This window comes from Lytechinus variegatus, chromosome 2, assembly GCF_018143015.1.
Source record: "Lytechinus variegatus isolate NC3 chromosome 2, Lvar_3.0, whole genome shotgun sequence".
In the NCBI taxonomy this organism is placed as follows: domain Eukaryota; kingdom Metazoa; phylum Echinodermata; class Echinoidea; order Temnopleuroida; family Toxopneustidae; genus Lytechinus; species Lytechinus variegatus.
Genome location: NC_054741.1, coordinates 17,573,768 through 17,645,856, shown reverse-complemented (window position 1 = coordinate 17,645,856; position 72,089 = coordinate 17,573,768). Strand labels below are relative to the sequence as shown.

Here is a 72,089-nt window from a genome sequence, read left to right as displayed (position 1 = left end):
ATTGATTCCCCCAACAAGGTCCATTGGCCCTAAATGACCTTTAAGTCATGTGACCTAAAACTAAGGCAGGATGCATGTTTAGTATTACTTGATTACCTTTATATCCCATTTTCATGAACCATATAGGCCTAGGTTCATATACTTTCGTATGTTGTTATGAAGACAATGCAAAAATTAACCTTGGTTTATAAGATTTCAATGTTGACGACGACGCCGCCACCGCCGTCAGAAAAGCGGCGCCTATATTATATAGTCTCGCTCAGTGCACTATGCAGGCGAGACAATAATACAGGGATAACTACAGTGACAAAGATTGTGTACACCATTGAATAGCTGTATTTTTTCATGTTTTCACTCTCGATATAAACTAACAAAGGAATATAATTATACTTAGTATATTGCACATAGATGTTAATTAGTGCACCGTGTGCTAGTTATTCTAATTAAGGCATTGACATTGGTTAAAATGGAAAATTACTGTCCATTGAATTCATCAACATAATTGAAAACATTAGAAGATGTAGACAATACTTTGACATAGAAATGTATTCGCAAACGGTTAATTAACGCATTCAGCTAATTACGCTAACATAACATTGATTAAAAGGAAAAATAATGTCACAAAAGAATTCCTCATCATAGAAAAAGATAGAAATCTGAATTATTTATGTTTTCCGGCATTCTATACTGCACATATATATTAATTAGCGCATTATGCTAATTATGCTAATTACGACAATTAAGCACATTGGTAAAAAAGCAACAAAAAAATGTCAAAAATGAATTCCTCGCTATAGAATACCATAGGATAGCTGTATTATTTATGTTTTCAGGTCAAAATGACAGAGGAATATTTAAATTCGCGCATTACGCTAATTGTATTAATTCAATAAGTACGATGATTGCATCCGATTCGGTATAAAAAGGGAAAAATAATGTCATAAATGAATTCCTCGTTAGAGAAAATCATGGGATACATTGTAGCTGTATTATTCATGTTTTGGGGCATTCTCGATATAAAATAACAAAGAAATATATATTTATATATATTGCTCATATATGTTAATTAGCGCAGAATGCTAATTACGCTAATTAATTACACCAATAGCGTTGCTTAAAGGGAATGTCACAAAAGAATTCCTCATCGTAGAAAACCGGCACAAGATATAGCTGTATAGTTTATGTTTTCAGTCGTTCTCAATATAGAATGACAAAGGAATATATATATTGCAGATAATTAATTTTTTTTTATGTTTTTATGTTTTTTATTAGCGCATCATGCTAATTATAAAGGAAAAAAATAATGTCATAAATGAATTCCTCGCCATAGAACACCATAGGATAGCTGTATTTGTTTTCGGGCATTCTCGATATGAAATGACAGAGAAATATATATTTTAATATAAATTACACACATATATGTTGATTAGTGCATTATGCTAATTATGCTAATTATGCTAATTACAGTGATTATTAAAATTTAAAAATAATGTAATAAATGAATTCCTCGCGGCTATATAGAAAACCATAAGGAGGGTAAGGTACTTGCATTTTCTGGACTATGTATATATTACAATTAGCTCATATGCTAATCTGATTACAATAATTGCATAACTTAAACATTCAAGTTGTTGCTATGAATTGATTCCTCGTCGCAGGACCTCTTAGAAAAATGATATCAATTATGCTTTCAATCTTTCTGGTAGAGAGAAGTAGCATATCCTAATATGCTAATATTTATGCTAATTAGGCTACTAAATGAATAAAATTGCTCAAGGTTGCTGAGGTGCACTGGCAACCAAGCTGAATTTACTTCATTACCCATCTAACAGTTAAAACACGAATCAACAAAAAAAAACCTTGTACTTAACAATTTTCCAGGTATGAAAAATTCTTGGACTACCGGTACTTATGTTGTCCTCCTCCTATATAGCTATAGCTACATGTATCCGAGGCTAGGCTAGGCCGAGCTGAGATCGAGAGTGAGTGTAAATTCCATAGCTAGATGGTTAATTCAAGAGCTCGACCGCTCATGGGATTTGACCTATAGTATACCTAGGCTTCAGTTCCGCGGAGAAAATCGAAAATGGCTGTCTGTGTTGCTGTCATAGCTAAAGAGGTAAGTCGTTAGTCGATGCCGTTAATTATGCCGTTAATTATTTGAATATGCGTAGTTTTAATAGAAAAGAAAAAAATTACAATATAAAACCCGGTATAAAAAGTCAAAGTATAACGTTAGAGTGAACGTTGACGATCGAGACATACCGTACTCACCTCTTTGATTCCAGCGTGTGCAATTTCCAATACACGCAATTGAATAGCTGGTGTCACGATTCCTTGATATTATCAATTTGAATTGCACATTGGTGAAATCACCGACTACCGGTACTCAGTCTACAGCTAGCTGTACGATTGTTAGTAGGACCCCGACCCCGCCCCCATCGCATGAACCTGGGGCCGATTGCACGAAAGGGTCTTTCCAAGGACCGTCTTGAGAAAAATCAAGTTAAAAGGAACAAAAACAGTGACTTTCCTCGGCTGTCCCGCAAATTCACGTCCCTGTTTTATCTGTTCTTAAGGAAAACTATGGTAGTGGGTCGTATTACCGAAACTTGAAACTTTCACCCCCGAGATTTCTACTTTCCTTCTGAAAGATCTCTACCTAAATCATGTACATGGGATAAAACTTCATTTCCTACATTTCTACACTCTCGTTATTTTTGAAGAAGAATTCATTAAAAAAATGAGAAAAATATCATGAATAGACGAAAGAGACTTGCCCGATGTTTACGTCGCCATCTTGTTTTCTATTGTTCTTCGCCAACGTTACCTGACGCAAGCGTCTGTAATGTTGGCGAAGAATATTTTGTTCCATCTTCCTTTATTTCTTGTATTTATTTTCTGACCCTTTCTCTTTCTCTCTGTGTTCATTTTTTTTCTTTCCCTCTTTATTAAATATCCGTTTTTATTTGCTTCCTTCTCCATTCCTCTTCCTTTTTCTTTTCATTCTTTCTCTCTTTCCATTATTTTCTCATTCTCTCCTCCCTTCATTCCTCCCTCTCTTTCCTCCTTTCTTTCATTCTGTTTTATTTTTCCCTTCTAATTCTTCCCCTTATTCTTTCTTTTCCTTCCTTCCTTCCTGTTTTTCTTTCTTTGTTTCTTTCTTTCAAAGAATGAAGGAAACCATTGTATATCCTTCTATCCTTCCTGCTTGCCTTTTTTGTTCCATCTTTCTTTATTTCCTGTATTTCTTTTCTGACCCTTTCTCTTTTTGTGTTCATTTTCTTTCTTTCCTTTCTCTTATTTTCCTTCTTTATTAAATATCCATTTTCTTTCATTCTTTCTTTCCTCCCTTTTTCTTTCTTTTTTCCTATCTCTCCTTTATTTTGTCTTTGAGCTTCACACATTTGTTCATCTTCCCTTTCTTTTTCTTATAATTATTTCAAAGAATGATGGTTTCCAAACATTTTGTTTTCTCTTTTCTTTCATCCTTTATTCTAACTTTCTTTTATTTTTTCCCCTTCATTTTTCTTTCTTCTCAATTCATCTCTTTTCTTTTTCTTTCTCTCCTTCATTCTTTCGTTCACCCTCCCTTCAAATTCTTCAGTTTTCTTCACAAGTCTAACACTGTGTAGCCTTCTTTGTTTGTTGATTGTCCCATATTTCATTTTGTGAATTCTGGTCACCCTGATATAGACTAATCTATCTACTCTATAGTCAATATAAACTATCTATTGTATTACTATAACTCTAAAATCATGAAAATTAATAGAAAGTGGATCATATTCATAATCAGCCTAAAACATGTAAGATTGTCTCTAAGGCGAGCACATAATATGCCCGCCTGTATCAAGGAAAATGGAGTTAGGTCTATTGGTCAAGCTAGAAAATAAGGTTGCGACTTCATTGACCTTCTGACCTCAAAATCAATAGATAGATCCATGACCATGCTACTCATACTAGTCATTCATGTACACACCAAATTATATGAGCATGGGCCCTAGGTCAAGTTTAAAGGACAAGTTCATGTACGGATGTACCCAACAAAGAAATGATTTGAATAAAAAGAGAAAAAAATCCAACAAGCGTAACACTGAAAATTACATCAAAATCAGATGTAAAATAAGAAAGTTATGAATATGACATTTAAAAAAAATTTCGTTTAGACCTAATTTCACTGAACAGTATGTACATGCACATCCTGGTCGGTATGCAAATGAGACTGAGGACATCACCCACTCATTATTTCTTTTGTAAATATTCTATTTTTCTCATTGTCAAGTGAAACAACAATTAATTCCTATATGGAATTAGCATTGTTTAATACTATATGGTTCAGTCAAGTTGGTCCTTATTGTCAAATCTGTAAAATGAAATATTGTACAATTCGAACAAAAAACAAGAAATATGTCTGGTGAGTGAGGTAAATCATCGATTGTTTGATTTGCATGTCACTGAGTTGTGCGTATCTCTGTTTTGTGAAAAATATTATGTTACAAGCTTATCTTTCTTATTTTACATCGGATACAATGAAATTTTTGGTGTTATGCTAGTTTGATTTTTTTTTCTATTTATTGAAATCAACATTTTCTGGGGTGGACTTAACCTTTAAACTGAAGTTATCAGGTTTACAAGGAATTTAGAAGGGTAAGATCTAAGATGAAAGCATTTCACTGTGACGTTGACCTTTGAAATCAAAATCAATAGGCTTCCTGGGATCCATGCTAGTATCATACACACCAAATTATATGAGCATAGGTTAAGTTAAACCAGGAAACTAAAGTTACCACGTTTACAAGGACTTATTTATTTATTTTTATTTCGTTTTATTTATACAGGGTAGCCCCATCAGTAGTCTTGTACTGTTTTCCAGGGGGCCCTGGAGGGTAAGATGAAAGCATGTCACTGTGACCTTGATCTTTGACCTTTTGACCTCAAAATCAGTAGGCTTCCTGGGAACCATGCTAGTGTCATACACACCAAATTATATGAGCCTAGGTTAAGTCAAACAAGGAAAACAAGTTATTGTGTTTGCAAGGATCAGAAGGGTAAGATGAAAGCATATCTCCTTGACCTTTGACCTCAAATTCAATAGGCTTCCTGGGATCCATGCTAGAAGCATACACACCAAATATATGAGCCTAGGTTAAGTTAAACTGAAGTTATCGCGTTTACAAGGAAAAGTTAATGAACGGATAGACAGACAGATAATTACCGAGTTTAATGCCATAATACGTCCTGTAGGACGGGCGTATAAAAAAATATTTTCTATGATGTATATTTATACATTAGATGTTTTCTTAAAAATTCATAGAGCTTCTCTTTCTTTATATAGAACACATTTCTTGTAGAAAATTTTATGACAATGATGTATTTCCATAGAATTGAGGTTGATCGGATCAATTGTAACTCTTTGTAAGACGAGACCCTTGGCCCTGTTTTACAAAGAGTTACATGTATGATTGATCCAATCAACCACAACTATTGAATTGAATTTATTTTCATACTTCACAAGATAACAAAATAACATAATACAAGAAATACATTTGATTACATAGAAAATACAAAGATAATGGCAGTAAATGAAGTGAAATATGAAGGAACCTGCATAAAAAGCAGAGCTTGTAATGTCTGCAGGTTCCTTAAAGTAATTATGAAGTTCGTAAGGAGATCGGACAATAAAGAAAAATCAGACTACAAAGGAAAAGCCAAAGATTAGCGCAAAATCAGGGGGTAAAGAATTAGAGGAAAAGTGGACAATGTGAAATATAGGAGAGGGATGAGCGAAGAATGAAAAAATTCCAAAACTATACCACAGTATACCTTTAAAAAGGTACAAATCAAATACATTATATATATTCAGCCAGTGCATCTTAACGGTGTCCATAACTGGACAAAAGAAATGATTTCAGTTTACATTTAAACATACTTCGGGATAAACAGCTATTTATTTCGTTTGGAAGATTATTCCAAAGCCTTGGTCCTTTGAATACAATTGTTCTTTGAGCAACTATGGAAAGCCATCAACATCAAAAATATTTATTCAAAATATTTTCTAGATATGATGTATACTCATACATTGTTTTCTTGAAAATTTAGTGTGCTTCTCTTTCTTTACAAAGGACATTACAAAAATTTCCTGAAGAAAAAATTATGACGTTGATGGATTTCCATACAGGTGAGGTTGATCAGGTCAATCGTAACCCTTTGTAAGACGGGGCCCTGGTCTCCAATCAATTATCCTTCTGTACCTTTCTGGTTACAGAAGTTTATGTGCATGTCAACTTTCCTTCAGTGGGAATCTATTCAATGGATAATAATAGTTACAAGTTTTTATGACTTTTTTCCTTTCTGTAGAATTATCCACTCTACATACGTACGATTCCAACAGAGAATGAGCTGAAATTTCATTATACTGTCCATACATGTCTAGATGTGATAGAAGAAAAGGTATCCTCAGTGGGGAAGAGCAGCACTGACTTGAGAGAGCTCTACCTTGGGCTTCTTTATCCCACAGAAGACTACAAGGTTTATGGCTATGTCACCAACACAAAAGTCAAGTTTGTTATTGTGGTGGAATCCTCAAACACGCAGATGAGGGATAATGAAATCAGGAATGTAAGTTGGAAGATATGAATCGTGATCTCATCTCGTAATGTTCGAGATATTGTTTAGTCACGTTGCCTAAAACAAATCTTTTTCAGACCATAAATCTGTTTTTACTTTAAAGTGGTATAACTTATTTTGCCTATATAAAAAAATGTTCTGGTCCTGAAAATGCTTTGACTACTTAAGGTGAATATTTGACTCTTGGAAGGTAAACTTTTGCAAGTTTACCTGTATTTAACTTTTATATAATTTAGATTTTGTTAAACTTTCATGCTAAGGAGTAGTTGCTGGAAAATGCTATGGTCAATATTCTGAAGTCCACCATGCAGTGCAGTCGCATTAAGATCTGATTGGTACAAGGTGCTAATCGCATCTCAGTGCAATCGCATGGTAGTCCATTTTTCCTTCCAAATTATGACTAGTATTTCATGCTTTGCTTTGGTCATATTCAGTAAACAAACAAATTGTGTTTTTAGTTTTGACAACATTCTTAAAACAAATCGAGTACATGTAATTTTGCTGTTGCACTTCACACAATCTATTTCCATATCTTCTGCCTGCAGATGTTCAAGACGTTACACAATGCTTACGTTGACATGCTTTGCAATCCATTTTACACTCCAGGAGAAAATGTCAAATCAAGGTACAGTAGAAAAAAGTAATATTAGCATTAGTCAGTAGTGGTAGTGATGGTGGTATAGGTGACTGGTGACTCTGGCTAAGTCATATCTCTCCAAACCACAGAAGTCTATTGGACTTATGCAAAATTTGACTGAGAAGAAAATGTTTTGCTTATTATGATCTGAAATAATACGTTGTGTTGGGCTATTAATTCATCTATGGTTCTAAGGCTTACTTAGGGTATACTGTATATTGTTATCAATCATATATTACCTATGTCCTATTATTACAGTTACCATTTACAACCTCACAATAAAAAAAATAATGCTGAAGCAAATTTGTTTTACCCTAATACTCCAGGGGGAGGGTGGGGGCATAAATTTTGTGATAAATCCACCGCACAAAATTTGTTGACCATGCCGCTCACTGACTTTGTTTACTATCATGTCTTGCATACAATCTGATAACAAATTTGCGACGACCAGGGAATATGGTTATGTAACTGCATGTCAGACCCCCCCCCCCCCCCGATAATGACAAGAATAAAAATACCCCAGGGCTTTAGTTAAGGACTATCGGGGTTAATTTCACTGATATTACCTTGATTGAGTTGATTCCCTTACATGCACATGACAGCTTTGCATAAATTATGTATGATTAGTTAGAATAAAAGATGATTGAGTCAGTGCTAAGCGATTGTTGATTTTGGAGATTCCTCTTTATTATTTTTCGTTATCAGGGCATTTGACAGCACAGTTAACCAGATGATGATACAGGACTGAAGTGTGTGTTGATCAGAAAGCAGAAACACCCATGGTGACTACATCTTGTCCAGCAAGAAGCTTGAACATTGATGATGCCAATGATATCCTCTCGTTGCTTGAGAAATCAGAGGAGAACCATAGACACCTCAAAGACTTGAGGAATATTCGTGGAGGCTCCAAGAATCCAAGTTGGAGCACCTGCATATTTATTTTATACTTGGAAGTTATCTACTGGTTCTACAACTTCTACTTCTTCCCTTTCCATGACTGAAGTGCTTCAGCCACATCAGTGACCCAAACAGAAATGCAAACAACATGGCACTTCGGGACAGGAATGAAGTTGACTGAACCAAACTATACTCAAAAGCTGGGTTTGTGAAGGCCACATTTTGCGTAATCAAGTGTACAAATTATACGGAAGAAAGATTCTTCAGTGGCCTCATGACTTTGAAATCCTGGCCTACACCCCATCCCTGTTCGTGTGTTTCGTAATATTCAAATGTGATGATACAAGTTGTGCAATGCTTAGTTTTATGATGAAAGAGGCATTACATGAACATGACTGTTTCGTGAAGAGGTCTATGAAGTTATGAAGGACTTCATAAATGACTGAACAATTTTCTTGCCATTTTGATAAATTGATGACAGTTTTTTTCTGCTAATCTCTTTTAATTTATGGCAAGTAGTGTAGAGAATAACAATATTACTTAAGGACGTTCCACAGTTGTGTTTGTGTACATCATGATCTATGCATATTTTATGCTACGTGCATTGACGTCATAATGGATGAATAGGTGATTAATGAGCTATAGGTACTACTATGTATCAACTGATTTTTCACATGATCTACATGATCTACAATATGAATGTATTCTCCATCATTAGTGTACAATTCTGAACTATACTGTAAAATTTGATGAAACTTAAATGAGTTTTGACTTACTAAATAAAGGTAAACTTCAACGTAGTGATAACATGGGTTTTAAGGATGTCAAATTCTATTCTAACTTAGAATAGAAAAGAGTTATGATTTTTTTAATGTTTATGTGTCCATTCCTAGTTCTTTCCATTTCTATATGAGATCTTACTGTTCTTCTAGGGGAATGATTGTATGCATCTCAACCAATTTTTCTCCTTTATATCAGATTGCTTAAAGACCCCGACCGGACCCCAAAAGGAAATTGACAAATTATATACCAATCGAAAGCTTATAAGCCACTAAATACAGCATTGTGAGCTTTATTCATTTTCACCCTTCCCAGCTGAGTATTTTGCTTAAGAATATTCCAATTATCGGGCTTCGAACCCGGCTTAGAAAATAGGCTTTATTGTGCTTTTCAAATGCCTCGAGACCGTGACGTCACGTTGTGTAAGAAGCGTCGTGATTCCATAGGTTTGTACACAGAAAAACTGGGTTATTTTTTTGCTTTCCAGATTACGCATTTCATTTTCTTCACTTCCATCACAGAGTGATATCACATATATTTTTTCCTACATGCTTAAATTATGAAATCTACAGTTTTGAACTAGTTTTTGCCATATTTTATTTCCTGCTTATTTGGCGTAGATAGCAATTTAGGCCCAATAAGAGCCAAACAAAGAAGTCACAAAAAAGGCAGTGAATAGTTGTAGGTTTCCATCAATTTCAACAGTGAATAATTGTGAGTGCCATTTTCATCTGAAAAGGAAAAAAAAAATTGGATTCATAATATAGAAATGGAAGAAAATACCAAATGCTTTTGTACACAAACCTATGGAATCGCAACCCTCCAGACACAACATGACGTCATCCTTTCCAGGCGACGTGGGGTGCTCAATCGAAGCGTACTTTGGAGGAGCAGTTTCTTTGATTTTTATCTAATATTTCTAAAAAATGGAAGATGTATAGAATATTTTTGGTATATTTGTATTGTATGAATCATTGCCTTTCTTTTAATATATGATTGTTTTTACACCGGTCAGGGTCCTTAAGTTCAGTGTTTGTAAGTCCTTCTCCCAAACTGTGTCTGAATACATAGACTTAAAGGTAAATGCTAGTTTTGGTTAACGATATGAAAATAAGTTCGTACAGAATCCAATGAAATGACCACCAAAGTGTCTGTTTGTATAAATAAAACGCATGTGCCAAAGGATTCTGGAAGAAATTGTGTAATTGCTGAGAAATCAGCAAATAAGCACAGGGTTTGGGTAGAGCGTCGGGCCCGACGTTCTTGTCCCACGTGCGCTTATCTGTGTTGGGGATCTTCGGTGTGAACATTTTTCAGTGTAGATTTCAAGATTCACAAAGTTCAGTTAATGTAACAGTACCAGATCTAGATCCTCGATGATATACTGACAATTAGGCCTTGTTTTACAGACTTTCTCATGAAATCAGTGTTTACTGCAACTACTGGAATTTCTCTTAGACTTAAAATCATGTTGCATTATATTGGCTAAAGATTGGCAATGATTTATATGCCCTGGTGGGTGTTTCATAAAGCTGTTCGTAAAGTTACGCAAAACTTTACAAATGACTGGAACATGTTCTTAGGTCATAAATCAATTATATAGGATAGCACAAGAATGGATCACCAGTCATGTGTAAAGTCATTTGTATCTTACAAACAGCTTTATTAAACACCCACCAGGCAACAAACCAGTCTCAACAAGGAATGTTGAGGAGGGGGATGTGGCACTTGTCTCATATATTTTCTATAGTATTATCATTTTATTTTTAATCAATTTTTAGTTTGGTTGTTTACCTATTCCAATTGACAAAGTCACTATTCAATGTGAGACAAAATACAGTGGAAAGAGTGATGCCTTATTTCGAAAGTATGGAAACTTTGAAAGTGAATACTGTTAAAATAATTCAATGATTTTAATGTTTTATCAATTTTGCTTTGAAACAAGACAAATATTAGAATAATGGCAAATCATACTCTACATTTTGCCAGTTGAAAGTTATCTATTCAAATAATTTCAATATTGAATTATACTTCAGAGTTGGAACTCTCTGAGATTTAAAAAAAATCCTTTTGGTATTTAATACCTTATGCATACATAAAATGCATATGTAAATCAATCACATATTATTATTGGAGAGTAACATTGATGTTAACTTTGCAGCTACTTTTGAAAAGAAAATGAAGGGTCTGAAACTCTTATGTCCATGTTTAACATAAATCATATGCACAATGTTATTGGACAGACATGTAGACACCCATATAGTTCAAATGTAATTTAAACTGTTCAGGAAATCTGAAAATACAAATACTTTTGCAAGAAAGTTCCAGGCCAATTGCTATTCCCTACACACTGACATTAGTATACTGTTGCAAGCTTTAAAAAAATAACCCTGGCATGAAGTCAATTAAAAAACATGAAAAAATTGAAGAAATTGATAAAGATTTAGCGGAAATCCTTCAAAGATAGATAGAATTATGAATTTTTAAGATTTTGTTTTGTGACGTCGCATATGAACAGAACCCTCTGTTGGTCACGTGATTATCATTTGAATTCCATAAAATTCATTTTTCTCAGAAAATTGAGAATGATTGTACTACAAGTGCATTTATTACATCAAAAGACAGTTCATTCCATTTTCACTTGTAAAGAAAATATTAGTCACCCCTGTGGGGCTATACAGTGCGTCCCAGAATAAACGAAACCGAGATTGATAGATGATTTATCATAACTTATTCTTAATCAAATTTCATAAATGACCCATCATTTTAAAGCTTAGGGTCTCCTCTTTCATGTGAGGAAATCAATATGACCCATATGTCAGGCATGAGTAAGTAAAAACAATTTGAAGAGAGGAAACCAAAAAGTCATTTGGCGAGCGATATCTGACATTCTCTTTAAAATTTACATATTCGATAAGTTCATTTCCTGCCCTTTCATATGACACCACAACAAATAAGAAAGTTATGTTTGAAACAGTGCTTGCATTTCAATAATTTCATTCGTTAAATTTGTTTGACTGTTGCCTTTCCTCGCACTAGACAGAGGTAACAAAAGAATTTATGCATGGATGATCGGTAATGAAAGGCTGAAAATGACTATCAAACGAGTTTGTTGAATGAACTTATTGAATTGCAAACACTTTTTAAAATGAACATAACTTTCTTATTTCTGAGGCATCTTTATTGGTTGTGGTGTCATATGAAAGGGCAGGAAATGAACTTTCTGAATATGTAAATTTTAAAGAAAATTTCAGATACCACTCGCCAAACGACTTTTTGGTTTCCTCTCTTCAAATTGTATTTACTTACTCATGCCTGACGTGGGTCATATTGATTTCCTCACATGAAAGAGGAGACCCTAAGCTTTAAAATGATGGGTCATTTATGAAATTTGATGAAGAATAAGTTATGATACATCATCGATCAATCTCGGTTTCGTTTATTCTGGGACGCACTGTATGTCACACATTCAAATGTATAACCAATTCCAGTTTTCTGTTTTTGTTTTCTTTTTTGCTTATCATTGGTTAACTATCCATTTAAAAGTAATTGTGTACATACATACATTTATATCATGTCTAAATTGTTATAATTATGAAAAATATAAAGAAATAAATCTCAATATATGAATTATATTGTACTTGAAGAATTGAGTATCTTCCTATGGTTATCTGTGCATCTTGGAATTTTTTTTTTTATTTGCTCTCAGACATTACCCAGTACTTTAAGGTTTCAGATAATGACTGCCATTTTGATGGAAATGATGTTGCACTGTTGCAACAATAGAATTTAAATAGAATTGAAATGCTTGTTCAGATATGGCACAACAAAGCTCAATTAGCTCTCAACATTGTGTACAAAGTTCATGGTATGCAAGGCATTAAAAATGTTGAAGAGGCAATTGCAGATCAGTCTTCTTTGAAAAAAATGTGTTAATTTTTTATTGCTGCAACATCCTTTGCCAGACATGGCAGTCATCTGTGGAAGCAAAATCTAAAAATCACTTCTGCTACTCTTCTATTTTATGTTGATGAATCAGAGTTGTCACTGGGGCAACTTAGTCAATTTCTTTGTTTTGACTTTACATATATCAAATTATTTCCCCGTCTAAATCCCAGCTTTAAAAAAGGGCTACTACACTTAGAGTTAAAAAGGTGCCGGTGGCTACCATCACAAGCAAAATTGAGATTGCCTTTTCTAGCTCCAAGACTCAATTTTAGTTTTATAAAAATGATCAAAATAAAAAATTCAGAGTAATAAAAATCAACACCATCACGAATCACCCAATGAATAATGGAGAGCCGACAGGCAGGCAGGTTGATTGAAACTCCTCAAATCGTCTGTACTGTTCCCCTCCATTTCATTACATCTCATCGTTCTATCACCTCAAAACATTTTTATTCTCCTCATATCTCTTTCTCGCCTTTCAATTTCTACTTGGGGGCGGTGAAAGTGGGGGGCAGGGGGCACTTGTCCCCCAAAAAATTCCCAGTAGAAAAAAATGCCCCTTTTTTCAATTTCAAAATGAAAAGTGCCCTTGGTCAAAATGAAATGAACCCTTTTTCTAATGAAATACACTTTTTGAAGTAAATCATAACTACTTCATACAGATGATAATCTCATGGCGAAAATATGTTTGCACCAAAATGACCATTTTGACCTCTTAGTGCTGTTTTGGCTCCGCTCCCCCCCCCCCCCCCCACCAAACAAAAATATGTGCTGCCTCTCTACTATCTTTCATTTTCATTTCTCATCGCTTTCTCTTCTCACCCATACAATCCTTTTCAGGACAAATCACACACAAACTGTATGCCTCTTCTACATTGTTTACCTTTCCTTTATAGCAGATACAAACCAATAGCACCATCTCGAGTCCTCAACTACTCATACCTGGCCAGTTTCCTGAACCATAATGCTAGTGTAGTCTAGTAATATAGACCCACTTGAATGGTAACATGTTAATTAAATGCTCATTACATTTCTACCGCAATAATTATGTTACCCAGCAGAAAAGCAATTACTTTTCCTCTCAAAACATTTTAGTTTCTCTATACAAACACAATCATAGGTCATTTATTCTCTGTAGTATTAGTACATATCTGAAAACGTATATTTTAAGACTGTATTTATAACACACAGTCAATGAGAGACCACACACAGTTCACTCCGTTAAAAGATATATCTTTGTTGGTATCAGACACCATAAAAAGGAGGCTTGCATATTTTCAGGCTATTTCCAGGGAGAAACAATTTTATTAATTTATCATTATGCAGCAGGAAACTGTTGGAACATCTCTGAAAGAGAAGTTACAAAAAAGAGTGTAAATAGAGTTGAAGCTTACACATAATATGTACATATTTAACAATCAAAATATGATTATTTTGAAACAATAACATAAGCTCCAATGATGGGTCAAAGTATACACAGTCAAATATAATTATTTACTTATTATTGTACCAGTTCCTCAGTAATGGTAAAATTGATTCCAGAATCAATTGGTCATTGCCAGACACAATTCAAGAAAATAAAATATTTTCTTGCATCCCAGTTATAAAACAACTAAATTTATCAAATGGCACCACTCTTACATGTACATCAAATCAAATACGCTGTTATATTTTACTAAATAGATTTTTAAAGACATAGGTCTTTATAAATCATAAAATGTCCAAATCAAATGACAAAAACTCAAGTTATTTCTTGTGTTATTGAATGCACTGGGATGAAGAATTTTCATTATGTAATAAGCATAAATTTAACATGCATGAAAATTACAAGATGTGTAATTGTCCAAATATTCTCAATGTACATTTAATACATTACCAAGATAATTTATTTTTGTTTGTTTCTTTTGTAAGACTTGTATGAATTCCATAGATCAGAATTTGACAAATGTGCTAGTTCCTGTTTTCACAAAAAGGCAATGGTCCAAATTCACAAAGGTGGTTTTGAAAACCCACAGTTGAATCCATGGTCTAAGCAGATTTCCTGTATAAGTTACGCTTAATTTACCACGTATCGGGCGCGTGTATAAAAAATTCCAATGCTGATGGGCGCTTTTGTCACAGTGTGCCAAATTGATGCCTGATACCATGGTGAGATAAACTATTTTATTCATGAGTCCACTGTTTGAAGAGTGGACTCGTTGATTCAAAACAGTGGACTCAATCAATAAAATAGCGCACTTAACCATGGCAACAGGCGTCCATTTGGTGCACTGCGACAAAAACACGCATCAGCATTGGACATTTTAATGTACGTGGTAAATAAGCATAATTTATACAGGAAATCTGCATAAACCATGGGTTCAACCGAGGGTTTTAAAAACCACCTTTGTGAATTCGGGCCAATATGTCCCACATTCCCTGGTCCAGACAGGCTACAGGTACTCTTCCTACAGATTGGAATCTTCCATAACTAGGTGCCCCCCCCCCAAACACACGAAGCAATTATAATTTCAGATGGAAAGAGACATATGAGAGGAATTTATGCAGTCACCCGGGGAAATTCTCAAAACTGGTTCAATTCAAAGAGGTGAATGGCAAATTCTACCAGTAATAATTCTAGCAAAGAAAATATGGATCAAAAACTTGGATTCTCATTTAGTTTTGAAGTGCCACATTGTTATTGGAAATCAGGGCAAGTATTCAATTGAAAGCAATGATTTTGTAAGCATATTACTCAGTATTTTACTTGCCTATAAAGCAAATGCTTAAACTCATATTCAGATCACAATGTATTTTACTTTACCAAGCCAGATATCTGCAACAGAATGTATGATGCGCGTGTCACATTTGTAAGCTGCACGCAAGGCAGACTAAGTCATGTAGACGGCTGACTTAGATTTGAACCAAAAAATGCAATTGAATACCAAAGATGGATAAGTATTTTACTTGAGCAAAATAATGAGTAAAATACCAAATACCAGTATCAAATTGAATACCGGCCCTGTGTTCTATATGCGCCACTAGCCAACTTAATGAGCAGAATGTCACAGCATCGGGTCCAGGACATGGCTGAAAATCCCCTCATGGAGGAAAGCCATCAAAGTTTTTAAAATGAGGCCTCTTGATTTGCCAATATTGTTATCAGCAGAAATATAATTTCAATATGATTTATGAGGAAATTAACCCAAAAAATCTATTTTGCTTGCATGCACCACAAGTGGAACATGCCACAGATGAAAACTCGATCTAGAGTACATGCACTTAACAAAGCTCAAATGATCTTGAATACATGATCTAAACTCAATGGAAATGGTTCCAGATAAATAACTTCTTCCATGCTAGAGAATCTGATGTCCCCCAAAATACTTTACCAATAATAAATATCTGAAATAACAATATTGGTTCACTTAGATTATATCAGAACATTTTGTTATTTCTTTGATGAATTCTGTCATACAAATATCGACACAATTTTTGAGAGTCGACACCTTCGCCTTTCCTTTACACCTTATGACCACCTTTGCGTTTTATATGAGGTACTTACACCTAATCTTGTTTCCAGCACCCCTCGGCTAGAGATGGAACGGTCCGAGTTGCACACCAGTGGAGAAGTCTCGCCAGGAGTCCCATTTTTTTTCTTAATTACCTTGTTCTTTTATTCTTTTCTTTTCTCTCTTTTTTTTTCTTATCTCTATTGCATGTAGCTTCTTTTTTTTCTTTTTTCTTTTTACTTTTTTTAATACTTTTTTTCATTTCTTTTTTAATTATTTTTCTTTTTTTATATTTCTTTTAGATATTTTTTTAAACCCCTCACATTACTGGAACCTGAAAAAGAAATGAAACATAGCGTAGCTTAATGAAGTGTTAAGATATTAAGAGTGGACTACAGAAAATGAGATAAGAAAATGATAACCTTACATATATACATGTAGTAGCAGTACAAGCATTGCTGCTTTCTAAAAACTGGAAAAGAAATATTGCTAGGACACCCAGCGGGTTCAGAACAGAAAATTTTCCAAGAACAAATGCCTAACATTTCACTTGTTTGTGAATTACAAGTAGGTGCCCTTATGACTTTATACCATTACCTTACATCTACTACTACCTTCACTATAAAAGAAAAATTTGCATGCCCCCTTTTTTTCTCTTGCTCTTCTTTTTTGCTCCCAGGTCCTCAGTATGGAGAATATCGAACGAAACGACGGTTCCTGCAAAAAACCAATGAACAAAATTTGCATTACTAACAACATATTGCAATTTTATACTCACACTTTTTCATGTCTATAAAAACGGGGATCCTTTCAGAAAATTGTTCTGGTGCTTCAAAACGAGTATTTCAAATGTTCGGTCATCTCGCGCACAAGTATTCAAGCTGGTTTCTTTTATGCGGCTATCCTCGAAGTCATTTGGTAGTCGTAACAACGGCTCTCTGTTGACACTTTATTTCATCTCTGACTTTAAACAGTTATCAGTCAAAATGCTCTTTACTCTCAAAATAAAAAACCAACTGAAAAGAAAGACTACATAGTAACAATACATGTATTTGAATGTGAATTCTCATTAGTAAACTTCAATTGTATGCTTCCTTCATTATTCATTTAACATTACCATACAACATCATATTGTATTTCAGTAATAGGGCTATATGTACATCATACGCCCACATTTAACTTCTACATGCCTTGCATAGGCTTGCAATTACACTGACCAATACATATCATGATTCTCGGCAGTGCCACAGCACAGGGAATAATTTTCCTGGTATCGCACTGCAATTTGCCCCACATTTTTTAAAGATCGCTATGCATGAATTTTTTGTATAGCATATTTTTACATAGGACTGTACATTACTTAGTTGAGAGCTTTTCTCTTCTGACCAAAAATGCTATTCAAATTTGTCAAGCAAAATTATTCCCTGTAGCATTCTTCAAAATAGTGGATTGAAACCTCATAGCATTCCAATCAATGACAACGGCTTGTAAAGTTGTAAGTCATCACTTTCATTCAACCTGTGACTCTCACCAAGACGAGAGAGCCACTGACCACACCATGAATACATTCAATAATGCCAAGTTGATAACACCTTCAAAACAGAACGATTCTGATTAAATCAGCATTATTTCCTAATTTTGTTTCATTTCACAGAAAATTGGTTATCAATAACAAATTCCCCACGTTCAATTTTAAATGCCATATTTCTACCAATCACATAACAGGATTCAGTAGCTTTTATCAGTAGACTGTCGCTTGCCTGAGATATGACTTTTTACAAAACAGTACCCAGAGCTTGAAGGGTATTAACATCATGAGCTATTATACAACTCCCAAGAATGTTCTGTAATCTGATTGGTCCAAATCGGATCACATGATATTCAGCGAACTGCACTATTGCATCCAAACGCACTATCCTGCACTCTGATGTCATACCAAAAGTACTATCCTGCACTCTGACGTCAGAGTGCAGGATAGTGCGAGGTCTGGAATTATATAGAATTAAGATCAAATATAGCATTTTGGGCAACTCAGTAACATAGGGGTTTGTATAAAACAAACAATGCATGCATTCTTGTGCATAGAGGACCTAAATAATGAACTCTGTGCTCAACTCGCCAAATGGATATACAGCACTCGGTCCTGCGGACCTCGGTGCAGTATATCCATTGGCTCTTCTCGCACATCGTTCATAATTTGGCCCTGCATGCATGCTTACGTGCATTATTTGTATACTATCCACCTGTACTGACCTCACAGAGGCTGTTACAACCAGTAATGTGGAGGCGATGCCTAATGTTACAACAATGCATTGCTTAAATAAATGTTTTGACTTAACAATCCGAAAGATGTGACTGAGCTTACTGTTGGCGCTTTGTTAGGCTAACAATGTTTCTGTGCGGTCGGCACTGTCCTTCACTTAACATCGTAAGATACATACATAACACATATCTGTATACAGAATATCCCAATTTCAATTCTACAAGTCAAGGACAATGCATCCATTAATTCATCATGATCAATCATGCCTCAAACAGGTGGAGTATAACTCTTCTTTTTGGGGGTGTATCTTAAAATGTGAGGAGGATATATCTGACGTTGTGAACCACTGTCCGATTTCAATTTATAAAGCATCTTAGATCAAGAATGCAAATAAAAAAGAATGGTACCAACTATATTCCAATGAAAACTGATTATAAAGAGAGAGATGTCCTTCATCCACCTCTGAAGTCTGAAGTGACTTGCAAGAACAAAACAATTTGATAATTTTAGTTTACTCTATAGCAATAAACATAAGAGTGAATCTTGAATTCTTAACCATTACACAGCTGCATAAGCATGACAAATTGGCAATACAGTGAAATTTTAAGTAGTGAACAAAAGAAGAATCTCTAAAATCTAAGTTGTATTGAGCCATTGATTTGAGTGTTTTATTTGATGGTCAATAGTCTCATGGTGTTCTTAAGTCTTTCAATAACAAATATTCTTTTTTATTTTTACAGCACCCGGCACTGCTCCTGCACCAATAAATATACAATACTACATTTCTCTTTACAATTCTCTGAATTACCTTGTACCTTCATATTTCCTCAATTATACTGCATATGCAACTATACAGTGCATCCCAGAAAAAATAAAATAGAGAAATTTTTATCAATGAGATACCATAATGTATTTGTAAATACATTTTAAAGCATGATTGAATCTCCTCTTTCACCTGGTATAACTCAGAAGATTCCCCATTCAAGCATGGGGGAGTTCAAAACAATTTGAAGAAAGGAGAAAGGATACCAAAAAGAAAAGCCACTTGTCAAGGGGGGGTATCTGAATTTCAAAAAGAAAATCACAGAAAATGTTCAAGAATTTTATACATCAATGTTGGAAACTCAATTTTATTTATAAATGAATGTAGTTTACAGGCTACATGTAGCTGCTGGACTAAGGGTGTGTTTAATACTGAGTTTCAAATTTAAACAGCAACATGAATCATGACTGAAAACTCAATTACAAAATACAGAACACAAGCACGATCAGCAGTGCACTGTTAATTGTCGAAAATATAAAGCTGTTTATGTATTGTTGATCGTCTTCAAATTTCCAGCTTTCGTTAGCGCAGCTTTAGTGCGCAGTTTGACCCATCACAAAAAGGTCAATTTGGCACCTTCTTGTGTAGGCTTCCACTGCAAGAACAAATTTAAAGATGTTTTAAAACTCTATTGTGTTTGATGTCGAATTCGCGATGTTGAAGGTCGTAAAATCTGAGGTGATCGCGTTTATCGACGTTCAAATTTTCCTACGAATCGTGATTTGAAAGACGTTTACTTTTACAACTGGGAATAGTGGATATCAAACACATTCTTTGTTTCTCTAAGTTTCATATTGCGTTTTGTAATCACATTTTCAATCACGATTCATGTTACCGTTTAAATTTGGAAACCGACATCAAACACACCCTTAATCAATATTCCATTGTGTTGACAATCAGCAATGCATGAAGTCTTTTGTTAACTGTGCGTTAGCTGCAGTAGGGAACCTGTGAAAACAAACTGGATAGAAATACACGCATTATAAAGACACAGAACTTTGTTATTCAAAATTAAAAAAATCTGTGATTAAGTCATCAAATTAATGAGCAGATATTGAACTTTTCTGGAATTCACAACAAGCGACCTTTTGGTATCCTTTCTTCAAATTGTTTTTACTCACTCGTGCATGAATGAAAAATCTGAGCTATACCAGGTGAAAATGGAGATTCTCAATCTAAGCTTTACGATGATAGGTCATTTCATTTGTCATTTGTATTAAGTGATGATAACTCATTGATAATTCTCAGATTAATTATTAGTGGATTTATTTTTCTGGGACACACTGTATTATAGTAAGGGAGTTTTTATCGAGACATTTCAGATGACATCACATATCTTCCATATATTTTTTTCTTCACAGCAATAAGTCATGCATTTTACTCTTCTCAAATTTTGTGACAGGAAGACCACAAAAAGGCTAATGATGTATACTATAGTATTTACAATTCCTAACATACTTATGATAATTTAACAGACATATCAATAGATTTTGACAAGTGATATTATTGCATAAATGAAATTTCAATGCCAGTTGCAGGGATTGCAAAGTAATTTGATCAACCCAGAGAAGTGTTTGACTTTCTAAAGCCAAGGTGGAATATTCGTACCCTAACAGCAATGGCGATGGGAAGCTATACCGGTAAGGAAAAGATTGGAGAGGCACAATCTCTTCAAAACTAAACACAATATATTTGCACCTCCACTCTTTTCTCTCTCAAAGCTTTCTGACACCACTGTCCAAATACATGTATGAACTAAAAAAAAATGGAAAATCAGAATGAGCATCCCGATTTCCCCTTCAATGTGGACTATAATAAAATATAACATGGATGATAGACATAACTTGGCTTCAATGTCTCTATCTGTATTCTGTACATTTGTTTAATTACCACTCTAATAACATTAAAAAGGAAGGAGTATAAGATATATATGTAAAATCATACTAATGACAAAAAGCTACAGTATAAGTGAGAAACTGTGAATGAATTAAAATATATCTAAAAATATCAATGAAAACTACTTCAGAATAATAAATCTAATACTACCAAAAAGACCTTCATGAATTAAACATTAAACGTAATCATTAATAATTATATCATAATTCACTTCTTACAATCCAGCTTTCAGTACATTTGAAAGTTTTATTGTGGAAAATTATTTTGGAGGAAAAGTAAAAGAAAAGATCCGAAAAAGAAATAGACAAAAGCTATATACAACATGAAATATATTTCCTTTTTAAACTACGCTTAGAATAAATGATAAAACAGTTATTCTTATTTGCACTTTCCCATGCAGGAGTTTGATAAAGAGGGAGCATTTAAATAAAGCTTTAAAAAACTCATAAAAAATTGATATTACTCTTAAATTAACAAGCGAAGTAACCAAGGAGAAATGTATGTTTCCTGTTAAACAAGCTCTCGATGCACTCACACTTTCAGTCCCTTTTGACAACACCATAGAGTGTAACAAATAACAATGTAAACAAAATAAAAAATATAAGAATGAACTTGAGGTAGGGAGTATGCACATGTTCCTGACATTGAGCTCAGCAAATAATTTTAAATTGGCTCAGATCACATTGGGAGAAATTTTCATTCATTATATTCAGATTACGTAACTTTTCTACTGCCAATCTAATGCTCAATACCTTCAGTCTAAATGGACATCTAAATAAAGACAATTAAAGATTAAATTCAATATCTATTTAAATACAGAAGATTTGATTTCTACGCAGCAATTTTAATGCCCAAGAATATCATGAAGTTCAATTTTTTTTAATCAGACTGCAAACTCCAACAAAATGAGAACAATCAATTACTATTCAATTTAAATTGCAGTTCTCTTCTTAATCCGTTCCTCAATGCCGTGATTTGGAAATAAAAAACAGTACAACATACACGTTCTTGATATATTTCACAATCCTGAATACATCAATAAAGAACATTTCTGTAAGTATCAAAATAACTTCAAATGAATAGTACCAATGAACAGAAAAACCCTGCACAAGACATGCAAACCTCATGTAAGTAGAATCTTATGCCTAAGTAAAATGTTCCTCTTTAAAATACATGTAATTTTGACGTTTATCACCATGTAAGTCTAATATCTTTAAGTCTATTTTCATTTGATTCCAGACATGTCCATAAAGATTTTTTTACAAATCGACAGATTTTGCTAATGCCTGTATAAAATATATGTGATGAGATGAGCATGCATCACAGCCGCCAATGCACATTTAAAAAAAAAATCAAATCATAGATGCTCACTGTTTTACTGTTTCCAAGAGTGACTGATAAACACTAGCATGAGCAGCTGAAATCTGTAACTTCATGAAACAGAAAAATCACATTTTTCATGCATTCTCAATTTCACAATCCATCATAGCCTAGCAAAACGATAAAGCATTTGCATGGTCTAGAATTCAGTGAGTTTAAAGAGGGGAAGTCGAACATTTCCAAATGTATATTAAAAAAAAAACAAGAATTAAAAAAAAAAAGTTTCTGCAAGTTCATGAAACACAACACATCCTGTTAACTTCTTCCAGTCTGAGAAAAAAAACAAATTATCAAAATATTACATAATACCCACAATCATTAATGCCTCAATAATTCAGCAATACAATCCTCATTGTATTTACAATCCTTTCTGCTCATGACTCATTGGCAGTGAAAATTAATAGTAGTTCAGAACTTCTAAAGTTCATTCATGCAACAGTTATACACACAATTTTCTGCTAACTCCACAACCATTTCATAAAATTATGTAATACTCAAGGGTGTACAGAAGGATATTTAGTCACTTCTTGGCAATAAAATGGTAAATTGCCGATTCTTCTATTGCCAACTCGTCCACTCACCACATGGTCCACCTTCATTTAGTCTAATGCCATACCGTCCATTAACCAAGGCTCCACATTAACTTTTTTTGGTGGTGGCCCGTTCGGGCCACCAAAACCTTCAAATAATTTTTTTTGGTGGCCCATTAGTAAAGTTTGGTGGCCCGAAAAATATAAAGAAAAACATTAATTTAAAATGAATAAAACAAATTGAAATATTCTGCAGTCACTAACACGTACCACTATTCTTTGTACATCTTGTATGTAAATCGTGCTTGCTGTTATTTTACTTTGCTTATTTTGTGGTAATATACAGGTATAAATTGTTCTATCATTGTAAATATGAAATGATTGAAAGAGAATAAAAGAATTGTATTGTTCCCAGGTTGTGGACTCTTAATCTCCGTATCGACACACACTCATAGTGGTATAAAAGTAAATAGTGCATATAGCAAACTCAGATAGATTTACAAAACAATTATTTTTCCTTTCTTCCTTTTTGATCATAAAACCTAGATTATGCAGGCCCCAAATCCAGTTTATTTTCTCTTTTCCAGCATATTATAGCAGGAGAAAATCACAGAAAAATATGCTGCAGAATTAGAACAATGTGTAAAAGGGGGAAATTTTTAGAATAGTATACTGAAAAAAGATATAAAAAATTCAAAAAAATGAATAAGTGAAATAAAACAAAAGAAAAAATGAAGAAAGAAAAAACATTTGAGAAAAAACAAAAGAAAATGTAAGAAAGATGAATAAGACAAAATTATCAAAAAATGGGGAAAATTATTATTATTATTCAGTAGAAACATGTTCTTTAATCAGGCATATTCAATGGGAAGGGGTATAAATGGTTTAATCACTGTAAAAAAAATGAAAGAAAAAAAATGAGAAAACGGCAAAAAAAAACAGTGAGAAAATTCCTTCCCTATATTTGACAAAATGATGGAAAAATTCACATTTCATATCAATGAAATCCCTTCCCAAAGTATTTACTTCCTTAAGAGTGGTTGTAGAAGTCATTTGTAAACAAGAAAGAAAGAAGCTGCCTATTTATTTTTGGCTAGAAGAGACACAGCTTCGAAATAAACCAAATATCAACATACATACAAATGCACATATGGGACTCTGATGTACTCACCTATGTGTTTTATGTGTATTAATGCATTTGGAAATCGGTCTTTTTGAGTCAAAAGAGAGGTCATAATTCCTCCTTTTAATGCTTGCAGATAATCAGGTTTTAAGTAATACAGACTGTAGAAGGGCATTTCATTGGTGGGTCATTCCATCTGGATTCACCCAGTGGTTGCACCCGACCGTCTCAGAATTCGTTGTAAATTGGTATACATAAAATTCAACATGGCTCAAGCACAAAACAGAAAAATTATTCAAATCGGTCCGTCGGTTCTCGCGCTACAGCCCGCCCTTTTCTCCTTGTTTTGACAAAAATGGGCGTGACCTTCAACTTTCAATGGCCATTGCGTCATAACGTGTTGACCAATTTTCACGAAAGTGGTACTATTTAATAGGAAATTCAGAGAGGAATCCAAAACATGCATCAAATAATGTATTGGAGCGATTTATAAGGTCGTGACCCTTGACCTATCTTTTGACCTTGAATTTGACCCCCGGACAAATAATTTTTTGACTTGATTTTCGTGTATGTTAATTATTTGTATGATATTGACAAAATATGTTAAAACCAATGATGATATTTTATTTCTTCACCTTTAAAAACTCTTCCAAAGATACCATGAAATTTCACTCTAGTCCCACATACTGATATTCATGTTAGTAAAGTGTTCAAAAGTTACATGATTTCTTCTAATCTTAAGTCACAGTATGCAAACACATTAAAAGAAATTAAGCTCATCAGTTCACAAATGAAACATTAAACATTTATGCTCATGAGTAGGTATCTGTTTAGGCATTTTGATGTTCAGCAATATATATCATATATGTATATATTCTTCTTAGTAAAGTGTTTACCCAGTACTTTTATCATCAAATTGTTGAGTATATGCTTATTTAAGGATCCCTAATATACATATATGATATATATTGCTGAACATAAAAATGCCTAAACAGATACCTATTCATGAGCACAAATGTTTAATGTTTCATTTGTGAACTGATGAGCTTAATTTCTTATCATGTGTTTGCATACTGTGACTTAAAGATTGGAAGAAATCATGTAACTGGTGAACACTTTACTAACATGAATATCAGTATGTGGGACTAGAGTGAAATTTCATGGTATCTTTGGAAGAGTTTTTAAAGGTGAAGAAATAAAATATCATCATTGGTTTTAACATATTTTGTCAATATCATACAAATAATTAACATAAACGAAAATCAAGTCAAAAAATTATTTGTCCGGGGGTCAAATTCAAGGTCAAAGAATAGGTCAAGGGTCACAACCTTATAAATCGCTCCAATACATTATTTGATGCAAGTTTGGATTCCTCTCTGAATTTCCTATTAAATGGTACCAGTTTCGTGAAAATTGGTCAACACATTACGACACAATGGCCATTGAAAGTTGAAGGTCACGCCCATTTTTGTCAAAACAAGGAGAAAAGGGCGGGCTGTAGCGCGAGAACCGACGGACCGATTTGACTAATTTTTTTTGTTTTGTGCTTGGGCCATGGTGAATTTTATGTATACCAATTTACAACGAATTCCGAGAGGGTCGGGTGCAAAATTGCACTTTCATTGGGTGAATTGGCATGGAATGACCCTGTTGTAAAATGTGACTTTGACGTAGATTTTCAGAGTTCTGGGGAAGGTTTCTTAGCAGTAACATTTCGTATCGCAGCTCCTTGAGTCTGAATAGTCTGCTCGTGCACAGCTAGCTAGCTGCAGTGGTTTCATGCACACAAAGCTCAGCCAGACAGCCGGCGCGGCCGGCTGAATAATAGTTACTGTATGCTAGCAGTAGGCCTACGTACTGTCATGACTATGCAATCTTTGTGTGTGTGTAGATTAACAAAAAAGGCGCATGAAGAATTGGCTTGCAATTTGAACTGTAGAAAGTTGATTAACACATGCAAAATCGGGAGAAAAATTGCGCTACTTTGAAAATTATTGGTTGCCCGATTCGGGCCACCAAAACTTAAAATTTTTTCAATAATGGTTGCCCGAGATGAATTTTTGGTGGCCCTGGGCCACCGCTAATGTCGAGCCTTGCATTAACATTTTGTTAACAATCATTGGTCCAATAACCATGTAGTCCAATAATCACTTCGTCCAACAACAGTTCGTCTATGACCATTTCGTCTATAACCAGTTGGTCTAATACCAATTTTCATTTCATTCTTTTCGCCCATTTAACACCAAGTCCAATTAGCAAAATGGTTTATGGACTAAATGGCTATTGGACCAACTGGTTTTAAGATGAAATAGTGTGTGGACGAAATGGCAATTAGACTGTGTGGATAGTGGACGAACTGATGGTAGACCAAATGATAGTAAATGAGTTGGTAATTGGACGAATTGGCATTAGACAAATTGGAAATAAACCCAATAAAATAATCAGTATACATTCTCAAAACCAAAAAGCCATGTAGCTCAATTCAATTTCAAGTTACATATTAAGCAAAATAGATCTCGTTGGTAAAAAAAATTATCTATCACTTGTCTTAAAATCCTGGATTTGGGTCTGTTTGCCAACTCTCGTATTCTGAATTGTGACTAAACTACAATGCATGAAATTGTTTTTTATGACAACAGCGGATATATTTATCCACCAACAACTGTACTATTTTTGTTTCAAAATAAAATCATGAATAATATTTGACTGAATTTATTTCAATGTCAATACAGATCTTTGTAAATAACCAAGTGGTGGAGACTTAAAGTGATAAACCTGGAAGTCTAATAAAGTAATTATTAAGTGAACGTAAGCCTTCAGCAGGAAACCAGTCCATATGTATTAATGATTGTTCATGAGGGCATATTTAGTATACAAGTACACTTTGTTCTTATTCAAAACAACCACATCTAAGTACGTAGAATCATTGTTTAAGTTGAAGAACGAATGTTCACTGAAATACTAACATGGCTCAAGGCACAGGATTAGTACAATCTTCATTTGATGAAATTATCACCAAAATCACGCCAAATGAAGCACATCTGTAACTTGAGGAAAACACAACCAGCGTCCTGTTGCAAAAAGAGCTGAGATCCATCGCAGTTCCAAAAATCAAACGCAACTTGACTTTCAACCAATCAAAAGCCTGCATTTGTGACTTCAACCTGGAAACGGGCCCTTGAAGCCCAAGCAGGAACGTTTCTAGGACCTGGCCTTGTACAAAATACAGCACTAATAATGTCCTTACAATTTTAGTACAGATTATTGCCGCGGTATTTAGCAAAGTAGAATTTGAAAACAATCTGTATATTAAGTAGCAATTAATAAATCTCTACAAAAGTTGCTCACATTGAACATCCAAGAATAGAATGCATTCTGATATAATCAGAGATGAATGTTGAAACAGAAAAAGTACTTGTATCATGGACCGAACACAAAGTAAGCATCAGCATATTGAGCTCTTAAGTTCAATTCTGACTACTATTAAGATAATTCTTTTAAGAAACAAGGGGGAGGTATTCAAGTTTAATCAGGGAGGGAGGGGGCTGTGTAATTGAGGGAGGAACGATACCTTTATACCTAAAAGGTATTATGTAACATCACCATGGCATTGATTTGAACCTGTGACCTCCAGGTTTCTTTACAGTAGCAAGTCCCTCATCCCATCCCCGATACTGCCATGCACATATGTACATGAACAACGGCAGTTTTCACATTCTTTCCAATCATGAGGAAACTGTGCAGCTAATTTTTGGGGAAACTGTGAAAAATAAAATGAAATTGTTTGGGGAAAATCATTATCTTCTATCATCAAGAAATGTATTACTTAAGTATCAATTTTTAACAGTCCAATAAAATGGAACTCGATACGTTTCATACTCACTACTTAAAAATGTAAAATGGTTACATTGTAGATTTGACATGACACAAAAATAAATGCATCTCTCACTGTCCCACCCAGTACTGCCACAAACCACACAAACGCATGTGAGGTCATGAAGTGGCTGGTTTAGCGACCCACCTAAATCTGGGCCTCTGCGCCCTGTAGAATCCACCTCCTCCGTACCCTCCTCCTCCTCCAAATGCTGACTGACCATAGCGCCCTCTACCTCTGCCACGCTGGCCGGCGAACCCCCCACGTGGAGGACGATCCGTGGTACTGATGCCAGGGCGGTTCGTCCTCTTTGCATTAACCTGAAAATAAAAAATCATTGATACGAGGTTCACAAATATAAGCTACGTGTAATCATGGTCCAACAGATGTGAAGGATACAATGATATTGAAAAGCAGCATAAAAACACAAGATACGCATTTTCAAAGCACATTAAAAAATCAATATCCTAATTGCAGAGATCGAACAGAATCTGAAAAGAAAATACATCAACATTTGCAGACGAATGATGAACAGTGTAGTATTGCAAATTGATACAAAACAGTGCTATGGATCACAATCAAACTACCAGGATACGAGTTCAACCAACGGGCACTGCAAAAGTCTATTGGGTATGATTCAGACATCATTATTTTTATTACTGAATTACTGATGAAGGAATCTTCTAAAGCTCAAAGTAAAGTAATATGAATCATAATTAAATGTACTTACCTTAATCTGTCTACCCTTAAAGAGAGATAAATTCAATGTACAGGCTGTGTCTACAGAGTCCTTTTCTACAAATTCTACATAGGCATAACTAGAAAAAAAATTATGAGAAAGATGAAAATGAATAAGTAATAAAACACAAAATATGATTCTTTGTTCATGGTAAAGTACTCAACACTGAAATATATTCACAAATATTTTAGATTATATTCCATATTAAGAAAATTGCTTTTGTCTGATAGGATATTAATCATGTAATTAAGTGCACTTACCCAACCAAACATCACTTGCTGTGATGAAACTTTTGTGTTTTGCTGACCATTTCTGCCCATTGAGTCAAAATTCATTAATATTAATTTTGAATACCCGTGTTTCACAAACTAGCCACTCATTTTTTTCTCCAATTCTCTACATCACATGCAGTGACAGAAAATCTCCATTGTAACGTCACAATTACCTTGCTAAAGCAAGATTTAGATCTTCCATGCTAGTTACAGACTTACTGTTGAATGGAAGAGGTATTTAACATTGCTGGGGTCCGTCGCATAGAAATTGTTGTTATGGTAGCTTTGACATCCTATGGTAACTTCTCTGAAATCCTTGATTCTGATTGGCTACTTAGCATTGTAACCATGGCCGTTACCACTGGATGGCAAAGTTACCATAATACTTTTATGCAACAGTCCCCAGGTACGTGTAGGCTTACCACAAAGGGATTAAAAATAAAGCTGAAATTATTTTCTTGATGAAAACCTCAAATACACCTACCCTTTAGGATGTCCGGTAAACTTATCACAAAGGATGGTGACTCTGTTAATTGATCCACATCCGTGAAAGTGACTTTCTAATTCCTCTGCAGTAGCTGAATAATCCACCTGCAAGTGTGATAACGAAAGTGAGCAACTCATGATCATCAGAAGTGGCGATATGTATGCATCATGCCATATGAAGAAGCACATACATGTACCATACAATTAACCCAGAACAGTCTTATCAATTGGGGTTGTACGATTGTTCAACTTCTCTCAAAAATTATAATGTGACATACATTGTACTAAATTAATTTTAAATGAATTTAAGTCTTCAACTAATAATCCAAGGCTAAATTTTATGTATTACAGCAGTGATTTGCTCAATATTACAGAATATAAAAAACACCTTGTTCTAAATCCATTTCAAATCATAAATACTCTTGATCCAAATAGACATTTCATTCTTGATTTAAAAAAAAAACAAATGTGAGAGCGGCTAAAAGAAAAGAAAATGCAATAAAAACATGCCATTTACAAGTCTGAATTGTTCTTACATTTCCAACATAGACTGATCTTGCATCAACCTCTCCCTTCTCCTCCATTGATAGATGTGTTACTGCTTGGGCAGGAGGAGGTGAACTCAGATTCATCTGTTTATCCACTTCATTCTGCATCTCTTTTAACTTCTCGGCCTCCTCCTCCATCTCACGGACACGGGCTTTGATGGCTTCTAGCTCCTGATTGCCAAATCAAAAAGACCAGGGGGGTGTTTCACAAAAATTTAAGTGTGAATTAGGTCGCACTTAAATGCCGATGCATATCTGAAATGCAACGCGCAATCTTATTGATCAATACGCAGTAGTGCGCGTCCTCTTTGCATGATCTGACCAATGCGGTCAAGCCTTTTATACCTCGCGCAACTAGGCACTTAAGTGCGACTCTAAGTCATACTTAAATCTTTGTGAAACATCCCCCAGCTCTTCTTTTGCTCCTAACTCATATTGGAATTAGGAAACTGGAACATCACACCCACCCCCTCTGAATCTCAAAATGAAACCTACTACAAACATTAAACATTTTTTTTCATAGCCAATGTTGCTATCATTATCATTATTGTCCAGAGCACTTTAAAGATATGAATAGAATATTTCTATCCAAGAATGTGACCACTTGTAAGACCATAACAAAAACAAGTTAGAAAATGAACAAATTAAACACTGACAGGCTAACCAAACCATTTCTTGGAAATCGCTTTGCTATCAATCCGCAATGTTATATTACACAACAGCTTGAACATGAATACAAATCACAGTATTGGCTTGGAAAGAAGAGGCCTACCTCATCTTCGATTCCAGCATTCTCATCTGTTTGTTCTAAATTCAGTGAGGGAACGGTCTCTGTTGGTGAAAGAAGTGAATCCTCCCCTCCGCTCACATCAGGAAGGTAAGTCCCATATTCTGCCATTGTCTCCAATTCTGCCATGCCTCAGTACCTTCTAAATCTGCAAAGAAGACAAACTAAAAATAAGTCATGCCATGCAAGTAAAGGGGCATATCAAAAGTTGGATGGCAGGTATGAACTTTCTCACAATTTTGATAATCCCCCCTACTTAAAGGACAAGTCCACCCCCACAAAAAGTTCTTTTGAATAAAGAGAATCAAAAAGAATCAAACAAGCATAACACTGAAAATTTCACCAAAATTGGATATACATGTAAAATAAGAAAGTTATAACCTTTTTATATTTCGTTTAATTTCACAAAACAGTAATGCACATCCTGGTCTGTATTGCAAATGAAGTTTTATTCCTCTCTGAACATGTGGAATTACCATTTTAAAAATATTTTATGGTTCAGGCAAGTTGGTTAGAAATGAAATATTGTATATATTTCAAATAAAAAACATAAAATGAATAGTGAGTGAGGGACATCACCGACTCTCCTTTGCATGTCACTGACTTGTTCATATAACCAATTTGTGAAAAAAAGCGAAACTTTAGAATGTCATAACTTTTATTTTACATCCGATTTTGTTGAAATTTGATTTTTCTCTACTGATTGGGGTGGACTTGTCCTTTAAACCCCCCCCCCCAAAAAAAGGGACAGAGGTCTAGACCTATGTGCATTGGCAATTGCAATTCCAGTGCATGCACATCGGTACCTGTTTGGCAATTTTCTGCAAAGAAGAGACTGAATGCCGAGCTATTCATCATATTTTTCAGGGTACATGTAAACCAGCTCAAATAAGGATTCTATTCTATGACCAGAAAAAGGACTCAAGTTGGATTTCCATTTTTTTTTTGGGGGGGGGGGTACATTTGTGGTACCTCTGTGTTTGATCAAAAAATGTTACCATGATAGTTGCCACAATGGCAAAGTTACAACAGTTGCAAGTCCTTTATGAGAGGGGTCCCTGAACTGAAATCTGAATTGCATTTCATTTAATCTTAGATCTATCAAGGCACTCAATCAAGATTCTAATAAACTTTGACTTTTGTAGTATTGGAACACAGTGATTTTTTTTATTATTTCGATAATAATTATTTATAATCAAGTTTTGAATTTTATTTTTTGTTAAATAATTTTTCGTTAAATAGTTCTTCAACACAGCATTTTGTAACATCGCTTATCGAAGCTAAGTCATAACAAAGTGGTTCAAGGGTCAAGCCTATAGTATTTGCGGTGTTTAGGAATGGATCGAGGGATCTACACGAGATAGGTCTGGTAAGAAAACTCTCATTTTTCATATTTATACTAACATTTATTTTGCTCCTTCATACGCATTAGGCATATGAAGGTGTGTAGATAAATAAAATGAAACAAATTTATGTGATTTGTAGGTTTTAAAGATGGAATTCCTAGGGAAATCCATCTGTGTTTTGATGTCCAGCTTAGCCTGTATGGGGCACTGGTTCACTGCTACCATCCTGTCTGTGGAGAATCTACAGGTAGGACTATCAGGTATGCCAATGCTGTATTGAGCACACACTTTAAAAAATTATTAAAATATCACTTTTGTGACCAAAATTACTAATTTCCATACAGTTGCAATGCAATTTTCATTAGTAACTTAGAATAATTTTCGTATTGACCAGGGTGCTCAAAAACTTGAATTTTTGGCACATTTTTGTGTAAGCCCTCTATTGGTGGAAAGTAATATGGCAAGAATATTTTCATTTTTCAAGCTCTATTTTTAATACAGAAAAATAATTTAAAGAATCAAATTTACTTAAGAGCCAGTTACATATGATGAAAAGCTGTAATGAAAACTGACAGTGTAAAAAAATCATTTCTCCAAAAGAAAAAGAGAAAATAATCCAAACATCGTCAACCATATTTTGCCACACATAGAGATGTAACTGAGAACAAGAAAATATCATATCCTTGACCTTGTTTATTGAATGAGTGGTATGAGGGAGGGTTTCAAGGCTTTGTGATGAATAAGTATATATATGTCAAAATATAAAAAAATGTCATCACAAAGTCATTAATGTAGTGCTGCAGCCGAACCGCCGAACCGAACGGAAGTTCGCCGAACTTGGCACTTCCGAACCGGACCGAACCGAACTCAAAGGCCTGGTTCGGAAGTTCGGTAAAAAAAAGTATGTTTGTATGCAATGCGTGATTGCGATGACTCCATAGATTTAAGTATAAAATTAATAAAATATATATTGGTTAGTGATTGTGCACAAAGAGAATTCCACTCAATATATTTTTAAAATCCACTATGATAGCTCCCATCTTGTCTTTGATTGAACTGTTATCAACTTAAGAATATTTTATTAACATAAATATATTTTTTCTTGATAAAATGAGGGGGCATTTTGAAGCTAAACTCGGTATAAAAGTGTGGTGTAATTACGTATTGCCGTAATCGATCGTGATCGTAATCGGACCTAATCATTTTGTATTTAATAAAGAAAAAGAACCAGACATAAATTCATTCCTCGTAAATGACAAAGTATGACAGTTTCGGTCTCGTGTTTGATTAAATTTTTATCATTTTCAATTTTTTTATAAACATGAATAGGCCTGGGAGTAAACATCGATTGATCGAATGGTTCGATTGGCATGCCGCCAATCACCAATAGATTAGCAAAATTTACACTAATCGAATGTTCGGCAGATCCCGATTATGACGTTGGGATAACTCTAATACCCAAGTAATAAAAATAAAATGACAAGAAAACAATGATGACAGCTGTTTTTACAGGTTTAAAAATTATGTTACCGAGGTAATGTTTAAAAAATTATCAATGATTGTATCACATTCACAGTTACATACCAACATGATAGCGCTCCGAAAATGTTAATCCCACCCGACCTTGCCCTCATACACAAAATAAGTCATTGTGTGCGTGCACAATAATAAGTAAACACATAACCAGCTCACTTGAGCTGATTGGACCTTCGGATAGCCAATGAAACTTTGGGAAACAAAGAAGCGGAAGGCATGTGGTTCCCTTATCAGGAAAGGTCATGACTTCAGAAATAAATTGACCCCTCCCCCATCTGTGTGTGTGCGTGTGAGGGAAAGAGAGAGGGAAGGATAGGGTGTGGGAGCCGGAGAATTTCTTTCATGTTTCAGAACAATGCAACCTTTTTTATATCCCCCTCAACCAATGAAAACTACATTCCAACACGCGCCCGCCTTCACAAGTACTTTCTCGACTAGTCTCCAAAAATAGACCCAGTTATACATGTAGGTTCAAATGATTAAAAAAAATCGTTATTTTGAAAGGTATTTCAAATGAAATATTTTTTTTAATACATGTGTAGCATCGTGGGCAGTGCCACAAGTGGAGGCGGGGACATGGTGTGGGCAAGGTTAGAAAATTTTCAAGTGAAATGCTCCACCTGGGCTCAGTCTCAAAGAATATACTTCATGAATGAGTCGTTTACGTCTTTGGACTCGGCGGGGCTGTTTCATTTATATGCAGGGGTGTGGCACTTGGAGGGATGAATGCATAATACCAGGGTACCAGTATTAATTTAGGAAAGATTTTAATTGGAACAATAAACTGAAAGATTTAATCTCATTTCATGAAGTTTCTTTTGATATAAAAAAATCATGGAGAAGGGGGAAAAGGGCCTCATTTATGCTAAACATGTGACTTTGATGGAGATTTCTTCATGGGGGGGGGGTCACCACAAAGTAGGACTATTGTGACTTAAAAGACGTGATTCCCGACGAACAATCGAATCATTCAATTATTTTTCCAGGAAATAATCGAATGGTAATAATGACAATCGTCTCAGGCTTAAACATGAATATATTTTTTCCTTATAAAATGTGGGGTCATTTTAAGCTTAACTCAGTTAAAAAGTGTAGTTGAATTACGTATTGCTGTAATGGGATGTACATTTAATTGAAAAGACATAAATTAATTCCTTGTGACTGACAAAGTAATGGTAAAGTATATATCGTCGGCCTTATGCCAAAAGGGCCTTAACCCGATTTTAGGGGTTCTGAATATTTTATAATAAATTTAACACATTTCATGTAAAACTTAATAACTTAACACGTTTATCGAAATTGGCTTCAAAAGCAAAAAAAACGACCACAAACTTTTGATTATTAGAGAGGCCAAAACCTTTAAACGCCATTATCTCGGAATGGCCAAAAGCAGTTAAGGCCCTTTTGGCATAAGGCCGACGATATATTCCACCTTCTGAAATTTCCATATTAATATAAAAGATAAATAAATAAGAGATGAAGGAATGAGGGTGAAAAAAAACAAAAAAGATAAAAATTCAAACCAAATCAACGCATGTTCCCTGATCGATGTTCCGGAAATGGTTGGTAAGGAAAGTTGAAACAGGAAGTCCAAACAACCTGCTCTCGGTCGCTATTATACAGGTAAAATTCGTATTCCAAACTTGAAACGTTTTTCCATTGTCAATATTTTCTTAAAAGTGGTTTAATCTGGCCAATTACTGAGAATGAAATGATAAATTATCAGTTCCGTCCTAGTTCTGACGATCAACGCCGAGTGATTTCACAACACTAAAATACACAGTACAGTCCCATGTACTCATTTTCGTGTTAGAAATATGTTTGAAGTCACGTAGCGTTGATCTTTCTGGACCAAGAATGGACTGATATTTTATCTTTTAAGTAATTCATTTACCAGATTTTACCACTTTTCAGAAAATGGGGACTTTCTAAAACACTCATATTCTTTGGAATGTGAATTTTACCGGTATAATAACAGTTGAGTGGAGGTTGTTTGTCTACTATTTCGACATTCCCGATCAACACTTTCCAATTTGAGAAGCTGCGTTGGCAATCACATCGTAATCGATCATGATCATAGCTACATGAAATAATCGTGAAAAAATATTCTGATCTTTGTAATTCTGTTTCTGTCCTGATTCTCTCGTTATCAATATTTTTTTCTTTTGATTTTTTTTATTTTCATTTTAAAAATGAAAGTAGAAATGACTTATTTTTTGTTAATTAAAACAAAAGAAAGTTCAACAATTATCTTAACTATTCTTTTTAGAAACAAAATTTATTATTAATACATGACGGATCATGTATGAGATTACTTGTTTGAAGGTCGGCAATCTTTATTTTTTATATGTTAAATTTATTTTGGTATTCATTGCCGAACCCCGAACCGAACCAAAGTTCGGAAAAACATTGCCGAACCGAACCGAACCCGAACATGCCACCTGACTTGCAGCACTACCTTAATGCTAGGGTGATCGTCGACGGCTAGTTCTCAATTAGGTATACCCAGTTGTTGTGTATCCGGACGGGTTGTGTGTCCGGACGATCAATTTTAGAATGTCATTTGGAAAAATTTACAAGCGAAGTTTCATCAGTTTTTAGTACAAAATGTTAGGAAATATTATAAAGAACAAAATAGAAAATGATTACAAGTAATGAATTAGTATTTTTAGTGTAATCCACAGTCTAAAAAAGAAGGCTTAAAAAAAATTAAAGTGTCCGGACACCCGACCCCCCATCCTACCCATACAGCCGTACCTGTGCGCAAGGTTGACCTTTTAGAGATAGCCGTCGACTACCAACAGAACATTGATAGAACTTTTGAGCGTCACGATACGAATAAGCATTTTATATTGAAAAGTGGCATGGATGGAACATGTAGACTTTGCAGTTAAAAAGAAAAAATTAATAAAATAAAAACACTCTAGCTAGCAAACACAAATTTATTACCAACGGCAACATCTGCTACTAAGTGCTAGCTGATCAGATTCAATATAAAAAAAGGAAACAGAAACTAGAAAGTTAGAATTTACTCATGTGATGAAGAAAAAAAATCATATCATTATAATAAAAAATATCTTTACCAGTCCGGCAAGCATCTGGAATCATGATGTAATTTGTCAAGCACAAAAATAATTGTTTTTCGTGGAGGGACCCCGGTATGTGGCAAAAAAATGCAAAGAAAACGGTTGGTAGACTATTCATTGTATTTGTAGACCTCGAAATATAAATTAATTTTATCATATTCATAATTTCCATAATATTTGGAATGGCAAGTGCGAATTTTTCTTGATTGTATTTCCTCTAGTTGTCATTTTTAAGCACTGAAATAAAGGTGTCCGGCAATAGATATTCACTGCCATAAAGTACGTCTGCCAACAATTTGCACAATGAGGTGGGACTAAAATTTGCAAACCGATCACTCTACAGCTGTCACGGTAACAAACTAATCAAAACCATTATTTGAAGACAAAATATCATCCACACCAGAGTAATTTTCATTTATTGAAACAACAGAAACTTTATTTTTTACCTACCTTATATTCTACAGCACTACGTTATTGTCTATAAACCGAAATACATCTGTCAATTCTTGAAATTCTACGTACCAGCTTGAACTGAAGCATAAGAAGCCACGCGTGAGAAAACACTTCGAACTGTATAAATTAAACCGCAGCTGGCAGCAGACAAAGTAATGGAAGGATGATCAATTGGATTTTTTTAATATACAATGTCATCATTAAATTTTTATTCATGAAAATTGTCACCCACAATATTCCATTCAAAGCAAACATAAAACTATTCTTAATCTATAAAAGTATAAACTATAAAGAGTTTTGTTTATAGAAACAGTATTTGTGTAGATTTAAACATATCACGGTTTTGAGCAATTTTGGAACTGGCATGAACTTGCTAAATTCAAACCACCTATATCATGGACCTACACAGTAGTAGGTCCATGCCTATATGTAGTTGGTACAAAAAATGTTAAAACAGCTGTTTTCGACTCACCGTACGGCTACCATAGAGCAAATGTGACCAAGGTATTAGGAACTCATGGATCATTTATTTGGTCTAAAAAATTACAAGACCCAAAAGAAAATAGTACAGGAAGTTAGGAAGACCATGTTGAGAGCCTTTCATGTTTCAGATGTGTATTGAAAAATGTAATGTCAAGCTACATAGCAACACCTAACAGGAATATGTTCAGAGATAAAAAAAAAATGAATAGGTCCAAAGTTTTCAGATGAGGTATTTATCCGAGTGCTTTCTTATTAGTAGGTCAAAGAGTATGACCATATCCCAGAGATTGAAAATTTACAACAAAAATTATAAGTCTTCATTAACTGTATAGATGATCTTTATCATGAATGTAATATCATCTAATAAATAGTCCAGGATGTGAAGCACTTTTTTCCCAACAAAATTACAACATCAATGCAAATGAAAATGCAATGCAGACCAATGGTCCTGGTTACTTATATGAATATCTAAACAAAAACACAAGGACATTTGTTTTTGTTTTTTGTCAAGCATTTTTTAATGATCATTATTGACACAACATTGTGTTCATTCACTCAAATTCTTAATCCAATGGAAGAACTGTTTACAAAGTTATGCCACAGTCACAACGGTGAAGCAGACCACAGACCGACCAAGGCTATTACTTTATTTCTAATGACATACACTGCAAAAACTCCGGTGTTGATTTAACACCAGCCCAGAATCTATATATGTCCACACCAGAGACGTATTGAAACAACACCAGTTTGGAATCAAACCGATGCTGTTTTAATACTAATGGTGTTGTATAAACACCTATATGGTGTTAGACCAAAACAAAACTGGTGTTGTTTAACCCGTCTCTCACGGTCTCTGGTGTGGACATAGATTCCGGGCTGGTGTTAAATCAACACCAGAGTTTTCGCAGTGTACCATCGGCCGGTTAGTGTCGGCTGTGTTGGGTGTGACCGTAGCATGAAGGATACATGAAGAGAGCAAATGTTGGATTGACAAAGGAAAAAAGAAAATATACAACATAATTCTCCATCAAAACCACTGATAGAAAAATGACAGGTGCAAGACGGGACACATCAAACATAAAATATAATTCCTCCTGCAGCAGCAGACAGAGACAAACAAATCTTTGCTTCTGAGGTATGAATCTTCAGAAATAAAACTATTACTTTTGTTCGTTCGTTGAGCCAAATCTCCGTCCGAAAATCAAATGAAATTTTTGGATATTGTATTTCTTAAAGGAAAGAAATTATGCACTCTTCTCTCCTTTAAATGATTTGGTTTAAATTGGTTCTCAATATGCATCAATGAGGTAGTTGCAGATGTAAATATGTGTAAAGAGTTTGGATAAATTATTTCGGAAGTTGTTGAATTTCTCCTCATGTTGAAATGAATTCAAACAGCAGCAGACAACATATAAACTGTTCCCTTTTGAAGTGTAATGCTAATATCAATATCACTTTTACTCAGTATGAAAATGTCCAAAGGTGCCCATATATATCAAGTACTTTGGGGATATTCTGCTATACTTTGTCAGCAGTAATGAAAATCATACAGGGATATCAATGAAGGACAACAACTCATTAGAACGGCAGAAAGCAATCAAAGCATAATCAGTAGAATTTGAAATAATTGTCTTGGGGAGAAAGGAAACAACCAACAATATTTCATTCTAAGACACGTTTCATTAACTGACCATAGCTTTTAAACATGAAATTGGATGTATGCACAAAATGTAAATACATGTACAAGAAATGCTCTCACATCAAATAAATACAATATACCCAACAGGAGAATGCAGAAATTGAATTGTGATAACCGATAAATTTCATATATACATGTATTTCAATTTTACAATGTTTAAATGTAATTGTGGTGATGAACATATTTTTCAAAACCAAAATTGAAGACCAAAGGCCATTCAACTAATATAAGTCCAAAGGGGATACTCGTTCATAAGTTAGTCTTCACTGGTTAGGATGCAACAACAACAAATTCAGTGCATCCTCAACTGGAGACTAGCAAGATATACATGGAATAAACATGCCATTTCATGAATTGAAGACTACTTTGAGGGAGTCGGGGTAATGTCATGAGACTCTCGTATTCTTAGAACTTCTACAGAATTATAAAATCACTCATTTCTCAGGGACATCCAAGAACTTCCATTCATAGGCTTTCTATCTTCTTTTAAATTTCTTAAAATGAAGGCTAAATCCATTACAAGCACATTGCTTTCTGATAAACCCAATACATTGTCAAAATGTAAGTTTATTTACATGTATTTATATCATTTACTTAATTGATGGCATTTATTACATGTTTGTGTTTCAACATGACCATATAACGCTAACACTTCAAATTTCCTTTACAAATAAACCAATACATCAATCTGAATCGGAAGTCTTTTATATGTTAAATGGGATTAAATCTAAATTTCAACAAGAAACAAACATTAATTAAGAACTACATGTTCATGGAGGACAGGGATCAGCATTCATTCTGTATTGATGAATTTAGCCTCTTGAATGTGACACCATCAAAATGGCCAGGTAGAATACAAGGAGACAGTGAAAACATAAAGATTGGCTATTCAGGAATTCAAATACATCCAATTTGCAACCAAACACAAGAGAGCATTCCTGTGGAAGTAACTACCATTAATGTAAAAAAAAAACAATTTCCTTTATCTGAAATTCAATCCACTTAACATAAACTCACTGAGAGTAACACAGTTACAACAATGTTATTGGATTAAAGTAAGGTCTAATCAAAGTCAATGAAAGAGAGAGAGAGAGAGAGACAGAGAGATATATAGAGAACGGAAAGACAATGAGATAGCAGGTAAAGCAACCTTACCATGGGCAACTCTTATGCACTTTACATTTCACAATTCCTATTTACAATTTCAAATCATTGCAGTGCATGGGTTCAAGTACTGAAGGCTTTATCAAATCCTGCTAAACTAGTGGAAATTGGCCCCCAATATATTTATGATATGATTTCTCCACTTAATAATGATGTTCTTTACATTACAACCATTTCATATTCATAAGTGAAAATTGAGAATAGGATAAGTTGCAATTCGATTAGCAAATTCTAGAGAGATGTGAGCTACTGCTCGATCTACCATCTCCTTATTATCAATGAATACAAAGACATAATGACAGATAAAAGGGGTTAAAGACCTAATACATTCAAACTGCACCAACTTCAGCCTTGTACATGTATGGCTACTGTCACAGAAAATAAACTACTGATTGATATGACAATGAAAAACAAATCACCAAATTGGTTTGGTTACTTTTCATCTGTCATTGAATCAACCACATGTTACAAGTGGTGTTGTACAACGCCTACTTAGCTTGTTGTACGCGATCAAATGCGAGGCTGAATGTCACACATTCGTACCGTTGCACACAAGACGTAACATCCAAAATGTACCGTCCAAAATGTACCATTGCACGGCTTTAGGAGGTGACGTCACAATGCGATTTCATTGAATAAGGTAACAATGCGCGTACAGCCCGCTGGCGCATGGCTAAATGCGCAATGCTGTCCAAGATCATGTGCGCTTGTGGGCCCGGCTTGTGGGATTTTGCTTTTGGCTTTCAATATTTTTGCTCCCTTTTCATAGATTACTGGAGGGAAAAACTCTTGTGTTTTTTCATATTTTCGCTAGATTCCGAGGCGTTGTACAACGCAAATAGCGAATATTCTTATTCGTGCAATGGTGCGAGATTTCGCATTCGGTGAAAGAAAGAAACGCTCTATTCAACTCGGCTAACGCCTCGTTGAATAGAGCATCTTTCTTTCACCTCATGCGAAATCTCGCACCATCGCACTCATGCCTATTCGCTATTTGTATAGTCCATGAGCAAGACATTTGCTCTGGCGACAATTGCTCCAGCGACAATTGCTCCGGGCTTTATTTCGTCTTAGATGTAGGGTTAGGGAGAGTGTTGCAATAGGGTTTTATGTTACGTGTAGGGCTAGGTTTAGGGTAGGGTATAGTCTGAAACCCAGGGTTGAAGTTGGTCGTTCGATTAGTGTGTGGAATTTAGAGTAGAGCAATTGTCGCCGGAGGAAATGTTATGGATCCGTTACAAGTACATCATAAATACACGAGCTGATAGTGATACATGTCATCAAGAGCTTTGAAGATTAATTCAAAGAAATTTACTGCTTTGGTTTCCTGCACCTGTATACATATTCTTGCATAGCTTAGAAGTAACGTGCAGATATAACGCAAATTTTGAGAATGTTTTGTATTTGAGCTTTACTGGTATCTCTGATCACTGTATAAGAGCTAACAATCAGAAAGACAAGAGAGTCTTGGTTGAATATTTTCCATTAGTGATGACAAAAACCTAACAAGATGTTTTTCATCAATTTGGGATTACAGAAACAAGCATAAACAAATGAGAATACTGCATAAGGAATAAATTCACTTATTTGCTTATAACATATAAAATTACTGAAATGCAGTAGTTACAATCCAACCTAATTTAAGGGTATAACTTTAGAGGGAGTACTGGAATTCCGAGGTATAGCTTTATGCAGAAATGCCATAGCATGCAAAGACTGAATTGTTCAGGGTCATGATAATTCTTAAATGATGGACTTCATTAATTCATACAACATATGTGAACATATTTATATCACATAAACATAAAGGATGTATGCAAAATCATTGATTTGCAATATTCTGAAGAAATAAAATATATTATGGCAATGATTTTTCATATAATGAAAATAAAAATATATTTTAAAAAGAATGTCATACAGCTCTTTGTTGAACTAAACAGAGCAATAAGACAAATATAAAATGAAAACAGGTGGCAAATTCTAGTAATACAATGTAAACATAAATATTGTCTGGAGCTCTATTATCCATTGACTGATAATTAGGGATAAAATAAATCTACTTCAAAAAATTTCAGAACAAAGATTTGCAGTACAGTATGTTGCCTGTGATAACAGAACCCAAAATAATTATGACACATTATTAATAAAACATATAAAAAGGGAAAACATAAAAAAATGCATAAATCAAATTTCAAATTCATTCATTTCATTTAATTCATAATTCAACAAGGCCACTACTAGTATGTAAAAAGGTATTGAAATAAATTTACAAGGAATGAATTCTTTGCTGGAGTTTTCCCTATAATTGGGAAAATAGATCAAAGAGGTCCGCTGCTCCTTCACTGTCATCGAGATTGAAGTAATAGTCTTGATCGTTAGGTGCAGGTGATAATCGCAATAATGGGTATGCTGCAAAGATAAAAAAAGGAGAGGGAGAGAGAGAGATAAAAAAATTAAGGTTAGATGGAAAATGTATCAATTTAAAAAATCTCTATTATTTATGAGAATCTAAACATTTAACACAATAGTAAGATACATCCAATTCAAATGAGTGTATTTTTTATCTTGGCCTTTTGCATAAAATGACAAGGGCTGAGTAACATTTGTGTACAATTAAAATTGGTTTATCGGATCATACATAAGGAGAACACATCATGTTCTTTTTGAAAGGCCACATTTTCTTCAGGAGAATGTTAGAGTATCAAGGGTGTTTATCATTTGAAATAGAGGGTCGTGTGTTAAAATCCCAGCCATGGCATAGTTTCCTTCAGCAAGAAATTGATCCACAATGTGCTGCACTCAACCCAGGTGAGATGAATGGGTATCATCGAACCATCAAAGATACAACTATTTTCATTCTAAAAATTGCATTAGAATCAGGTAGATTCTCCTTGAAAATTCAAATATGGGTACTCCATTGAATTCATTTATATCATCAGTAACAAAAAGATGTACATGTAATACAAAATTAATTCTAAAAAAGTCCAGTCCAGCCAAGAAAAATGTTGATTTGAATCAATAAGGAAAAATTGAATCAGCAAAAACCTCAAAACTTCATCAATATTGGATGTACAATAAGAAAGAACAATGACATTTTAAAATTTTGCTTATTTCTGAAAACACAGTCATTTTCAAATGAGAGTCAATGATGTCCCTCACTCAGTATTTCTCTTTTTTTATTGTTGGAATTATTTCAATATTTTGAGATTTGACAATAATAACAAACATGACAAACTTAAAGCTATAGTAATTCCACATGTTCGAGAGTGTCTCACATGACAATGAGGAGAGAAATGAAGTATTTCATAACATGAAATACAAACGATATAGTGAGTGGGTGATGTCATCAGTGATCAGTTCACTCATTTGAAAACTGACCAGGATGTGCAAGTACATGTATTACGGTAACTGTTTTGTGAAATTAAGCAAAACCTTGAAGAATTCCTTTAAACTTTCTTATTTTACATCTGATTTTGATGAATTCCAGTGTTATACTCATTGGATTTTCTCATTTTATTCACATCAACCTTTTGTTAGGATGGACTGGTCCTGTAATATACAAATTATTTTCCAACTGATTTAATGAACTGCAGAGTGCAGACAGTCCTAACCGGAAGAAACAGAAAGCACTTGACTTCACCTCTCTATAGCTTCTCCTGTTAACAAGTACTATTATATTACAATCAGGTGGGTGTTTCATAAAGCTGTTCGTAAGATAAGAACGACTTTAAGAACGACTGGTGATCCTTTCTTTTGGTGAATGGTATACGCCATAGGCGATGGTTTAGCGCGTAAGAAAGGATCACCAGTCGTTCTTAAAGTCGCTCTTAACTTACGAACAGCTTTATGAAATGGCCTCCAGGTCTTTGTAGTCATTTGCTATTGTTCCCAACCCACCCTAGGGTTCTCTATTAAGAGATTTGATACCCAAGTTGAATGCAAGTCATGCCAAGAACTGCACTGTGAGCCTACAAATGAGCAGACTATACTACTAATTGAGAATAGTGTACAGTATGTTCCTGAGCACGTGTATTAATGTTGAACAAATCTAAACTTGATAGTGACTTTGAATCATTTCTAGACTTTATCTTGATTAAAGAAAAGTTGGAGAATGGAAAGCAAAGGAAGAAACTACGCACAAAATAGGACGAAAATGAAATTTGTTGAAGAAATATAACCTTCCAGTCACATTCAAAATATTTGAGAAATAGGGTAATTCTTCTTCCCTACATTATGTACAGAGTAACATGTAATGTATAAACTTTGCATAGAGGGGGAAATGCAACAACAAAAATAAAATAAAAATCAAAGAATTCATAAATTCTTTTACCCAGAGAAAAACATGGGAAAATTTGTACCTCCTACATGTACAATGTTAAAAAAGAAACAAAAATGTAATCAAAGATAATTTTCTTTACAATAAATGTGCACAATTTTTAAATTGGAATAAAGTAGGTTACATCAAAATAGGATAGTTTGGAATCTGGTTTTTAAAAAGAAAAAGCTGCCCTGAAAAGCAAAAAAAATAAAACTAGGGTCAGTGTGGTAACTGAGACCCTGGAGTAAATAAAACCCCCAATTACGTTTTCAGCTCATTGCTCAAGTTTACCAGAGTCAAGCGGATTGCTGGTTGTGTAAACCTAGCAGCACCTCAAAAAAAAAATTGAAAGTAGCATCAACACTTTCGATGGGGCAAATAAGGCCCCCTGATAACAATGTTTAGATGCCCATTAATGCAAAGAGATTTATTAGTTCTCATATTTATTTTGGATAATGTAGATCTACTGTAGCCCTAGTATTATACATCTGATCATGTTTTCTACTGCATTCAGAAGAAATAATTGGAATTATGAAAAAGGTGGCCTTATTTACCCCACTCTCCCCAATATAACAGATATTGCTTGGCAACATGACCGCTTTGGAACATCAGGTAGATGGCTATCAGCTAATAAGATTTTTTTTTCAAAGTGAAGGAACATTGTTTCAGTTAACTATTCCCTTTAAGTTCTCCTTCCACAGACCTCCTGGAGAGGAAGGATATATTGATTATAGACTTGTGAAGTTCATGATAGAGATCTTGATCATCTTTAACAAAGACTAGGATTATCTAATCAATACAGGGCTGTGAATGTCAATGCTTGCTAAAATATTCCAGAAATTCAATAAGCCGAGTACAAAGGATCTCAACAGACACATAGACCTCCCCTGTGACAGTATACAGACAATAGGAGCAAAGTGACAAAAATAGCTTTCCTCTACATATTTGTCATATACACAAAATAAGTGAGTCATTTTTTACATCAATACAAGTATACACCTTGCCTTACATATCATACAATTATTTGCTGGGTGATCATGTTTAAATTGAACTGGAAGAACACTCTAGGAATAATAAACTTATTAGTATTTCATTTTGTTTTTTTAATAAGCTACTAGGAGAAAAGGAGAGGGGTGAGGGCTAAGTGGACAATTTGCTCAGGCAACTTGTACAAGTTTTCAAGCATTATTGAAAATGTTACATAGCTGAAAAATAAAAATACACACAGCATTTCCGATACACCCAACCCCCAGCCTAAAACTAATTACAAGCACTTTATTACTATCAATGTTCATGATCTTGCCGACAGGGGGAAGATAATCTACTTGGCATATTTTCTTGAGAGACAATTGTCCACTGTCATATGTTAAGTATATCAGTACTCACTTTCAGGATCTGCAAAGTCATCCATATATGGTGAATCCTTATACGGATCAAATAGCATTTCTGTTTGTAGATCTTTCAGACTCTCTATAAAAGGAAATGTAGAAGAGGATTATGAGTGTTAATTACAAATCATTGTACTGGCCAATGCCAATGATGAAATCACAAAATCATATCAGGAAGCACAGACACGATTATACATAAGACGCAGTTTTATCAAAACAAATAGGATATAATGGGAGCTTTTAAATTCTGCAAATATTCTGCAAAATTTCTTGCCAAATTTGCTTTGGCTGTGACAACTTGATTGTATAATAAGTCACTTTGATACAGTGTAACTATGCTCTTGGAAATCAAAGAACCCTATGGAAGAGGAATAAAAAACAATAGAAAATTATGCAACTAAAATGACAATTTAATCTGAACTGCCCCAGCCCTATTTCAATACAAGAACCTTAATCTCAAATAAGAAATAACAAATTGGTGGGTGCCAAATTGTCAAGGCTATTTATCTTTACATGACATATGAATGTAATAATAGCCAAGAACTATTATCTTGAGGCAAAAATATTTCATCCTATACACAATCATAAAATCGGGTTTCGGGTGACATACGATATGCTCCGGAAATATCATCCACTTAACTTTTGTGCATTGCAGTGACTTTTAAGTATATGAGCCAACAACGAGTGTGAGAAAACGTATCACAAGAACCGATAATCATTTGACGATATCTGGTTAATGCTTGTAGGTATTTCCAATAGATAGATAAATATACATGCAGATTGATAAAAGATTTTCTTTTTTATTTAAGGATAAAAACATCTTACCAGCAAAGCTGAATTTAGATAAAATAACATAATATACATGTAGATTGCACAGTACAGGATTTTAATAAAAAAATCACGCTTTATTCAACATGAACAAAACAAATGAATGAAAAGGACATTGATAATGAATAAGTAGTGTTATATTAGTGAACCAAAATCACATTGAATTGCATCCAAAACCTGTTGTAAACACACAGTTTGTTGGCTAAAGATGCTTGATAGAATAAAGATAGGCATCTGACTGTTCAGTACAACTAAGTTACCCATGCATTTGCATGTTATATACCTCTTTTGCCTAAAATTAACTCAATGAAACAAACTAAACTGTTTGTATCGTTACATATATGAAAATAATCATCTACACCAACAACTGATTTGAACTTCATGTTGTAAATCAGGTTAAAGGAATCAACCCTGTGATTAAGGCAGCTTTGAAACAAGATATTGCCAGCAGGATTTTTGACACCTCCTCTGTAGTGAAGATACTCTTCATATCCCCATGTAATTTAATGCTACAAGAAGTAGATCACATGCCAAATAGATTTACTGGTGACGTGATAACGTGAATGCACCAAGAAATATTAGATCATGAATCATAGAGATTCAAAATAATTTAGTACAATTTTGTGTTTGTGGTGGACCTTCAGTTTTATTGAATTTTCAATTCAATTCATATTTATTTTTCACTCATAAAAAGAAATCAACAAAGTACAAACATATGAACACATAAGATAGATGACATGGATATACAATAAAATCCAGTTAACATGAGTGAGGGCAGTGGCAAGAAAGGATGAACCTTACAAACGCCAACCCAAGATACTAAATGAAATAAATTGAAATAAAATACTTACACTAAAAGTTAGGAAAACAAAATACCGTACAAACCCTAGACAAAACAAAACTACGATTTTGACAGCAAATAAAATTACTTTGAAAGTGGAAAATAGACCAGTTTGTAATTACCTCATGGTAGGTCATGGGCATTAGTTTGAACATGGAAATTTCTGGTAACATAACAAGCTCAGACCTTCATTTTTGAGGAGCACGATCGCGCCGGCGCTCCTACCGCGCTCCTTTAAAAAATAAGGAGAGCAAAATATCGCGCTCCTCAAAAAAAAAAAAAAAAAAAATTGCTAAAATTTTACATTTCACATCTTTAAATCCATGAAATGGTCTTCTTTTTTCCATAATTCCTTGAAATTTCTTTTAGTTGAAATCTATCAGAAAATGAAGAATATTCATCTCTTTCCCGACTCTGATTGTAATTTAATCTTGGTAAATATTGCAGTCCTATGTAGTCCCATACGTAGATTTTCATGGCAACACCATGGAAGTCTACATGTGGGACTACAATATTTACCGAGGTAAGTTCAAATCAGAGTCGGGAAAGTGGTGAATATTCTTCATTTTTCTGATAGTTCTCAACTAAATCAAAGTAATTTCAAGGAATTATGGAAAAAAGAAGGCCATTTCATGGATTCAAGGATGTAAAATGTGAAATTTTAGCAATTATTTTTAACTTTTTTTTTTTTTTAGCAGGAGCGCGTACGACATCTTGTAAACGTATTGACGTGACCCAGGCCTAGTTTCACCACAGATTAATTAATAGCTAACACAGCTATTGCATATATACAATGTTAAGAAAAATCTACAATTTATCATACATGTATTGTAATGAATTGATTTGAGCTCCTCACGGAGAGCGATTCTGAGGAGCTCAATTGAGCTCCTCAAAAAAATAAGGAGAGCGATTTATTGAGCTCCACGAAATTATAAGCGTGAAGGACTGCAAGCTGATTTTTTTTTCAGGATAGGTCCAGGAGTAAGTCTGGAATTATACACACTGAAAGTCCTCATATATCCTCCTCGAGCATTTCCGTAACCCAAGATGGCATCCAAAATGGCCGCCATTCAAGGAAAATGGATATAACTCACTCATTATCCATCCAAAAAATCCAATATTGGTGCATATCCCATGGTTTAGGGGGTAAAGAGATCTACTGATACAGGTAAGACACAACACAAGCACTCCAGGATCCTGGAAACCCAAGATTGATTCCAAAATGGCTGCTAACTCCTAATAAATCCCTAATTCATCTATTTCTTCCTTTAGTGTCTTAGATTTTGGTTGTAATCAATGGTTTTAAGGGTCAAATAGTACATTGGGACATGTTACAAGGACAGTCAGTGGTCAAATGCATCCAACAATCCAAGATGGCTTCCAAAAATGAAGTCTACATAAATGGCTGCTGATACTTAACAAGTGGAATGCCTCTGGCCGTCTCACCTGCATCACGCAGTTCAATATAGCAGCAGTGCTGACTTTGAATACTACTCTAACTCGCACAAGATGTTCAGTGATACATGGTTACTCTTATGTCCACTTTTTATGAACTAGACCTATAAACTTACAGAAATATGATGGTTATTCAACAAAAAACCCCAACATGGCCAAAGTTCATTGACCTTACATGACCTTTGACCTTGATCATGTGACCTGAAACTCCCACAGGATGTTCAGTGATCCTTGATTACTCTTATGTACAAGTTTCATGAATCAGATCCATAAACTTTCAAAGTTATGATGGTAATTCAACAGATACACCCAATTCGGCCAAAGTTCGTTGACCTTTGACCTTGGTCATGTGACCTGAAACGCGCACAGGATGTTCAGTGATACTTGATTACTCTAATGTCCAAGTTTAATGAACTAGACCAATAAACTTTCAAAGTTATGATGGTAATTCAACAGATACCCCCCGATTCGGCCAAAGTTCATTGACCCTAAATGACCTTTGACCTTAATCATGAGACCTGAAACTTGCACAAAATGTTCAGTGATGCTTGATTACTATTATGTCCTAGTGACATGAATCAGATCCATAAACTTTCAAAGTTATGATGGGAATTCAACAGATATCCCCAATTCGGCCAAAGTTCATTGACCCTAAATGACCTTTGACCTTGGTCATGTGACGTGAAACTCATGCAGGATGTTCAGTGATACTTGATTAACCTTATGTCCAAGTTTCATGAACTAGGTCCATATATTTTCTAAGTTATGATGACATTTCAAAAACTTAACCTCAGGTTAAGATTTCGATGTTGATTCCTCCAACATGGTCTAAGTTCATTGACCCTAAATGACCTAAATGACGAACAGGCTTATAAGTTATAGTAGGATATTATTTCCTTTGTCTATAGTTAGTAAAAAGATTACAGACTAACAAGACAAAATGCATAGGATGGAGGGGATGGGTGCTAAAAGAAAACTATTTCAAAGCAGAAATATGGAGAAACAAGGACAAAAATTAAATTCTTAGGCCAGTATTCTGAAATCATGTTTCACTTAAACTCTGGTTTAAAGTTGTGGTTTAACCGTAATTCTCCGGGGGAGGGGGGGGGCCATAATGGCCCCCCCTCAACAATTTTCGCGATATATCTGCTGCGCGAAATTTTTTCACCTCGCAGCTCACTGAATTTTTACATTCAAGTCTCGCGCAAATTTTGAGACCAAATTTGTGACGCCAGGGTACGCGGTTACGACATTACGCAACATTATGCAAGTGCATGTCAGACCCAAAATTGCTCATAAACGTGATTTCATGTACAAATCCAATGCAAATTGCGTATTTAGCCAAAATTCATAAATGTATCATTATTTCTACTTTTACTGATTAAACTTAATTAATTTTGCCTTGTTTATGATCAGAATTATGTCTGGAACAATTTCCATTGAAAAAACAATAAAAAACAAAAAGTAAAAACAAAGAAATACATAAGAAATTCATAAAACAATAAAATACATAAGAAATTTATTTCCAAACCAAAGTTTTTTTGAATTACGATTGTTAAGAATGCTACAAAGAAAATTTTTACCAAAAATTAGCATTCTAGGAGCTTTATTTAGTGAATTAGAGCAAAAGTATGATTTATGCATAAATTAGCATAATTAATTCATATAAAATAAAATCTCATTATTTTGGAAAATTTACCATACAGCCTTGTAGATTACATCGCACACTACCAGCGTGCAAAGTTTTGCGTCACTCGCGCGATCGGCGGCCGAGATCTTAAGGGGGGGCCATAATGCCCCCCCCCCCCCCCCCCCGGGAATGACAAGAATCAAAATACACCGGGAGATTTAGGGTTAAGTATGGATAGCCGATTGTTACATAAATCACTAGCAGTAGGGACATCATATTTTAGCTCATTTTGCTCTCAAATCATTCATAATTGTCTAGGAAGTATAAATAGATGATTGTTTTCACCATCCATGAATTAAGAAAGAGCACAGTAAACATAAGAAACAAACAACTTAATACAAATTTTGACACTTTGGCTTCCCATGATTTTAGCACAGAGTTAGACATGGTCTAAGTTAAACCTGACTTCAGAATACGGGCCTATGACTCTGAGACATCCCAATATCAAATGAATGTGTTATTGGAGGGGGAAAGAAAGGGAAAGAGAGAGGATTACGGATTATACTTGTATGTTATCTTCCTTCTAATAACTGATCTCACTCAACTGAGGATGCAATAATGGGGGGGGGCAAATGATAAGAAAGAGGAGGCAGGAGAGCAAGGGAGAGTGGGAGAGACGAAAAAAATGGGGGGCAAGAGAAGAAAGACAGACAGAAAGAAAGAAAGAAAGAAAGAAAGAGAGGGAAGGAGAAAAAACAATAGTGGAAGGTCTTTAAAAGCCATGGTGAAATAGAGAGACCAACAGAAAGAACAAATTCATGGTAGTGAACTAGTCTTTTTAGTATGATTAGAACAAGTAACGAAGCCACTGCATTATCTTACCTGAACTAATACCATTGTTGACGACATTTGTTTCAGGGAGTATAGATTCTACTATAGGAACTATAGAAACTGGGGTCGGCATGGCAACTACTGCAGGAGTGGAAGGGAGACGGGAAGATAACAAGACAGGGAGAGAAAGAGAGTGAAGAGAGAGAGAAGGGGAAGGATTGGAAACACTTTCAGTAACATCTTTTAGTGACTTTCATCTGAATTCAAAAGATTTAACAATAAGATGTGATAATAGGAGAAACAAGCAATGAACGGATAGAAAGAAGGAATCTAAAGTGATATGCAGAGAGGAGTTATGAGAAAGCAAGAAAGTTCATCCTACCTGGGCTAGCACCATTTAAGCTCTCTTCTGCCACCTCTTCCTTCACCTTGGTATCAGTTAGCATAGGTTCTGCAGGAACAGGAATGATAGAGACTGGGGTAGGTGCAGCAGCCACTACTTTGGGTGGTTTGGGTTGCTGCTGCTGCTGAACTACTACCGCTGGAGCGGCAATTGGTTGTTCTGAAAGAATAATTAATACCATAAAAATTCATTATCCAACTGTATAATAAATATTGTAGACAAGGGCCCCGTCTTACAAAGAGTTACAATTGATCCAATCAATTGTTACTTCATGAAAATCCATCGGTGTCATAATTTTTTTCTACAGGAAATTTGTGAAATGTCCTTTGTAAACAAACAAGTACACACCAAATTGTCAAGAAATCAATGAATTTACAGATATACATTCTATCTAGAACAAAATGTGAACAAACATGCATTTCATATGTTGACTTTGCTGGCTTTTCATAGTTGTGATTGATCGGATCAAACACAACTTTTTGTAAGACGGGCCCCTGCACTTTAACCCTCAGTTAACAGGGGGAGGGGGTCAAATTGATAAATATAACACATGGACATTCTCGGATCAATGTCTCGTGGAGCAATCTTCAGTGGGTGTAGAGTGAAAAATTGAAAATTAACTTCCATGCAAGATGTTCCAATCTATAAAATCCCTGACGCAGGAAAGGACCTTGAATATGTAAGCAAATAATAATGAAAAACACATCCCAATTTGAAAGATCCTGCTACAGTTGAGTACATCACCTGTACAAGTATATTACCTATTGTTTCAGCAGGTACAAGGCGACTTGCTCTAGTGGTTCTTTGGGCAGGTAAGGGTGGCTGAAGGTTATGGGGTGGTACTGGAACCACCACGGGACTATTGCTGGTCTCGTCCTTATTGACTAGAAGAACATATATAGGACCATTAAAACTCTTCAGATGAACCATGTATCTCTTCTGATTGTCTGGACCCTGAAATTAAAAAAAAAAATGAAATGAATTACTTGTAAGTTATCTTTACTTCCTTTTTTTTATAACTTTGTTCATTCATTTATTTATTTACATTTACCAATTTATCATCATCGTCGTCGTCGTCATCATTTCTTTACTTTTTCAGGGTAGATAATATTCGAAATTAGACGTTCGGACTTTCACTCCACTCAGGAAATTGTAAACTCTCCTTCAGAACCACATATCTTACAAGAAATGCCTCCGATAATTAGTGTCAAGACAAAATTAAAGAATGATCTGAATACCCAAAGTTTTTACAAAACATAGTCTTGACCCATTTTGTTTGTATATTTAACATGCATTCAAAGAAATGAAAAATGTATTTGCTTACCCTTTCTGGTACAGGTACTTCCAGCTGTGTTCCTGAAGGGGCTTGTACTGCTAGTAATGTGTCGCCTTTGAAACATCTGCATAAATCTTCATGTGTTACATACGCTAATGTAAGACAGAGTTAAAGAGAATCACTGAAAAATAAAACAGATTTCGGTCGCAAGTATCACCACTATTCAGTTTACACTCATTCATCAAGGTTTATGAATATAATAAAAGCAAAAGTAACAGATTTTTAATAATTCACTTCAAAATTACTGAATTAATTAATAATAATAATAATATAGGATATTCATATTGCGCAATATCCACCTTGTTAGGTGCTAAGGCGCTAATATAATTACCCGGCTAAGCTAGGCGTTCACAGCGCACATATCCACTTAAGAATTCTTCCTACCGGTACCCATTTACCTCACCTGGGTTAGTGCAGCACATCGTGGATCAGTTTCTTGCTGGAATTAAATTACGCCATGGCTGGGACCTGAACCCACGACCCTCTGCACATCAAAGTCCGAGTACTTCCACTGGGCTGAAGGAAACGCTCCACAACATCACTCACTCACGATTTCTGTTTGTATTTTACTATATGAAATATGCAAATATTTTGAACATCTCGTCACATATTTCTTGAAAAATGAAATATTATATACATGTATCCTTGATTCATTAACACCATTGTCATGAAAGAAATATTATTTTGCATACATCCTTTTCATAAAATTAACTGCAGGAAAGCATAAACCCATTGAAGATACAGTACATCAAACAATTAATACACAATGTGAACCCATCAATGCATGATTTTTCTGATAAAGGCAATATTTGTTGGAGAGATTCAATGGTCTTAAACTCAGAAAACTTTCATGTAGTGATGGTCTCATGGTCCACACATGAAAATGACTGCTGTATAAAAAGAAATATTTTCATGGTATTTTTTAATGGTTTCTTTTTCTAACACCTTGATTTTTTGGGGGTGCCTATTTTTCCCCAAGAGTAATTTGTACAAGGACTGGCATTACTCTCATGTGACCAGTCCTAAAGAAGCTTCTTATAACTCAAGTCAATAAACTTCTGAGCCATGAGTTTTAAGGACACTGCACCACTCAGTCAGAGCTACCTGATCTTCTTGTCACAACTGTATATTTAATTGTCTCCATACTTTTCAAAGAACTTTTAATTTCCTACATTTGAAATGTACATGGCCCACACATAGTAACTTTTATTGGATCACACCAAGCCCCTATTGAACACGCAAGTCATCAAACCAGCAAAGGATATCTGCTATTTTCTACATCATCCGTCACATTCCTGATACTCTGTTGGACCCTCGACCTCTGCTGGTCCAGCTCCTGCTCAATTTGGTCTAACTGAACAAGTTCTGATTTCAATTCTTCTACCCTTTCTGTGGCTTCCTTTGTATTGCTACCTGGTCCACCTCCCCTGCACAAAGAAATAAAGACATCGATTGAAAGATGAAAGAAAAAGAAAATCCATATTTTATTGTTCGAAATAGACATGAAATGAAATACCCTGAAAATTTGCTTTGCCCAATTGATCGGGGGCCCGGCAACTAAAAATCATATGATATGCACTGTGTTATGTAAACATCTTAACTAAATGTCAGAGACCAACCAGAATAAGAAAATAATAATAATTTGAATTAAAAACAAACAGGAATTACTGATATTGGGAAATAATAGCATTTCAGGTAATGTACATGAAAAAAAACATCTCAAACAAAATAAAAACAATTAAAATTACTTACTTCCATTGAATACTGTTCTTTGATTTCTTCTCTATTAATCCAATTCCTTCAAGGACATTTGTGATGTCATATATTCTCCTCTTCTGTCGAACTGCTAATGTGTCAGCCGCCTGAGTGTACGAAAACAAAATTAATGGAAGCATTATTGATTGCTGAAAAGAAATATATAACTCTGGGAAAACATTGTTTTTAAAATGCATATTGAATTTTTTTATCCATCAAAATTATGCTTCAGTTATGAAGGAGTCAAGGTGATGGTAGCTTGAGCTAAAGCCGGGGTAATCATAGCAGCGCTTTGTATCCTCAGGCAAAGGCACTTTATAAATACAGCTATTATACTATAGATAATGGTCTAAAAAGTTTTGTCAGATGACACCTAAAAGTCACAGTTTTGTTCATTGATCTTTTTGCTCCAGGGTGTAAATGTAAATGAGGCTTGTGCCAGAAATGAAAGAAATAGACACATAAGTAGCAGTCTGAATTGAGTACTCTCTATCAATATGAAATGCTCTTTGCAAACATGTACAAAAGTTCAATATTTAAATTCTGTATATGATTGAATCAAGGGAATGTGTAATGTCTTTTCCTATTAAAGTGAAAACTTGATGAGATGTTGTACTTGGAGTACAAAACAGAAGAAATTATCAAATTAACATGCCAGTCATGTAACCAAGAGTCTGAATTGGACACTTCATTGTATCAATAACAGATGCCCAAAGAGCATTTTTTCCAGAATATTCATATTTCCTTATCTTCTTTACTTTTATTTAGAGTCATACTCAGTCCCAATAAAAAGGCTGATACTGTAGTCACAAATCCATGGATCCTAATTTTCAGTCTGTTTTCTGATTTCACCTATACCCAGCAAGACCTCAACCCTCACAAGGGTAATTACACAATACTAACCTTCTACTGAGCAAAAGCATTTTACATTGTAGGCCTACATACATGTAGGATACAAACAATCATGAACAGATGAAAGAGTATTCATGTCCATTTTGGTGCAAATCATTTTTCAAAGCATATCCAGGTGGGTGTTTCATAAAGCTGTCCGTAAGATAAGAATGACTTTATGCATGACTGGGGATCCTTTCTTGTGCCAAATGATATCCCTGTATGATTGATATGACCTAAGGACATGTTCCAGCCGTGCGTAAAGTTGTGCGTAACTTTACGCACAGCTTTATGAAACACCAACCTGGAGGAAAAATTCAGTGTTCAGTCAAGCATGAAATGCGTTTTGAACAGTGCATGGAATCAACCCAAAGTATTTTTGCAACATGTGAATTACCAATAAAAAACAAAGATTCAGGGCAAAACATTGCCATTTGTTGATACATGTATACCGGTGCAAAGTTTGAAAGCTGTGTAAATTAATTATGTACTTGAGTGCAATACTGCCATTGGCTAAACTTATACAGATGCACATTGCATAAAAGTGCTAACGTCCTCACCTTTATTTAACAATCCATTCTTGATACGAATTGACTGGAATCATTCTTTTTTAGTATACCCCCCCCCCCCGGAAATTATTATATTCAGTGATTGGATTTGGATATTGAAAGCTACAAAGATTATGTACTCACTAAAAATTTAATTTCACTCAATACATAAAAGTGGTTTTATAATACATGTATTCTGATTGGGCGTCTGATAAAATAGACTGAAAAAAAACCCACTTTAAACGAAATTCTTAAACGTTTCACTGTCCTATGAAATTTTGCACAAAAATGAGGGCTGGAGGAAATTTAAGTTTCTAGGGGTATTTTTTAAAACCCCCAAAAAGAAAAATTATTCTGTGTGAATGTGGACACGTGAAATGAAACAATTCAAACTTCTATATAAATATTATTATTACACAGCTCAGTGAGTATACAGGACCTTTTCTGTACCTAAAATACAAATACCACGGCCCCTCTTTGGCGACGATATAACAAAGCTTGATGGACAAAAGCTTTGCATGAAAAAGAATGTCATACATTGCCTAGGATGATAGTAGGTGAAGGTTGAATTGCTACATGCACCACATACTGTGATTTAGATTTTGTTTTATTGTGACAATTCAAAAATTCTTTGAACAATAAGGTAGATAATCACTACATCTACATGTAGTTTCACATTTGTGAAGCACTACTCCCATACCCGGTAAAATTTGGAGATCAATGAGACGAAATGTTAGCCTTGTTCAGATACACTGAGATATATCACCCCACTTTATGTTAATCAATACACATACATGTGACATGCTTCAAGTCTTTAAAATCATCTAAAGTTGCACAGAAAACTAATCATAAATGAGCCTTGCCTTAGTATATGATGTACATGTAATGAGTTTATCAGTGAAACCTGTGCAAATTGTGAAAAAAAAAATTAAAAGAGCACCACTTTTTAAAGAATCTAATTGGATAATAGCTTACTGTCAAATTGCAACAAAAAATGTGTATTGACGCCTAGTACCCCTTTGACTCTGTACACAATATGTTGCTCTGCTTCAACGTAATTATTTTCTGAATGAGGTTTTACACATAGAGATCAAGGTTGAAAAGAAACTGATCCAATAAAAAAAAACTGTACAACAAATTGTCATGAGGCATTATGTCCTGGGCCAATCTTAAAAAGAGTTACGATTGATCCAATCAATTGTAACTCAATGGAAATCCATTAGTGTCATTATTTTTTCTACAGAAAATTTGCACAATGTCCTTTGTATGCAAAGAAAAGCGCAGTGAATTTTCAAGAAAACAATGAATGCATGAATATACATCACAGCTAGAATAAAATTTGAACAAACATGCAAAATAGATGTTGACATTGCTGGCCGTCCATAGTTGCAAATGATTGGATCAATCGTAACTCTTTGTAAGATGGGGGCCCAGGTCTTTCATTCCACCCTGCTCATGAATTACACTACTTTCCTTTGTATCTGGTGCACCTTGTAACTTAGCAGGATTTCACCCCCAAAATAAATAAATAAATATACAAACAAAATAAAAAAAATCAATATTTTAACAAACAAAACAAAATCAATATTTAATAAAAAAATACAAAAAATAAACAAATGAAATCATTTTTTTAATAATATCAATGAAAAAATATTGAAGCTCAAAATAGAAACAGGGAAATTCTAAGCCTGTGTACTTTTTAACCTCTAGGCACTTACATGTTTAGTTTTGGTCATAAGTGAAACCGGATACGAAACTTGGATTGACCATTTATTGTACATCAATCAATTTATCAATTGATCACTGGACAAACTTTAATTAAAGCAATGCTACTGCAAGCTTTAATTTGGCAAGCATATTTGCTATTCTTTGTTTGAAAGCAGACATACAATCATGTCAGCAATGTATACAAATACAGTGCCACTGCTTACTGAATGTATTCTACATTGTACACACTAACTCGTGGTACATACATGTCGGCCTAAGCTAACTCATTGTGATTTTATTTTTTCTACTCATATTTCACAAGAAACCCAAAGTTCAAACTGCCTTCACATTACATGTATGTCACTGACTACAAAACTCACCCTGCAATAAAATTACAGGGATGCCAGTTAGTTTTTTTTCTGACTGGGCCTGAAAACAAGTGGAACGCCCCTGGCAGTCTCGCCTGCATTACCCGATTCAATATAGCAGCAGTGCTGACTTTGAAAACAGCTACTGAATTCACAAAAGTGCAACACCACTAAGTTTAAACAACTTGTATAGACCTTGTTGCTATTATATTTTGCAAATTGACTTTTAAAAAATATGCTATACAAAGTATACATGTGTATGTGGTAAAATATAAATTGTCCTATTATTGTAAAAATGAAATGATTGAAAGAGAATAAAATTGCATTGTTCCCATGTTGTGTGGACTTTTTTCTGTGATCTACAGATACATAAAGGAAATAAATTACGCTTGTAACAAACTCAGACACAAAACAACTATTCTTCCTGCCCCCCCCCCCTCGAATCCAGAAACCTAGAGTATGCAGATCCCAAATCCAGTTGTTGGGGTTTTTTCTCTTTCTCTGTTGCAAAATACTGCAGCAGGAGAATAATATCCTTTGGTCAGTGGAAATTATTATTAATTAGTTTTTTCAGTAGAAACATATTTTTAATTAGGCATAGTCAAAGGGAAGGGGTATACATGGTTTAACCAATTCCATTCTTAAACAAGTGGAATGCCTCTGGCCGTCTCATCTGCATCACGCGGTTCAATATAGCAGCAGTGCTGACTTTGAATACTACTCTAACTCGCACAAGATGTTCAGTGATACATGGTTACTCTTATGTCCACTTTTTATGAACTAGACCAATAAACTTACAGAGATATGATGGTTATTCAACAAAAAACCCCAACATGGCCAAAGTTTGTTGACCTTACATGACCTTTGACCTTGATCATGTGACCTGAAACTCGAACAGGATGTTCAGTGATACTTGATTACTCTTATGTACAAGTTTCATGAATCAGATCCATAAACTTTTAAAGTTATGATGGTAATTCAACAGATACACCCAATTCGGCCAAAGTTCATTGACCTTTGACCTTGGTCATGTGACCTGAAACGCGCACAGGATGTTCAGTGATACTTGATTACTCTAATGTCCAAGTTTAATGAACTAGACCAATAAACTTTCAAAGTTATGATGGTAATTCAACAGATACCCCCCGATTCGGCCAAAGTTCATTGACCCTAAATGACCTTTGACCTTAATCATGAGACCTGAAACTTGCACAAAATTTTCAGTGATGCTTGATTACTATTATGTCCAAGTTTCATGAATCAGATCCATAAACTTTCAAAGTTAAGATGGGAATTCAACAGATATCCCCAATTCGGCCAAAGTTCATTGACCCTAAATGACCTTTGACCTTGGTCATGTGACGTGAAACTCATGCAGGATGTTTAGTGATACTTGATTTACCTTATGTCCAAGTTTCATGAACTAGGTCCATATATTTTCTAAGTTATGATGACATTTCAAAAACTTAACCTCAGGTTAAGATTTCGATGTTGAATCCTCCAACATGGTCTAAGTTCATTGACCCTAAATGACCTTTGACCTTGGTCATGTGACATGAAACTCTAATAGGATGTTCAGTAATACTTGATTAACCTTATGGCCAAGTTTTATTAACTAGGTCCATATACTTTCTAAGTTATGACATCATTTCAAAAACTTAACCTCAGGTTAAGATTTGATGTTGACGCCGCCGCCGTCGGAAAAGCGGCGCCTATAGTCTCACTTTGCTTCGCAGGTGAGACAAAAAGTAGGAAATAGTGCAAAAGTTATATTTGTAAAAAAAATATTGCAAGAAAATTCCTTCCCCATATCTGACAAAAATCAGAAAAATCAACATTTCATACCAATGAAATGCCCTCCCAATGTATTTACTTTCTAAAAAAGTGGTTTAAGAAGTCAAACATAAACAATAAAGAAATTATCTGTCTATTTTAGCTAGAAAAGACAGAGCTTTAAAAGAAACCAAGTATCAACACACAAATGCACATGTGGGACTGTAATGTACTCATCTATATATGTTTTGTGTGTATTGCTACATTTGAAACTCAATTTTTCTTTTTTGTAAAAAATAGACAGTGATTTCCTGTTTCAAAAAATGGTCTTTTTCATTTCTGAAAATCTGTTATTCCGTTTCAACTTGATCTAACAATGGATATTCTGTTCTGTCACTGAAAATATACACAGCATTTTGCAAAGGTGAATTCCATGAATTTTTACATGAAAAGTATAAAAACAGAACAGACTTTTACTGGTAAGATGGAAAATCACTGTCCCTACAAAAGAGAAATGATAATTCCTCCTTTTAATGCTTGCAAATGACCAGGGGTGGTATTTTGAGATCCTTTTTATCTCAGATAAAATAAAATATTTTATATCCGTTAAAATCAGTGAGATAAAATACCCTTAAAATCTCTCCGAATTGGTATTCTGAGAAAAATTTTATCTTCATTTTATCTCTGTAAGACACACCTACTTTTTAATCAATATCCAATTAGAAACGCGCTTTTATAGCTCTCTCGTGTCACTCAACCAATTGAAATCCATTCCGCCAGGTGTGACAAAGGGGTGAGATTGCGTCAATTTATTGACTTCAAATACGCTTGCACTATACGCTTGCGCGTCTTTACAGAGTTTTCTTTTTAATAAAAGGGACAACACTCTCATCTTTTTTTCGAAGTCTATATCGCATGTTTTCAAGCATAATTACAAAGACAGTATTAGTCAAGACAAGTCTTATTAAATACTTCCTGATTGTACAGGAATAACGTTAAGGTGTTATTCTCAATAAATATCTACTTTTTCTTCATTTTCATGTCAACATTTTGGGTTAATTCACCTAGAAATATTGGTGAAATCAACGTCGCGGAGATAAAATAGCCCCTACCCTCTTTTAAGTTTATTTTATCTTTTTCTTCAAATTAACTTGAGCACGAGCATGTCATCCACGTTGCAATGGCCAGATACGCGATGGGTATGTCTACGCAGGCATTGTTCTGTTGCGTATCATCTAAATTTACACAAGATAAAATTTATACGCAATATAAAGTTGCAAATTTTATCTAAGAGATAAAATGTCATCTCAGAATACCAATTTCATTTTAAGAGATAAAATAAAATATTTTAAAGATAAAATGATCTCAGAATACCGCCCCAGGGTACACCAGATTTCAGCAGTATGGACTGTAGAAAGGCATTTTAATGGTGTAAAATGTGACCTTTACACAGATTTTCAAAGTTCTGTGGAAGATTTCTATGAAGCAGGATTTTGTATCACAGCTCGATTGCTAAGGCTGCTACATGTATATTGCAATTGGCTTTGCGTATGCTATAGGCCTACATATAGGCAGCCAGATAGCTATTTTAGCGGTACTGTTATGACTGTATGCAAACTTTTTGTGTGTGTGTAGATCCAAGAAAAAGGTGCAAGACATTCTGGCTTGCAATTTGAATTGTGGAAAGTTGATAAAATGCGGGCAAAATCGGGAGAAAAATTGCGCTAATTTCAAAATGATTGGTTGCCCGAATGGGGGCACCAAAACTTGTCATTTTTTCAATAATGTTGCCCAGGGTAAATTTCTGATGGCCCTGAGTCACCACTTATGTTGAGCCCTGCCATAGGAATTGTACATCATGCTGCGCACTGGGGGCAGGGCTACCGCAGACTGGGGAATGCTATCATGGCCTGAAATCATGGTCAATCTTGACCACTGCTATTGCCATCAGTCAATGTTTATAACAAAGGGAAGTACCATTAGTCCTTTTAATGTTTTTATATTATATGGATGGATTAAAATAGTTTTTGCAAAATAGTTACAGGGTAGAAAAAAATTTAAGTGGCTGCATACTGGCGCAATTACTCTAAAATCTAGTCCAAAGTCGCGTGAAATTAGTCTAAAAAATTGTGCAAGACTTTTAAAAAAAAATTATTAACTGTCACAGTAAGAGATTTTTCTAAATGCAAACTTATCACATGAAATGTTGAGGGGTGTACACAAACATATTTGAGGACAAAAATCCAATTTTAAAGTGTTTTCTAAAGAATGAATAATACAAAAATAGCTTCAATTTGGTTCCATATCTTGGAAAGTCCCATTTCATTTCTTACAAAGAGTCTTTTCATTTGTAGAACTGAATATCAAGCTGCGAAAAAATTTATAACTACATTCAGGAGCGCACCAGCACATTGGGGGCTATCATCCCATTTTTAGGTGTGCAATGTCCATATGTATGTACTTTTTGTAATAAGATTTACATCCGCAAAATATGCCTCATTCTTTTTTAATTAAAACTTTAGTGAAATAATGTTCAGTATTGTACCTTTCTTAAACAGCTAAACCCAAGTTTATCAATAAAATACTTTCAAAGAATTTTTAACTAAAACTTTATTTTGAAAATCTCATTTTTATGGTCCCATAGATTACTTAAGTGGTGGTATAAATAGGGACAGTGATTTCCCGTTTCAAAAAATTGCCTTTTCCGTTTCAGAAAATCTTAAATTCCGTTTCGGCATGTCAGAAAACAGAAATTCTGTGATTTTCCATTTGAAATGCCACTTTCCGTTTCAAAAGGCCATTTCCGTGAATTCCGTCCGTTTTCCGCGATCGCAGAAAATAACTGTCCCTATATAAAGGGGAACCCCATGTCTGCACAGCTAACAATTTAACATATACCTCGGGCAACCATAATTGAAAAATGCTAAGTTTTGGTGACCCGCATTGGGCAACCAATAATTCTTAAAGTAGTGCAATTTTCTCCCAATTTTTTACACATTTTTATCAACTTTCTACAGTTCAAAATGCAAGCCAGATCGTCATGAGAATACATACCGATATAGAATACAGTAGCTACATGTACAGTATATCCAGCCAGCTGGTGCAGGCGAGCATAGCATATCATAAGCTGAATGAAGCCATTGCAAGTTTGTTTTTTTTTGCAACTATATAGCAGCCTACAGATGAGGGGAGCTACAACACGAAATGTTGCTAAGAAATCTTCCACAGAATTTTGAAATCTAAATCAAAGTCACATTTAACGCCAATAAAATGCCCTTCTACAGAGAATGAAACCATTAAAACAAGATAGCTTGTGTGAAAACAGAAAAATCAAAGAAACAGATCAACGAAAGTTTGAGAAAAATCGGACAAATAATGAGAAAGTTATGAGCATTTGAATATTGCGATCACTAATGCTATGGAGATAGCAAATTGGCAATGCGACAAATATGTGTGATGTCACTTGTGAACAACTCTCCCCATTACTTTAATATATATTTCACTTGAATTGCCTCTTTTATCACATCTATCCATAAATCATGTGTCTTTTTACATGAGGGCATGTAATACATATTTTTTAAGAATAAATTATGGATAGAGTTTGTATCATCATAAGAAAAAGCAAAAAGAGACATTTTGAGGGTATTCTGTAGTCCACCAAAGGGAAAGTTGTTCATCAGTGACATCACACATCCTTGTCGCATTGCCAATGTGAGGATCTCCATAGTATTAGTGATTGCAATATTCAAATGCTCATAACTTTCTCAATATTTGTCCGATTTTTCTCAAAATTTCTTCATTGTTATTCTTTGATTTTTATGTTTCTACACAAGCCTACATGTATTTGTTCCAAAGGTTTCATTCCCTTTTAAAAAGACCGAATTTTAAATGAATACACACAAAAACCCATAGGTGAGTACATTATAATCCCACATGTGCATTTGTATGTGTGTTGATACAAAGTTTCTTTCAAAGCTGTGTCTTTTCTTAGATCCAAAATTAAACAGATAATTTCTTTCTTTATTGTTTATAAATGACTTCTCAAACCACTCTTGAGAAAGTAGATATTTTGGGAAGGCATTCCATTAAAATGAAATGTGGATTTTTCTGACATTTTGGCAAATATAGGAAGGAATTTTCTCACACTTTTTTCCAGAATATAACTTTTGCCGTTCCCTTATCGTTATTTTTTCTCCCACATTTTTGACAGTGTTTAAGCTGTTTATACCCGGCCTGCCCATCGACTTTGCCTGATTAGAGAATATGTTGCTGACAAAAGTAATAAATACAAACTACCGTATAAGATATGTAAATTGAAATGCCCCATTCCCAAAAGGCAAGTGAAAATTATTTGCTCAGGACTTTTAATTGTATTCCAGTCAGAATAGACTTTTAAGATGTTAAAAAATATTTGGCTTATTAATATTTCCCCTTTCACCCATTTTTGTTTACATTCTGTTTTATTTTTCTTTCATGTTCATCGTTTGTTTTCTCTTTTTTTCCTATCTTTTTCTTTCTTTTCTGTTCTTTGTTTTTATCTTTCTTCATTTCTTTTATTTTTTTTCATTTCTTTTCTTTATTATTTTTTTCTTTTTGTATTATATTTTTTTTAATTGTTTTTGTCTCCACCTTTTATGCATTGTTCTAATTTTTTCTATGATTTTCTCCTGCTATTATGCTGCAAGACAGAGAAAAAACAAAAAATAAACTGGATTTGGGCCTGCATACTCTAGGTTTTGGAATTTAAAGAGGAAGGGAAAATTATACGAAGGTTTTGGTTGCCGAACGGACCACCACCATAACAAGTTAATGTGGAGCCTTGCCTATATTACCACAGAAAAATCTTAACACTTTTTTCAAACATTTTTCCGGGTGAAAATCTCTGAAATGTCCCATAAATGTGAGGTGCGCGATATCTTGGACTTTCACACACTAGCATGAACTGAATGAGGTCAAGGTTTGTCAGGCGCTAAATACAGTGGCACTGACACTGTGCGGTGGCTCCTAACACAACGGACCCAAGCTCCAAGTCTGAGTTCCAGCAGTAGAGGCACTGGTCCAAAACAAGGATATCCTCATAAACCAAGATAAAATATGTCTTGATAAATTGAGATGGTCCTAGTTTATGCCTATTATGGGGACAGTTTTTTTTTCACTCACCCATGCAGGACATAGACAACAATTACGGGCATACAGCATGCTAAAAATAAATTCAGTCACCTCAATTAACCATCCATTTTTCATGACTTGCCGTCTTCGAATAATCTTGTTATGAAACCTGTGTATGATGGGGGGACCTAAAGCTACGCACTTTGTTTACAAGCGATGTATAATATGCCAATTTTTATATTTGAACAAATCATCTTTTACTAATTTGTGGCAAATATTCTAAAGATCCTTAACCAAAAAGAAAATATCACAAAACTCACTAATACGAAAATCCCGTCGTGTTTTCCGAATACCTCTTAAATTCGCCGCCCGATGTAGAAGGGGTCCTAAAGCTACGCACCGATTTATCATGCAAAAAAATAATATTTCCTGTGCCTCAATTTTTAAAATTTGCTCAAATTATGATAGGATAATATGAAATTAAATCGAATGTAACTCCAAAATTCTAAACAATTGTGGGTTTTCTCTGCATTTAGAGATTTACTGCAGTCCATGTAGAAAAAATTGAAAAGGAATCGTTCGTCACACTGCAGTCACAGTTCCACACACAGAGTGCGCATTTGCCATTAAAAACTGCATGCGCGATGAGTGGTGCGTAGCTTTAGGACCCCCGACCATACTAATCTTTGAGTAGCGCATAGCGCACTTGACAGGTGAATAAACTTTCCTAAATTTCTTGTGTGGAGATATCTTTGTAAACTGAGAGTGAGACAGAACGGCCAAATCGTGGTTTTGGGAACCACTCGTCGATTTGTATACATGCACTTGTGTACAAAGACAGTGAATGGAGGTGGAAATAGGGAACCGTGCGTGCGACTGAATAAAGCACTGCTGTATGAGCTGATGAAGTGAACGGTGGTTCCCAATAATCACGATAACGCCAACGGTCCCTGCAAACTGGGATAGTCTAATCTAAGCCTGAGTCGAATCGATTTTAAAATCGGTGTTCGATCGATGTCATCGAACACCGGTGCAGATTTTGCAAAATCGGTGCATCGAAAAAAAAAAAAATACGTCGGCCGGCCGATTCGTTTGGTTTACACAATCAATCATCAAAATATCAGTAACGTCCAACTTTACTACTACTTACTTGATTTCTATTGCCCCCAAAATGAAACCGAATGAGTAATTATGATGCTATTCACCATTAATTTGAAGTTTATTTCGATCATAGTTCGAGTCTTACTCGTCTGCTCGTGCCGAGATAATTTATGCACGATGAATTCATGAATGGAAGTCATGGCCATCGATCGTGCATGCGCAGTACTGTTCTTTAATCAAACCAGAAAATGGCCGGAAATTGCTTTCATGAACAATATTAAAATCATGACCATAGAACATTATTTAATCGTAATATTTAACAATAATTTGCATATGATAATCATTAATATGAATTTAGAGCTTGATGTGAAACGTTTGTATTTCGTTTCAATTTTCAATGGCGGACATCTCATGACGATCGACTTGACTTCTTGAGTCGAGCTAGTGCACTTGTCTAAAAAAAATAATCATCACGTCAGGATTGATTCTCGAACATTGTCTACATGCAAAAACTCTGTTCAAGTTCGTAATATCACCATATAATAACATTTTACATGACAAAACAGAGAAAATTGCGTTTGATATTTTTTCCCATCAATTTGAATTAATTTGAAGCTAGTTTGTGCCCAACTTTGGGCTCTGATTTCATGAATGGGAAAATATGTCATACGTCATCAAAAAGGCATGCGCATTGTGCTTATTTTCTCGGAGCTTGGAGGAGACGTCCAGAGATGGAATAACAATAGAAATAATCCCAGTATTATTTCTTCCATATGCAGGGCGCGACAAACCCGCTTGCCCGATTGCCCGGGGCAAGTGAAAATGACGTGCGGGCAAGCACCTCTCAAAGTCAATTGCCCGATCGGGCAAGTGGTTGCTGCGTCTTTTTTTCTGTACCGTACCTCGTTTTTCCATAAATCATCCAAAATCCACACTCAAAAATCATGAATAAGCCTTAAAAATAGGAGTAGCGCCGTTTCAAATTCCGAAATTGCGTTATTTTTTCTGTACCACGTATTTCCATACATGGTACGGTGTGGTACCAGTTATGAAAAAAATCAACGCAATGGCCGGGAAAAAGTTGAATGTAGTATAGGGGTCCGTTATGACTACCACCATGTGCAATTTCTAATGCACATTTTCCATCTTCCGATATCACAATTCTGTGATAAAATAATTAGAACTACACAGGAAATAAATCACAGAGTCTAGTAACTTCGCATTGGTGAGTTGTCATGTCATTCGGCTTTGCTTTTCAAAACGGCCTATTAACATCCAAAATAACTTGCCGTATTTGTTAATTATAACTTAAAATTCATTTGTTTCCCTTTTTGAGGGGATGAGGTAAATATCAGACAATAAATCATCAAACAAAGCTCCATCTATTTTACAAGGCCGGCGGGAGGCTCACAAACGTGCGCATACTAGCTAGCCAGTCTGAGCTCTGTCTCTCTGCCAGAGCTCTGGGGGACAATTCGCTCAGTAAAGGCCACAATGATGGTGATTTTCTGTTTCAGACAGAGTTTACATTTCGGGTATATTATTCAAAACTTCCAATAAAGTTTGATGATTTCTTCATTGTCATGTATATTTAAGTTATTAATGAATACATTCTCACCAAATTTAGACTCCCCCATAGAGAAATGCAATTTTCGTGGAAGTCTGCGTTTTCAAAGAACTTCAGGAAAAGTTAGGGTATGTGGGGCCTTTATTACACGGCCGAGTACAGGTTATTGTACTGGAATAGGCGAAGTAGAAATTACCGGTAGATATTGAATTCATTTATATCAAAGTTCAACTCACAGTCACACCCACACAAACACACCCTCGCACACACACACACACACCCAAGATTCTAAGCATAGTGAAAAAAAATACTTAAAAATCATACAATATTAAACAATGTTACTATAATTCATTAATAAGTAAACAGGTATTATTTAAAAAATCGGGCAAGCAGTTTTTTCTATCGGGCAAGCAAATTTTTTCATCACTTGCCCAACAGGGCAAGTGACGAAAAAAAAATTTGTAGAGGCCTGCATATGAACATAACATACTTTGCTGACATCGTCAATATTCTTAGTATGACCATAAAATCTTGTTAAATCGTAATAATTTAGATGAATTTAGGGCTCGATTCGAAACATTCGTATTTATTTTGATCGCATGCTCAATTGCGTCTAAAAAACTGGATTGTCATTATCAGGATTAATTCTCGAACATCGTCAAAACTCATATTCCACAATCTTTCCTCACAATCGTTATATCAGCATTGAATAGCAATTCAAATGACCATCCAGAGAAAATTACGTATTTATTCCCATAAATTTATTTGGAGCTCATTTTGGATCCAACTACACAATCTCAGGCAAGTTACAGCGCTCTCCGTTGATTGCACTTGTTTGCTGGCGCTGACGTCAAGCACGCCTATCGTTTCAGGAGAGTGAGTGTACGGAGCTGCGGACGGGGCTGGTGAATGGACTGCGAATGCTAGTCGACCGAAAATCATTCGGATCGACTCTGCATCATTCATGTCTTTATTATTGTTTCATTTTAAAGTTATATGTTGTCATCTGCAAATATCATTGTTGAAGATATTTTGGGAAGAATTCTGCTTTGGTCCCCGGTCTTTTTTGTGTGTTTTGTGATCATGGTCCATGGAAAATACAAACGAACTTTGCTCTGTCATCTGCTGTCACCGGCCAACGCCAGCGCATACCGTCAGTGCGTAGTGCATATGCAAAGCGCATCGCATCGATATCGACGCAAAAACATAAGACTAAATTTTCCCCGCCTTCAATATTCGATGCATCGATGTTCGATCGAATTAGAGCTGTCGAACACCGGTTTTCAAAATAATCGATATGACTCAGGCTTAGTCTAATCCCAATTTTCTGACCAGCCTCGAATGTTGACGTTACTGTCCAGGCCATGTCCATGAATGATTCATGAATTCCAAATTCCAGGACCCAGAAAAACTAATTATTTTGCTTAACCTTCCATTGCATTTTTTGACTGACCATTCCACTTTCCAGGAAAAGCTCGGACTAGAGGATCTACATTTTTCATTCTGCTTTCATTGATCAATGTCAATAATTCCTGGCTCATTATTCCTATTCATTAATTCAACATTTTCACGCCATTTATTGACAGTGTTAATGCATGCAGTGCATGCGCTGAGCTGCGTGTCTATTCTCCTCTATTTATCCACACTCGACTCTCGTGCATGCTATACCCTGAATCACGGGAAATGGACAGCTACAGCACGATCGCGAACTATTTCGACTCCCCTCCCGGATTATTATGGTCTGAAACGGAGCTAAAATGGCACCCTTCACAAACACTAATAACACTGACATTCATTTTCTTACTTGTTTAAGATCTAATACTCCATCTGGTGCTTCTTGAAGTAGGCCAACGAATTTCGTAGTGAGCAAACCAAGGCTTTTTTCATGTCTACTTAGTGGCGTTTCAACGAGGGTAGCCATGCTTTCTCGCGAGGACCGTTATTATTATTCGAAGATCGTGGCTATTGTACGACGTTGTCTCATTACGGAACAGTAGAGGGCAATATAGAAAATAAATTCGGCCACGGGAGCGTCATGTGTCGTCAGGGTGACGGCGAAGCAGGGTGACGAGGTGACGAACTAGAAGTTCTCATCTTACATTTCTTTCCCTGTTTTCTTGCTTTCCAAGGTGCTCTGAGGGAGTCACATCCCGATAAAGTGCTAGCTTATCTTCTAAGTATCCTATCAATTACTCATCTTGTTTTTAGACTAGTTCCTCTTAATATAATATATGTTTAATTTCACCATGTTTTTACTAAGTGCCATAGCAAATCTGTTAATGGATATGCCTTTTTAATGCCAAATATGTTTCAATGCATTCTAATTTGGTTACATTTTACAAGTAACATGGAGAAAATGGTATAACATATCTTAGGGATAAATTGGTGAATCTACACTTGAATATCTTTTAGTTTTTACATAAAACATTTCAAAGGATTCTCTATGGAAATACTAAGTGTGCCAGATGTGTCAACTTGTTTTGCCTTCATTTGATTCACAAATTGGAAAGCTGTCAATCAATACTTTGAATTGCTACTTCACACCATTTATTAAAAATTGCCAATTATAATTTCTATGGTCAGCACATGTATACAAGACCTAGCTAATAATATCAACATCAGTGATCACACGTGGGAGTCATTCATAGCATTATCACCCCATTTATAACCACCACTCTTTACTCTCCTTATTTTTCCACTTCATCTTTTCTCAATTTTCTTTTCTTCCTCTCCTTTTATCTTCATCTCTTCTAATTTTTTTCCCTTCCACTTCTTTATCCTCTTATCTTCTTATTCTTCTCCTTTCTGCATCCCATCCTCCCAATCCCTACTATTTTTTTCTTCTCTGCAACCTATCCTTACTTGGCATCCGTTTTAGCGATTTTTAATGACAAACTGTCATTGGCCAAGGGTGTTTTATCCCTTCATTTTTTTTTTAAATCATAGCTGAAAAGGGCTTTTTACATTTTGTCTGGGTTTCCTGGTAGGTCTTCCCTGAAATTGATGTATCAAATTTAACACTATGAGAATATATAATTCATTTGACTTTGTATCATATTGAATATAATATCAAGATTCTGAAAGTCAATTTGTACCCCCCCCCCCAATGCACATTTGCAAATAACTTGCCACATAAAGGTAATGCATTGGTGAACATGCATATCAGTGCCTTAGAATAATTGAAGACATTTTCAAATAATAAAACATTTTTCCAAAAGAATTTTCAAAATAAAAATGACAAAAAGTGCCAAACCACATTTGTAGTGTCTTTATCTTCTCAGAAATAACCAAATATCATCAAATAATTGATCATTAATTTTGTTCATTATCTAATTTTCCCCATAGAAGTATTCAACTTTCAAGTCACAAAAA

The 72,089-nt window shown here is 34.9% G+C and overlaps 3 protein-coding genes across 5 annotated transcripts; 1 reads left to right on the top strand and 2 right to left on the bottom strand.

Annotated features, from left to right (window-relative positions):
* Positions 1–2,050: 2,050 nt before the first annotated feature.
* Positions 2,051–8,846, top strand: LOC121407473 (trafficking protein particle complex subunit 2-like protein). Its single transcript, XM_041598560.1, has 4 exons — positions 2,051–2,119; positions 6,358–6,618; positions 7,173–7,252; positions 7,970–8,846. Exons 1-4 carry the CDS (start codon positions 2,087–2,089, stop codon positions 8,010–8,012), a joined length of 417 nt encoding a protein of 138 aa, XP_041454494.1. The 5' UTR covers positions 2,051–2,086; the 3' UTR covers positions 8,013–8,846.
* Positions 8,847–16,701: 7,855 nt separating this feature from the next.
* On the bottom strand, positions 16,702–37,641 carry LOC121407472 (polyadenylate-binding protein 2-like). Its single transcript, XM_041598559.1, has 7 exons — positions 37,520–37,641; positions 31,087–31,249; positions 30,303–30,485; positions 29,765–29,871; positions 29,000–29,087; positions 28,417–28,589; positions 16,702–17,097 (listed from the first exon to the last, which is right to left on the bottom strand). The coding sequence occupies exons 2-7, from the start codon at positions 31,228–31,230 to the stop codon at positions 17,064–17,066; spliced, it is 729 nt and encodes a 242-aa protein (XP_041454493.1). The 5' UTR covers positions 31,231–31,249; positions 37,520–37,641; the 3' UTR covers positions 16,702–17,063.
* Positions 37,642–42,052: 4,411 nt separating this feature from the next.
* Positions 42,053–70,682, bottom strand: LOC121407470 (transcription factor E2F5-like). Of its 3 annotated transcripts, none has more exons than XM_041598557.1 (9): positions 70,522–70,682; positions 55,651–55,760; positions 55,164–55,325; positions 53,887–53,995; positions 53,324–53,516; positions 52,542–52,721; positions 52,211–52,297; positions 46,573–46,656; positions 42,053–43,277 (listed from the first exon to the last, which is right to left on the bottom strand). In XM_041598557.1, the coding sequence occupies exons 1-9, from the start codon at positions 70,636–70,638 to the stop codon at positions 43,168–43,170; spliced, it is 1,152 nt and encodes a 383-aa protein (XP_041454491.1). In that variant the 5' UTR covers positions 70,639–70,682; the 3' UTR covers positions 42,053–43,167. The 3 variants fall into 3 exon arrangements, with proteins under 3 accessions (XP_041454491.1, XP_041454490.1, XP_041454492.1); XM_041598556.1 differs by having other exon boundaries at positions 52,211–52,300; positions 70,522–70,681; XM_041598558.1 differs by lacking the exon at positions 52,211–52,297 and having other exon boundaries at positions 70,522–70,680.
* Between the last annotated feature and the right edge of the window lie 1,407 nt (positions 70,683–72,089).

Coding starts and splice junctions, on each gene's coding strand:
- LOC121407473 (XM_041598560.1), top strand. CDS start 2,087: ATGGCTGTCTGTGTTGCTGTCATAGCTAAAGAG. Junction 2,120..6,357: donor TTGCTGTCATAGCTAAAGAG/GTAAGTCGTTAG, acceptor TCCTTTCTGTAG/AATTATCCACTCTACATACG. Junction 7,253..7,969: donor GGAGAAAATGTCAAATCAAG/GTACAGTAGAAA, acceptor TTTCGTTATCAG/GGCATTTGACAGCACAGTTA.
- LOC121407472 (XM_041598559.1), bottom strand. CDS start 31,230: ATGGCAGAATTGGAGACAATGGCAGAATATGGGACTTACCTTCCTGAT. Junction 29,872..30,302: donor GATCAGTCTATGTTGGAAAT/GTAAGAACAATT, acceptor TCACACTTGCAG/GTGGATTATTCAGCTACTGC. Junction 17,098..28,416: donor GCGCAGAGGCCCAGATTTAG/GTGGGTCGCTAA, acceptor GGTTTTTTGCAG/GAACCGTCGTTTCGTTCGAT.
- LOC121407470 (XM_041598556.1), bottom strand. CDS start 70,638: ATGGCTACCCTCGTTGAAACGCCACTAAGTAGACATGAAAAAAGCCTT. Junction 55,761..70,521: donor GAGTATTAGATCTTAAACAA/GTAAGAAAATGA, acceptor TCGTACACTCAG/GCGGCTGACACATTAGCAGT. Junction 53,517..53,886: donor AAGTACCTGTACCAGAAAGG/GTAAGCAAATAC, acceptor TTTTAATTTCAG/GGTCCAGACAATCAGAAGAG.